Below are 72,089 nucleotides of genomic sequence, written 5' to 3'. Positions count from 1 at the left end.
TAGCCACACGTGTGGTCATTTTTTTTTGGGGGGGGGGGGTCTTTTTACCTGCTGTTGTATGGCTAGAAAGGTAAGGAGGGGTGACAAAAATTTCTTCAGGTATATTAGTGAAAGGAGGAAGACAAAAAAGGGAATTGTGAGACTGAAAGATGCTGCGAACCGCTATGTAGATAATAATGAAGAAAAAGCAAATTTGCTAAATAGATACTTTTGTTCTGTTTTCACAGAAGAAAATCCTGGAGAAGGACCGTGATTGACTGGCAATGAGAATGGAGTGGATAGAGCACCGTTCACTGAAGATAGTGTGTATGAACAACTTGAAAATCTAAAGGTGGACAAAGCTGTGGGACCGGACGGGATCCACCCCAGGATATTGAGGGAGCTCAGAGAGGTTCTGGTGGGTCCTCTTAAAGATTTGTTTAATAAATCCTTGGAGACGGGAGAGGTTCAGTGGGATTGGAGAACGGCGGACGTAGTTCCTCTTCACAAAAGTGGTGATAGAGAAGAAGCTGGAAACTACAGGCCGGTAAACTTCACTTCGGTTATTGGAAAAGTAATGGAAGCGATGCTGAAGGAAAGGATAGTGAATTTCCTGGAAGCCAATAAGTTGCAAGATCCCAGACAACATGGTTTTACCAAAGGTAAATCGTGCCAAATGAATCTACTACTACTATTTACTACTACTACTATTTAGCATTTCTATAGCGCTACAAGGCATACGCAGCGCTGCACAAACATAGAAGAAAGACAGTCCCTGCTCAAGGAGCTTACAATCTAATAGACAAAAAATAAATAAAGTAAGCAAATCAAATCAATTAATGTGAACGGGAAGGAAGAGAGGAGGGTAGGTGGAGCCAAGTGGTTACAAGTGGTTACGAGTCAAAAGCAATGTTAAAGAGGTGGGCTTTCAGTCTAGATTTAAAGGTGGCCAAGGATGGGGCAAGACGTAGGGGCTCAGGAAGTTTATTCCAGGCGTAGGGTGCAGCGAGACAGAAGGCGCGAAGTCTGGAGTTGGCAGTAGTGGAGAAGGGAACAGATAAGAAGGATTTATCCATGGAGTGGAGTGCACGGGAAGGGGTGTAGGGAAGGATGAGTGTGGAGAGATACTGGGGAGCAGCAGAGTGAATACATTTATAGGTTAGTAGAAGAAGTTTGAACAGGATGCGAAAACGGATAGGGAGCCAGTGAAGGGTCTTGAGGAGAGGGGTAGTATGAGTAAAGCGACCCTGGCGGAAGATGAGACGGGCAGCATCTCATTGAATTCTTTGACTGGATGACTGGAGAATTGAATCATGGACATGCTATAGACGTAATCTACTTAGATTTCAGCAAAGCTTTTGACACTTCCCCACAGGAGGCTCTTGAATAAACTTGACAGGCTGAGGACCCGACGTGGTGAACTGGATTAGGAACTAGTTGACGGAGAGACGCCAGAGGGTGGTGGTTAATGGAATTCGCTCGGATGAGGGAAAGGTGAGTAGTGGAGTGCCTCAGGGATCGGTGCTGGGGCCGATTCTGTTCAATATATTTGTGAGTGACATTGCCGAAGGGTTAGAAGGTAAAGTTTGCCTTTTTGCGATTGATACTAAGATTTGTAACAGAGTGGACACCCAGGAGGGAGTGGAAAACATGAAAAAGGATCTGCGGAAGCTAGAAGAATGGTCTAAGGTTTGGCAATTAAAATTCAATGCAAAGAAATGCAAAGTGATGCACTTAGGGTGTAGAAATCCACGGGAGACGTATGTGTTAGGCGGTGAGAGTCTGATATGTACGAACGGGGAGAGGGATCTTGGGGTGATAGTATCTGAGGATCTGAAGGTGATGAAACAGTGTGACAAGGCGGTGGCCGTAGCTAGAAGGTTGCTAGGTTGTATAGAGAGAGGTGTGACCAGCAGACGAAAAGAGGTTTTAATGCCCCTGTATAAGTCGTTGGTGAGGCCCCACCTGGAGTATTGTGTTCAGTTTTGGAGGCCGTATCTTGCTAAGGATGTAAAAAGAATTGAAATGGTGCAAATAAAAGCTACGAGAATGGTATGGGATTTGCGTTACAAGAGGTATGAGGAGAGACTTGCGGACCTGAACATGTACACTCTGGAGGAAAGGAGAAACAGGGGTGATATGATACAGACGTTCAAATATTTGAAAGGTATTAATCTGCAAACGAACCTTTTCCGGAGATGCGAAGGCAGTAGAACGAGAGGACATGAAATGAGATTGAAGGGGGGCAGACTCAAGAAAAATGTCAGGAAGTATTTTTTCACAGAGAGAGAGTAGTGGATGCTTGGAATGCCCTCCCGCGGGAGGTGGTGGAAACGAAAACGGTAATGGAATTCAAACATGCGTGGGATAAACATAAAGGAATCCTGCTCAGAAGGAATGGATCCTAAGGAGCTTAGACGAGATTGGGTGGCAAAGCCGGTGGCGGGAGACGGAGATGTACGAACGGGGAGAGGGATTTTGGGGTGATAGTATCTGAGGATCTGAAGGTGATGAAACAGTGTGACAAGGCGGTGGCCGTAGCTAGAAGGTTGCTAGGCTGTATAGAGAGAGGTGTGACCAGCAGACGAAAAGAGGTTTTAATGCCCCTATATAAGTCGTTGGTGAGGCCCCACCTGGAGTATTGTGTTCAGTTTTGGAGGCCGTATCTTGCTAAGGATGTAAAAAGAATTGAAATGGTGCAAATAAAAGCTACGAGAATGGTATGGGATTTGCGTTACAAGACGTATTAGGAGAGACTTGCTGACCTGAACATGTATACCCTGGAGGAAAGGAGAAACAGGGGTGATTTGATACAGACTTTCAAATATTTGAAAGGTATTAATCTGCAAACAAACCTTTTCCAGAGATGGGAAGACGGTAGAACTAGAGGACATGAAATGAAATTGAAGGGGGGCAGACTCAAGAAAAATGTCAGGAAGTATTTTTTCACGGAGAAAGTGGTGGATACTTGGAATGCCCTCCCGTGGGAGGTGGTGGAGATGAAAACGGTAACAGAATTCAAACATGCGTGGGATAAACATAAAGGAATCCTGTTCAGAAGTAATGAATCCTCAGATGTTTAGCAGAGATTGGGTAGCAGAGCCGGTGGTGGGAGGCGGGGCTGGTGGTTGGGAGGCGGGGCTAGTGCTGGACAGACTTCTATGGTCTGTGCCTTGAAAATGGCAGATACAAATCAAGGTAAGGTATACACAAAAAGTAGCACATATGAGTTTATCTTGTTGGGCAGACTGGATGGACCGTACAGGTCTTTTTCTGCAGTCATCTACTATGTTACTATCTAGTTCATTTTCGAAGGAGATCGCCGGCCATCTTCCGACACAAATCGGGAGATGGCCGGCGATCTCCTGAACCCGGCCAAATTAGTATAATCGAAAGCTGATTTTGGCCGGCGCCAACTGCTTTCCATCGCGGAGCCGGCCAAACTTCAAGGGGGCGTGTCGGTAGGGTAGCAAAGGCGGGACAGGGCGGGACGGGGGCGTGGTACAAGATGGCCAGCTTTGCCCGATAATGGAAAAAAGAAAGCCGACCTTGACGAGCATTTCGCCAGCTTCACTTGGTCCCTTTTTTATCAGGACCAAGATTCAAAAAGGTGACCAAACTGACCAAATGACCACCGGAGGGAATCGGGGATGACCTCCCCTTACTCTCCCAGTGGTCACCAACCCCCCTCCTACCCCCCAAAAAAGAAAAAAAATATTTTTTTGCTAGCCTCAAATGCCATACCCAGCTCCATGACAGCAGTATGCAGGTCCCTGGAGCAGTATTTAGTGGATGCAGTGCACTTCAGGCAGGTGGACCCAGGCCCACCCCCCTACCTGTTACACTTGTGGTGGAAATGTTAAGCCCTCCAACCCCCCCCCCAACCCACTGTACCCACATGTAGGTGCCCTCCTTCATCCCTAAGGGCTATGGTAGTGGTGTACAGCTGTGGGGAGTGGGTTTTGGGGTTTTTGGGGGGGGGCTCAGCACCCAAGGTAAGGGAGCTATGCACCTGGGAGCTATTTTTGAAGTCCACTGCAGTGCCCCCTAGGGTGCCCGGTTGGTGTCCTGGCATATGAGGGGGACCAGTGCACTACAAATGCTGGCTCCTCCCATGACCAAATGCCTTGGATTTGGCCGGGTTTGAGATCGCCGACATTAGTTTCCATTATCGGCGAAAACCAATGCCGGCCATCTCAAACCCAGCCATCTCTGACATTTGGCCGGCCCCAACCATATTATCGAAACAAAAGATGGCCGGCCATCTTTTTTCGATAATATGGTTTGGGACTGCTCTTTGCGGCACCGGCCAGATAGATGGCCGGCCATCTATTTGGCCAGTGCCGTTCAATTATGCCCCTCCATGTTACTCTGATGTAAAAAGGGCCCTGGTGTATGGGCAAAATGGCCTCCGCCGCTACCACAAAGCTCTTTTTCCCGCAGCTTAGTAAAAGGACCCCTTAGTGCAATTAAGTGCCTAACTACTGTTACCCCCCCCCCCCCCCCCCCCCGGCTGAGTGCCTAACTTCCTTTTATGTAGCTAAATTGTGGCACACAATATAGAATTAGGGACCCCTAATATATTAACAGGTATAAAATTAGCAGTTTTATGTTTTGGACTGAGAGACAAGAGGCTCTCAGAAAATTTCACAAGTCTTTATATGCATCCCATTTTTCAACTGGATGTAAAATTCACTACTCTGCAGAAAAAAAAAATCAACATACTGGACCCTTCATTCTCTTCCCAACCCCTCTGCTTTTCCTCATTCCCTTTTCTATTCTCCTCCTCCTTTACAACCTTCTCTCCAATCTCGGCCTGTTCTCGTTCCCTACCAAATGCAATTTGTTGCTTAACTCTGCCTTCCCTAATGCTTGTGTCAGTGAAATTGGGCACCATTCACTGTGCATCCGGAACATTCTATCACTTGGACAGCAGCTGCTATGCTAGAAGCTATTGACTGTGCACATGCCTCTGCTTCCTCCAGCAAGCAGAAGAACAAGCAGTGTTGGCAAATGTGTGTCTGTCTCTTGCAGATATAATTTGGATCTTTTACAGGCAGTTCCAGCCTCCAGAAGGGTGTCAGCGGATGGTTGGAAGTGGGGGAAAGTTACCAAGAGGATAAGAGTTCAGGTACCTTCTTCATCATGAGGTCCCCAGCAGGAGCCCGATCAAGCATCTGGAAGTCAGAAGTTGGGCTGGAGTCCAGGAGACAGGAACCAGAAAGGAGTCCAGGAAACAGCTTCAAGCTCCATTGATTCTGATGAAGAATAAATGGCAGATTGTTTCTCAGTGTGAAAGACTTCCATTCAAGCAAACCAAACTGACACAGTTTGTTCTTTGCTTATAATGTGAAGCTATTCAGACAGTTCTAAATTGCTCAGCTTGCTAAGGATTATAGCATAAGGCAGCTAAAGTAGCTTGACTATTAAGAGATGCAGAATAAATTCATCCAGTATTTTCTTTTTGCAATTTTTTACTGTGGTGTATTAGATGTTCTTGTGATTAAAGATCATTGTCTTAGTTTCTGATTAAAAGCAAAATGAGATATTATATTACTGTCTGTAGATTGTTCCTACCCCTGCTAGAGCTTTCACTGTTAGTGCCTTTCATTCTCACTATTGTCCAGGTCTGAAAAGTCCATTGCTGTCATTGATGTGGCCCCCTTCTCCTCATGTCAGTAACACTGTAGCAAGAACCTCAAAGCACAAAAAGAAATAAACAAATAAATAAATTAAAAAATGTAGTTCCCAGGCACTGTTCCTTGCCCCCCCCCCCCCCCCAATACTCAACAGCAGCAGGGAAAAAGAAAAAGAGGAACCGTAGAGGGGTAACTGACAATCTTTGTCTCTTGCAGACAGTGCTAACTAAAAACAATAAGAATAAAAAAGTAAGAATAAAATAATAATAATAAATAAAAATAGAATAAGAATAAAAAAACATCTGGGGCTTTAAAATCCACTCATTGCTCTTTTACACAGCTACAGCCTTTACTGTTAATAGAAAAAATAGCCAAGTGCCCCATTATCAGTGTTTTCTCCTTTCAACAAGCATTAGTTTCTGCAGTAACACAGAAACTAGGCGGAAAACCTTTCTGGGGGGGGTGGGGGGGGGGGGTTCAAACACAGCTTTCTTCCAGGGGGTCTAGAGCGTATAACAATACATATGTAAACCCCCATTATATTGGGGATTACTAAAATTGATTAGAGACCCCCTCCTTTAGAGTTACTAAGGGGAAGGAGAGGGAGAGTGAGAAGCCCAGCCCAGAGGGGAGTGTTTATGGAAAAGTTGCTGAGGGAAATGTTTGCGGGTTTAGATGGCTAGGAGATGTCATATAGAGGTGGAGTTAGGAATTTATAAAAGTTTCTGTGCAGAGCACATGGTCTTTGGTTGCCTCTACCCTCTACCAGGACCCATGAGGAGAGAGAGAGTGTCCTGGATAGGCCCAATACCCTAAAGCTGGATTTAAGAAGAGGTTTTTGCCAATGAAAGTATCAACTGTGGAGTGTGTAGGGTAGAAGGGTTAACCCTGTTCAAGAGCGGAGCAGAAAAGAGCCTGTTCGGTACCAAAGGTTGCATCTCAAAGAAGTGAACCTTTGGAGGAGAGGACAGAGAGAGAGGTCTGGTCCTAAGTGAGTCCGGCAGCTGGAAAAGCCCAGTGGAATCGCTTGCTGCTAACAGTGCTGCAAGCACAGCCTTGGATTATTCTGCCCAAAAAGATGGGTATTGGACTGGGGGAGCTGTACATATGTAAATATCTTAGGATGTATAAATGGAATATTAAATTACAATAACTAGCACAACCCTCTTTTGAGCAAATGATCTGGTTTGGATACAAATTGCCCCGTTGAATACTGAAGGAACTGTTTGCTTCCAGAGAATATGAAGTTTCATAAACTGCTTGTTGTAGCATTCAAGTAAAGTTTACGTTGTTTCATTAAAAAACCTGGATTGGAGTATTTCTTTGGAGTGAGAGTGAAGTTACTTAGCTCCTGGACTAATATAGAAATAAGTAAAAGTGTGGGTTAAACCCTATGGCCTACCGGAGTAAGTCAGGCCCCGGCCTGTGCCCAGCTCAATAAGAAACTAAAACTTTTGCTGTAACCCTGGTTTCGGATGCTGACCTAAAGAGCTAACTGGTGCCTACACGTTTGTGTCTGGAGTAGAATTAATGACAACAGAGAGGCAGGCTTGTAAGATGAAACAGAAAGTTAAGAGGTAGAGAGGGATAGAGAGGAGATAAAAGTGGCTGAGAAAGACTAGTTACCAGGTCTGTTTAATACAATTAATTTTGCAACGCCTGCAAGTGAGTCTGGATTTCTTAAAAGCATGTGGGTGTCCAGCACCCAGATGCCAGTGTTTGTATTTGCAACCATCCTTCCCCCTTCCCCCAAAGCAGCTTAAATCCCAGCTGACAGCAGGAAAATTGAGCTGGTAGCTTGGTAGGCCCAGCACTCCTCTAATCCATTTTTTCCTGTTGGGCAGCATGGTGCACCTGTAGATTTCTGTGGCACATTGTGTGATTCAGACAATTTTAAATGAGTCAAGAGAGGGTCTGGCAGCAGGAAAAGTGGGTTAGAGATTGCCTAGCTTATCATGCCATTAATTTCATTCTTCTTCTATCAGTTGGGCTCATGTAGCAGGATGTAAGGAGGGAACCAGGGAGATGGGAAAGAGACAAAAGAGGCAGATGGTACCTAAGAGCAGCATAAAAAGGAATTGCTAGGTACTTAAAAGAACCAGGACTCAGGTCCATAAAGCTCCCATCCAAGATGTTGATTACTAAAGTACTGATCATAATCTCCTCCCCCCCCCCACCTCCTCAAAAATGGTCCTGTGAAAACACATATCTGGACATCATCAAAAGTAACACCACCTCCCTTCACTGCCAGATTCATTGCAAACTAATACAACACTAGAAGAAGCACACTCAGCCTCTACAAAACCTGCCATGCCATAACAGGATTTGCATGGTATCAAACAAATTTATGAAAAGGCAGCACTACAGTTGTTTAACCAGGCCCTAGAGTAAATCTCCTAATGGGGAACATCACAAGCCAAACTTCTACAGATTCCTACACAGAAAGCAAACACTAGAAGCTGATACATGTTTACTGGTAGTTGATGAACATATAACGTGGCTATTCATTAAGGTTTTTTTTTTTATATATATATTTGTACCCCACGCTTTCCCACTCATGGCAGGCTCAATGCAGCTTACATGGGGCAATGGAGGGTTAAGTGACTTGCCCAGAGTCACAAGGAGCTGCCTGTGCCTGAAGTGGGAATTGAACTCAGGTCCTCAGTTCCCCAGGACCAAAGTCCACCACCCTAACCACTAGGCCACTCCTCCACTCTAAGTCAAAGGCTTTACTCAAACTTAGACTCGACAGGAAACAAAAATGGGACAAGGCTTAGCATCCACTATATACAGGTAGAGGTAGAGAAAATAGTTTCAGTCACTTACAGTCTCTAGTAGGTCTCTTTATGAACTCCCTTTGATAGAGATCATTGGTAAAAGTCCTTTACAGCTTTACTGTCTCTGGGAGCTGCTATCTCTAGCAGGGAAGCTTCTCTGTAAGTCTCCTGTCAGTTCTCTTTGAGCCTTTCTGAGCATTTAAGTTCAAAATCCTTAGTAGCCATTCCCCATTGAGAACTTGGCTACTGGTGTTCTTCAACTTTCTGGTTCTCCTGGGAGTCTCCTCCAATCCCTTCCTGTTCTTCAGGCTTGATCTTTCAGCACTTCTCTCCTTTTGTCCGTGGAAGGAGATGATGGTGGGCTTGGTTCCCCATTCCAGCTATCACCTGTGGCAAGTACAGCAGCTTTATAGGCTCTGTTACTGCTCCCACTCCTTCTTCCTCTAGATGTAGCAGCAGTGTTAAGACCCTCTTCCCCTTACAGTGTATTGAAATGGTCAGGGAAGCCAATGAGAATCCCACCAATATTCAAAAGCATTTAGCTGTCCAGGATCGGCACCTGGCTGGTTAAATGCCCCAGACCTGGTTATTTGTGAATTTTCAGTGGGACATGGCCAGCCATAACCTTTTGAAAATTCACAGTTAGCAGCTAGCAGCCAGTTATATTGCATGATATAACCAGCTATCCGCCGATTTTCAGCATGAGTTTGATGGTCATAGCTGGCCACATGAATACCAGGCCATGTTTGGCCAGTTCAAACTTAACTGGCCAGCACTGAATATCGGCTTTGAACCAGCCAAAAATAAACCGGATTTTCAATGTTGGGCTGTTATCTGAGCTCAGCGCCGACTGCGGGATAATTAGCTGGGCTAACTTACAAGATCAAACTCTCGTGATCATCGGGCCCAATGAATTTAAACTGGGCTGGTTTTTATCTTTTTTTTTTTTTTTTTTTTTACCAGCACAGTTTTCCTCCAAAAGGTGTTTCCACCTACCATTGTCAATTGGAGGTGGGATAGGCAGCTCCTTGTTCCAGAGACTGTGAGGGATTGTCAAGTCAAATTATAATTCTCAGGGAGAACCACTAAGATATCTGCAATTCATAAAGGAGCAAAACACTAGGGTCTTTACATATAAAAGAATAAATTGTTATGATTAGGCAATTCAAATTTGTAAAACATCTCATGCTTTCTAAATAAAAAGGGTTTGTTGTGTATGAAAAACAATTATTTGGAAGTTGTGCTGTTCAGCCACTATCTAGATAAGCTATATATGGGTTTAGATGAGAACTCCAGAATAACAGGCCTAAAGTAGCCAAATTCTATAAAGTAAGGTGAACAAATTAATACTTATGGGTCCTTTTACTAAGGTGTGATAATAGATTTAGTGCACACGATGATCAAAAGGAAAAGCGGGCGCTAGAGGCCAATAGCGCCATACTAGCACCTGTGTTCGCTCCTGCCCAATGATCAGAGCTGGCGACTGCTTGTAACAACGTGCACGCAAGCTCTGAACGCAATGAGCATGTAAATGCATGCTAAACAGGGCATTACCTATTCCTCTCAAATGCTCAGCAGGCAGCGCACCATACACTGGCACTGCTCCCGCAGCAAACCCTATGCCAGCTGATAGCTGGCATTAGGGTCTGTGGAGCATTGAGGAGGAATGGGGAGCACTGTCCAGCACACATTTGCATGCTTGCAGACCCTCCAACCCCCCCAAAAGCAATCAAGGCTCTGGGGGTCTAGTGCCCTCCTAAGCCCCAACATCCCCCCCGGGACAGCAACACAGGAGCAGGAGGTCCACTGGACCTCCAACCCCCTACACCCCCCTGATATAAGGGCCTGGGGAGCTGGAGATCCCCAACACCCAAAAAAGAATCCCTGGTGGCTCAAGTGGGCTGCCACCCCAACCCCCATCCTCTCTGGTGGTCTAGTGGAGCCTCCCCCGCCCCACCTCTCCAATGTAGAAGGGAGTAGCACACTCCCTCCTCAACCAGCGCTGCCTTCAAAATGGCGGCTCCTTTCCCAATAGATCCTGGGATGCTCTGGGCAGGGCTTTCCTACCATATAAGGGAGAAACTTCCCTATATGGTAGGGAAGCCCCTTCAGCGCATCCCAGGATGTACTGAGCAGGGCAGGTTGCCACCATTTTGAAGGTGGCGCTGGATAAGGACGGAAAGTGTTACTCCCTCCTCCATCAGAAAGGTACGGGGGAGGGAGAGGGCTCCGCTAGACCACCAGGAAGGATGAGAGTTGGGGTGGCAGCCCACTTGGACTACCAGGGGTTCTTTTTTGGGGGGGTTAGGGGGGCTGGAGATCCACCAGACCTCCAGTCCCTGGGCCCTCATGTTGAGGGGTGTTGTGGGACTGGAGGTATGCTGGACCTCCAGCCCCCTTGTCGCTGTCTGAGGAGGGCTTGGGTGGTGGCTGGTTGAGGTCTGGGGGTCCCATGGACCTCCATCTTCTCGTTTGACAGGTCTGGGCTTTTGACAGCCTGGACCTGTCAAACTACTGTGGGAGGATTGTGCCTGAGCATGTCCTGCACTTTTCCCCTTTGATCAGAGCTAATAGTGTGCCTATATTTGTATGATATTAGTTTTGATCATAGGGTGGTATAGCCCTGTGCTGTTCTGGCGCTATTTTTAGAGCGCTGCTTGGAACAGTGCAGGTCTTCTGATCATCTGGCTGTAAATGATTGGATGCCTATTATAGTTCTAAGGGTGTCTTATCATTTAGTGTGTGCTAATTTTTAGAGAGTGCTAAATCTGTTAATGCACCTTAGTGAAAGTACCTGTTAGTGCTCAAATTTGCATGTACAATTATAGAATAGAATCAGTTGCAGGTGGAATGTAAGTCAATAATTGGCTGTTAAGTGGACTTAACCAATTATTGGCCATAACTGGAGTAAATTGATACCAATTTGCAGGTGCATGCGCAACTTCCCTTAGTCACTATTCTTTAAACTTAGCACACTAATTCTAGGGTGCATATCTGGAAAGGGAGTGTTTGATTTGATTTATTCATTTTATATACAAAAACATAAGATGAACATACACTCAATGCATGGAAACAAATAAATAGAAAATACAAATATGCAATAAGACAAACCAAGAGTTCCTACTACAAAACTAAAATAGGACCGGATTACAAAGATCTGAAGAAACTGTTCCAGCTTGTAAATAAGTTCCTAGACACCACCCCCATCACCACAACCAACACAGACATCTCACACGCAGACAAACTTTCTAACTACTTTAACGAAAAATAATAAAATTACGTAGCACACTTCCTCAGCACAATACCGACATCGAAAAAAATCATCAACGACCTGGACCTAATCCATGGTGGATACCCAACTGACTGTATCTGGACAACATTTACCCTCCTTACCATTGAATCAGTTACACAAGCAACTCATAGATTTGCCAACACCCACTGCCAGTCATCTACTTAAATCCGCCCCCGACCGCTTCATAGCAGACCTCACATCCCACCTCAACTTCATGTTACAACAAGGTCTCTTCCCTGAGGAATATGGTAACATCCTACTCACCCCAATACCAAAAGACACAAAGAAAAACACAAATGACCTCACCAATTACCGCCCAGTTGCGTCTATCCCACTAGTAGTCAAACTGATGGAAAGCTTGGTGGAATACATGGACAAGTTCTCAATACTACACGACTCACAATCAGGATTCTGCCCCTACCATAGTACTGAAACTGTCCTAGTCACTCTCCTGGCGAAATTCAAGCAGGAAATAGCCACAGGTAAAAGCATACTCCTCCTCCAATTTGACATGTCGAGCGCATTCGACATGGTAAACCACAATATACTACTAACACACCTTGGCCACTTTGGGATTGTTGGAAACATACTTAATTGGATAAAGGGTTTTCTAACCACCAGAACATACCAAGTAAAATCAAACTCAAACATATCACCACCGTGGAAAGCAGCCTGCGGAGTACCCCAAGGATCACCACTATCACCAATACTCTTCAACATAATGATGATCCCACTGGCAAAGTCCCTATCCAATCGAGGCCTCAACCCATTCATCTATGCAGATGAGGTTACAATCTACATTCCCTTCAGGCATGATCTAACAGAAATAGCCAATGAAATCAATGATGGCCTAAACATCATGGACTCTTGGGCAAACTCATTCCAACTGAAACTGAACACTGAAAAACCACACTGCCTCAGCTTATCATATCAACATAACAAGTACAAACCCACAACCATAAATACCCCAGGACACACCCTCCCTACTTCAGACAGCCTAAAAATACTCGGAGTCACAATTGATCGAAACCTTACCCTTGAGAGCCAAGTAAACTCCGTAATAAAGAAAATGTTCTACTCAATGTGGAAACTTAAACGATTAAAACCTTTCTGCCCAAGAGAAATTTTACGAAACCTAATACAACCAATGGTCCTAAGCCATGCAGATTACTGCAACGGAATCTACGTGTGATGCAAAGCACAACTCACAAAAAAAACTCCAGACCACCCAAAACACAGCAGCCGGGCTGATATTTGGTAAAACACGATTCGAAAGTGCCAAACCCCTTCGAGAAAAGCTGCACTGGCTCCCAATCAAAGAAAGGATCATCTTCAAAATCTGCACTCTGGACCACAAAATTATCTACGGCGTAGTCCCAGGATACATGTTAGACCTCATAGACCTACCAACCAGAAATAGAATCAGATCATCACGATCATACCTAAACCTACATTACCCAAATTGCAAAGGACTTAAATACAAAACAACTTACACATCCTACTTCTCCTACATAAGCGCACAACTATGGAATGAACTCCCAAAAGCTGTGAAAACAATCCATGACCATATAAACTTCAGGAAATCACTAAAAACCAACCTCTTCAAACAGGCTTACCCCACCGATCCACCATAAATCCCCACACCCAGCAACACAGCATAACCAATGATCGTACTGGACAATATACAATCTTCATTCCTCTCGACCCTCATGGCACCTAATACACACCTACCTTATTAGACCACAATATAAACTTGCATTTGTTATCTGCCGACTTGGCGAACGCCATTACGGTACTATGTAAGCCACATTGAGCCTGCAAATAGGTGGGAAAATGTGGTGTACAAATGTAACAAATAAATAAATATACCACCTTTTACAGAAGTGTGGGAGAGGTATGAGTGAGTTGGGATGTGCCCAAGATTACCGCATGTAATTGTGCACGCATCTGCCGCATTTAGGTGTACACATTTACACCAGCCTTTGAGCCAGCGTAAGTGGGGGCACCCAAATGTGCACGCATAAATGCGGACTTAGTCGCTATTCAGTAGCCGTCATTATGTGTGTAATGGCCATTATACAGTTAGCTCTGAGTACTCAGTTTCTGAGTGCCCTTTACAGAATCGACCCCTTAGTGTTAGCGTGGTGACTCACTATCCACAGATTAAGCACCATTGTCTATAGAGAGAGTGACCTTGAATAAATGGAGAGCACCAGTCCCAGTACTTAAGTAAGAATGGTTACCTTGCCAGCTAAAAATCTGGCCCTAGTAGAGTTTTACAGCTTGGAGCACAAATGCAGACTAAGAGATAAGAAAAATGATGGTGAGCTCAGTGGGTCTTAACACAACATTTCCCCCTCATAAGAATCATGGGAGCTCAGCAGCCTAACCATAACTCCCCGCCCCATTAGTCTCCTGTGTCTCTGCTCAGCACCAATATCCTCCTGACCTATCTTCTCCTGCCTCCCCCCCAACAAACCCTATCCCTCCTTACCCAGGCTCTGTCCAGCACCTGCTCTCCTGTCATGTGATTCGTCCTGCATCCCTACCTCTCATTTTCAAGGATGCACAAGGCACCTAAAAGCCTGTTTAGAATTCAGGTACCAAAATTTTCTTCCTAAAAGAGCTTATTGTATGTTGGTTCTCTGCCTCTGCCTTTTCTCTCTTGCTCTAACTCCTCAACCCCCCACTCCCTTTTTTCATCCAGTCACTCTTCTTTGGAAAGACAAAATTGAATTTTTAGCACACTCCTTATTTACTTATTTAAACATTTATAGCCTGCCTATTAACTAGGCGGGTTACAGAAAATACATACATATTCATTAAAATAATCACATACTTGCACACATATAATCATCAAATGCAATAAATCATCTTCATAAAAATATGTCATCATCTAAATCTCAAAATATGCCTGTGCAAATAACAATGCCGTTAACTGTTTCTTAAAAACATCAAAACCCTGCAGTAAATGAAGTCTCAATGACAATTCATTCCACCCAACAGGGTCAGCATAAGATAAGGTCGCCTTTGTACTAACAGAAAAATGCACCAGCCTCAATGATCGAATAATTAATTGTTGTGAGTTCATTGAACGCAATGCTCGAGTAGGCATGTAAAACTACAATACCTTTTTAAGGGGTCCTTTTACTAAGGTGCGCTGAAAAATGGCCTGCGGTAGTGTAGGCGCAGGTTTTGGGTGCGTGCAGAATCATTTTTCATCGCACCTGTAAAAAAGGCCTTTTTCTATTTTTGCCGAAAATGGACGTGCGGCAAAATGAAAATTGCTGCGTATCCATTTTGGGTCTGAGACCTTACCGCCAGCAATTGACCTAGCAGTAAAGTCTCACGCGGTAACTGGGTGGTAATGATCTATGAGCACCAAATGCCACTTGATGCGCGTTCGATATGCACAGCAGAAAATAAAAATTATTTTTCGGACGCACGTATCGGACGCACGGCAAAAATGAAATTATGGCAAGAGCCATGTGATAGCCATGCAGTAACTCCATTTTGGCGCACATTGGGCATTCGTAGATGCTTACTTGGCTTAGTAAAAGAGTTTTAAAAAACAATATCAACAAATTAAAACAAACTCTATAAGTAACAGGCAGCCAGTGACACACCTTCATTGCATCTGTAACAGATTCAAAATGACTCAAACCAAAGGTCATACAAACCGTAGCATTCTGTACAACTTGCAATGATTGCATTCTCACTTCTGATATCCCAAAAAACAAACTGTTACAGTAAACCATCCTTGTAAGTACTAAACTTAGAACCACAATCTGAAAGTCATACTTCTGTAATAATGGTTTCAATTTACTCAAAACTTTTAACTGAAAAACCCCCCACATCTGGACCAGTCTAGAAACCTGCGCTTGCATTGCATTGTCAGCTGCGAGTCAATAATAACACCCAAACTCATAATCTGATTTTTTGATAGGGATCTGCATCCCTTCAAAAACAACAGGGCTATAGTCTTTTGCCACTACCTCATCCCCTCAACCCCCTTCTCCCCCCTCTGCCCAGAAAATTCTACATGCAGTATTAAGCTGCAGAAGCACAAAGAGAAATGCATTTTCTCCTGTACTGAGCAAACTATAAAGACATAAGAGACTCCAAAGCTGACATATTCCAAACACTAAAGTGAAAATAAATTGCTTCCTTGTCAGATTAACACTTCATTTCCAGTGCACAGGGGCAGTCTCCTGACAAATGCTGCACACCAAAAATGAAGCATTTAATAACAACCTCATGCTACTGCTGGGACCCAAGACGGGTCCTGCTGCTGAAGTTCCCACTGTTTCTATTCCTGCCATTTTTTTTTCTGTCCCTCCTTCTGCCACTATTAACCTCCTGACTAGAGCTGCTGCCCTTTGCAAGCAAATGACTTGCATAGTGGATTGATATAATTTAAAAGAAGAGTTTACTTGGCTATCAACACACATCAATGACACACATAATACAAAAATGATATCCTCTGTTGTATCTGATAAATTTTTTAATGATTAGGAGGAAAAACCTCAAATTATAAAGGGACACTCCTTCGTTGATAGCATCAACATTAGGGAGGACCTTTAAATCATCATGGGTAAAAAACCTCCTTCTAGATTTTTGTTATTTTACAAAATATATATTTACTTTTGCGCCTTTACTTAAATATTTCAAAATAACAATAACCATCTAATAAAAATAGTACGGGATAGTTGCACTAATCTTTTTAATCTACAGTCGATTAGACACCTCCCACGGCCCGACTTTGGCCTCAGTTTTGAATCCTTCCTCAGGGTTCCGTGGTGTCCGACTGATCAAATCTGCAGGAAAAGCGCAAAGTAATCTCAGCTTAATTTTTCAATAACATGGCTCTCCAAATATGCTTTAAGCTTCTTCGTCCTTACAAAGTGCTCTAAATCTCGGTCTGCTTACGCTAACACAGCAATTCTCAAGGTGGCTGCGGTTTATCTAGTGTTGACGTCAGACACCTTCATAGTAAGCCCCTCCTTTCCAATGTCAATCACAAATGGTCTTTCATGATCTCAACGGAGTGTCCCTTTATAATTTGAGTTTTTTCCTCCTAATAATTAAAACATTTATCAGATACAACAGAGGATATCATTTTTGTATTATGGGTTGCACAGTGGATTGCACAACCTTGCATGTTGGGAGCTTTCATCTATCCCCAGGGTCTCTGTGACTAGTTACCTTCTTCCTTGTCCTGATAGGAATTGTGGTTCTCTTTCATCATGTCTGTATTTCACAAAGTGAACTATAATTGAGGAAAACAATCTGGAGTTCTAAATAACCTTAAATGACTAGCAATGCAATGAAGAACCCAGCAAATTATTCAATAATATATGGAATCAATAGTGTGATAAAACACGAGGAAGACTTCAAAACACCCAAATGCTTACTACAGTTTCAGCGTCTTTCACTGGGGTTGTGTTATTCATCATTAATCTAAAAAAAACCTTGTGATATTTTAATTATACCTATATTGATTATTAACTTTTTCCTAAAAAAATATATTTTTTTAAATTTATTTCAAATTTCTATTCAAATTTGACACTTATTTCTCAAAGCAGCAAATAATCCAACTTAATTCTTGCTCCTCATTCTTCGTAATAAAATGATTTTAAAATTGCAAAAAAAGTTGAGCACTTAACTGACACCTGTCGGCGGCCAGACCCGTTTTACTGTAACGGTTTTTTCAGGGGATATGTCTCGACATTCAAACATAAACCTAAGGTTTCATTCATTCAAATGATAACTGGCTGTGCGATGCCTCCTCCTCCTGCGCTGCTATCAGGGTCCGGGCTGAGCGCTGCCTCCCTCACTGCACCAGACGCCAGTGACTAGGAAAAGTGATGTGATAAAATGAAATATTTTCTCCTCACAGATCTTGCTCCCTCTGTAGCTCCCACTAGTGCTCAGCAGCAGCGGGAGGAGGAGGCATCGCACAGCCAGTTCTCATTTGAATGAATGAAACCTTTGGTTTATGTTTGAATGTTGAGACACATCCCCTGAAGAAGCCCTTAGAGTGAAATGGGTCTGGCCGCCGTCGGGTGTCAGTTAAGTGCTCAACTATTTTTGCAATTTTAAAAGCATATCATTGCAAAGAATGAGGAACAAGAATTAAGTTGGATTATTTGCTGCTTTGAGAAATAAGTGTCACATTTGAACAGAAATTTGAAAAAATTAAAAAAAAATTGTTTTAAAAAATATTTTAACTATTTTTTACCGCAGCAGGTAAAAAGGCCTTTTTAAAAATGGGGCGGTAAATGTCCGTGCACTAATATTAAATGTAGTGCACTGAAATTTACTGCTTGAACCTTTAATGCCACCTATTTACTTGACGGTAATGGCTCATGTGCTACTCCTGTGGTGATCAGATAGCGTGCAGCAATGTGGCTATGCTGCCGATTACCACCAGGAAATCCTCCCCCCTCCCCGCAGTAGAAAATAGAAAATGATTTTCTACAGCAGGAAACAGCACACACTAACTTCAAAACTACCGCAGGGTGCCCTTGCTACCCCAGCTTGTAGTATCAATTTAGCACACGCTACCTGAGCGTTAGCCCTACCACAGCTTAGTAAAAGGGCCTTTTTGGGTGCTGGACTTACACCTAGTTCTATCAGTTGTAAGTCCAGCAGCCAAAGTTAGGTTTGGATAAGCATCATCTGCAACATGGCACTTAACTTTTGGAAATGCCCATGACCTGCCCAGGCTCCTTCCATTGCCACATGTGAAATGTTAGGTGTCATGTTATTGAATAGCACTCAGAGGAGATCTGCCCACAACTCCAATTAAGTGCATGAGCAATATAATGTTATTATATCGCTCCATGGTGCGACCGCACCTTGAGTATTGTGTTCAATTCTGGTCGCCACATCTCAAGAAAGATATAATGGAATTGGAAAAGGTGCAGCGAAGGGCGACTAAAATGATAGCAGGGATGTGACGACTTCCCTATGAAGAAAGACTAAGGAGGCTGGGGCTTTTCAGCTTGGAGAAGAGATGGCTGAGGGGAGACATGGTAGAGGTCTATAAAATAATGAGTGGAGTGGAACAGGTGGATGTGAAGCATCTGTTCACGCTTTCCAAAAATACTAGGACTAGGGGGCATGCGATGAAACTACAGTGTAGTAAATTTAAAACAAATCAGAGAAATATTTTCTTCACCCAACGCGTAATTAAACTCTGGAATTCGTTGCTGGAGAACGTGGTGAAGGCGGTTAGCTTGGCAGAGTTTAAAAGGGGGTTAGACGGTTTCCTAAAGGACAAGTCCTTAAACCGCTACTAAATGGATTTGGGAAAAATCCACAATTCCAGGAATAACATGTATAGAATGTTTGTACGTTTGGGAAGCTTGCCAGGTGCCCTTGGCCTGGATTGGCCGCTGTCGTGGACAGGATGCTGGGCTCGATGGACCCTTGGTCTTTTCCCAGTGTGGCATTACTTATGTACTTATGTATCTATTGAGTTGTGTGTGGATCTTGGATCCATATGCAAATTCCAGTGCCTAACTTTGGACAGCCTATATAGAATCTGGGGGTAAGTGTGTGGTAACTATTTTCTAAAAATTTTCAGGAGGGGGCGTATCGTGGGTAGAGGGTGGACATTCTTGTGCTGTCTAGCGTTCACTAATCAGATAATGCAGTGTTAACATGGGAGCACCTAGCACCTTCTCAATAGGAGGTGTAAGTTCTCCAGTGTTAACACCAGCAAGTAGCATGTGTGCTAATCGCTATGGAGCATTTTTACTAAGCTGTGGCAAAAAGTGTTTTTTCCTGCTCACTACAGCCATTTTTGCCACTGCCATAAAATGGCTGACTTTCCATTCTTTGCATTAATGGTCATGCACTAATGTTGCCATTAGAACGCAGCCATTAATAATTATAACACTTACTGTCACCCCTTTTGTAGGTGGTAAGGGCTCATGCGGTAATCTGGTGCTAACCAGTTAGCATGTGTTAATGTAGCTGCATGAGCTGATTAGTGTAGAAACTCCCCCCAACATGGTCCCTCCCCCACTTAAATGGCATTTACCTCAGGACACCTGAGTGTTAGCGCCTGCAGCTTAGTAAAAGGGACCCTACATTAGCGCCTAGGTGTATTTTTTTCAACGTGGATTTTTGGCACCATATATGGAATCTAGTCTTAAGTCTACATCTTGCTATGCCCACATTTAGACACCACTTTATAGATTTTCCCCTTTAGTGCACAACTATGAGGGAGGCATATACATGGGTGGAACGTGGGCATGTCATGGGCTTGTTGCCAAGTGATGCCTGCAACTTATAGAATATTACATTACATTACAAATCGTATTTACCAACCGCCAATACCACAAGAATGCTATCAGTTGTGTGCAATGCACGGTGCACTTAGCTATGCCCACTTATGCCAGCCATTGGCTTGTTATAGGTAGGTGTGCCTATCACTTGGTACACCATTGTGGCTTTACACTAATATTCAATATCAGCTTTAAGTCAATATAGAATTGGTGTAAGTATGCCCATTTTTGGCACCTACAATGAAGTGCCAGTTTATAGACTTTTTACCTTAGCTCCTTCTTCCTTTAGGCCTCTCATTTTCCAGAGACCTGCTGCTGCTCCCTTGTCTCATTGGGCAACACACCTAGATTATGGGACTTCCCATCAACCTATCTCTTCAGGATCTTCACTGCCAAGGCCTCTGTGACTAGTAACTTTCTCCCTTGGCATGATGTGAGTTGTAGTCCTCTTCCACCACGTCCCCTGTAGGATCATCTTTGCTTTGAACTTCATTTGGGAAACTCTGTTTCTGTCATTTTCCACCTTATATTAGGAAAAGTCCTATGAACAGAGAGTTTGCAGTGATTTTTTTCCCAGTGTTTGAAATACTTTTTATTATAGAAACCTCCCTGTAGATATAATGGCTTCAAGGTTTGCAGAATATAAAATAAAGCGGCCAGATCACTATGTGCTTGTTCATAAACATTTGACAGGTGAGGAACACATAATTTGGAGCTTGCCATCCAAACCTGTAGAAAATGAAGTAACTTTTTAACAGTCTTAAATCAAGCATAGACAATAAAATAGCTTGAAGGTTTTGGTCTAAAAATATGTCACATTGCATGGAAGAATGCCTTCTCTATTTGATCTGTCAGTGGAACTCGCAAAACATGACACTCCTTGAACATAATATACTTTGACGATAAACTAGATTAACTTTCCCAGTACAAGGGAAAGGCCACCTGTTGCCAGAATGCCCATATTCCTCGGCTGTCTTGTAGCTGTCATCACTTCAATGCAATCTGCACCCAACACACTGGGATATAATGAATATGTCAGGAGTTGGAGGTCAGCCATCAAAGTACATGAAAACTTGGCTAGTATACAGTGTCAGCATGGAGGCCTCGCCTATCATCTTGTGCAAAGGATTTCTGCACCGCTTGATTTGTTTGCATAGGGTTTGTTGCTGTTGGACGGAACACATTTATTGAGAGGCTTTTTGACAGCCTACTCAAACATTTTCTGTTTGGAAACCAGCGCTTCCTGTTTCAAGCTCCTTTAAGTGATAGGCGTTGTGAACTTGCCACTGGAGCTGATTGTACGATGTGTTTACATTATTATTTTTGTTGTTATGTTTTAGCTGTGCGAAAAGATTAATGAAGAGTGCCAAAGTGTTTTGACTGGCTAGCAAGACGGATGATGGAAATGCTACCGGTGAAATCCTTGTGTGTACTCTATAATATTTACACTGTAAATATTACACTTTAATACAGCCTCATCAGAAATTCAAACCTGTTCTCCTTTGGACTGAAATGCAAAATTGTTTCAGTATCTTTTATGGGTCCTGTACACGGTGATCTGACCCAAGCTTTACATTACTGGAAACCTCTATGCACTTGCTATGTGCACAGGATAATAAGGGGACAGTTCAACCAGTTGGGGCTTTTAGTTTTAGCTTTCTGAATAAAATGAATCATTTGGGGACAGTGTGGGGGCAACTAGTTTTCCCTATCATCTATATTATTAGTGAAGGGTCCTGTGTGATTGATGGCTGCCTGTGTTTCTAACCTTTTGATTTTGCGTGTCCTCAGCCTTTGATTTTTCTGAAAGATTTTCTCAGAAGTACTCGGGTTTCATTTTGTCACATGTGCACAATGGTACTTCGTGAAATTATATGTAATGATTAGAATTATTAGTAAATTGAGCAGTTATCTTATATTTATCTTGCTAAGAACCATATATGTATACACCCTCCAAGCTCGCTTGGTCCTAGATATACACTGAGGCAAAAATTGGAAAAAATTGAACAAATTATAAAAGTAGGAGAATGTGGCAGAGATAAATATATAAGAAATAAGCGTATATCTAGGACCAAGTGAGCTTGGAGGATGATTAGAATTATGACATTTAGGGCCAGATTCAGTAAACCCAAAGTTAGGTGCTGTTACGATCCATGCTAAGACAGTATTTTGTAAAGTGTGCTCTATGCAGTGTGTGCCGTTTTCTGAATACTAGCTTGGCACAAACTTTGGGTCTGAGCACTTCAGCTTGCCAAAAGCTAAAGTAAATACACGTGTCCAACGGATGGCAGTTAGGCACGCAAGTGCGGATACTGTATTCAGTAACAGTGTTTCCCAAGACCGGTCCTGAAGTAACCCTTGCCAGTCAGGTTTTCAGGATATCCACAATCAGGATATCCACAATGAATATGCATAAACTTGATTTGCATACACTGCCTCCATTATATGCAAATCTCTTTCACAGATATTCATTGTGGATATCCTGAAAATCTGACTGGCAAAGGGTACTCCAGGACCAGACTTGGGAAACATAACATCATGCCTAATTTCTGGGAACGCCCCTGACTCCTCCATGCTCCTCCCATGGCCATGCCCCCTTTGAAGTTGTGTGCTATGAAATCTACCGTGTTTCCCCGAAAATAAGACAATGTCTTATATTAATTTTTGCCCCCCCAAAATGCGCTAGGTCTTATTTTCAGGGGCTACATCGGGGTTGGATCGGGGTTGGCCCGCCCGCCCTCCGTCGCTCCCGGAACTAACCTTAAACGCCTCCTTTCACCTTCGTAGCAAGCAGCAGCAGGGCAGGCCACTCCTTCCTTCCGTGTCCCGCCCTCGCCTGATGTAACATCCACGAGGGCGGGGCACGGAAGGAAGGAGAGGTCTGCTCTGCTGCTGCTTGCTGCGAAGGTGAAAGGAGGCGTTTAAGGTTAGTTCTGGGAGCGACGGAGGGTGGGTGGAGGGGGGCCCGGTGACCTTGGGTGGGGGGACAGCTCGGGGGCGGCTCTCGGCGGCCCTGCTTTCAAACAAAAATTTGCTAGGTCTTACTTTCGGGGAAGGCCTTATATCTACCAATTCAGGAAAACCTCAACTAGGTCTTATTTTCAGGGGATGTCTTACTTTCAGGGAAACAGGGTAGATCTGCAAGTTATAGAATAGGGCATAGGGCAAATCCACATGTATCTCCTAGTTGCTGCCAATTGAATACTTTTTAACGCCAATAATTGATTTTTAATGCCTAATTACATTAGGTGTGGATCTAGGATTCACACCCCAATTTGGGTGATTATACAGAATCTGGGTGTTTGTGGGGTTGTTATCAAGCTGTGTTAGGGCACTAATCCATATTATTTGCTCCTTAACACATGTTTATTTATTTATAGACCTAAGTGGTTTACAGTTTCTTACAGGTGCTGGCTCTGACCCAAATGGGCTCAGAATCTAATTTGTATATTGTACCTGAGGAAATGGGGGGACTAAGTGACTTGCCCAGGGTCACATGGAGCTGCAGAAAGAATTGAACAAAGTTCCCCAGCGTCTCAACCCACTGCTGACGAGTAGGCTGCAGTGGGAATTAATCCCAGTTCCCCAGGTCCGCAACCCGCTGCTCTAACCATTAGGCTACACCTCTTCTTGGGATCTGGTTGTGGAGCCCTTATGCAGCATAGTAATGAGATGCAAATGCATATAAAATAGCTCATTACTATGTAAATAGTATAGCATGACTTGTGATGAACACTGGTGTACACTACAAGCTGAGACTTAGCCTTATCTGAGTTTATTTGACTGCCCAGGTGTATAAGGTTTTGTTTTGTATGTATCTCTGTGCATTTGGTCTTTTTTCCTGTTATTATTAAAATTAACATAGACAGTGGATTCAGCAGAGTGCCTGTGTAGTGAAAGAACTTGTGCAGAAGAAGGCCTTGAGAGTTTGCCCAACACATCCCCAGCGCTTAGCATCTTAGCCATCCAGGCCATTACAACTATATTTTGTTAATCATCTGTGACTTTTGGAAATTCAAAATAAACTTTTTTTTTTTATGCAGGTTCTGTTGGCTGAGCTCTGCTAGCAATTGCATAAAACATGATCAGGTTCCTTGCAATAAGCATGATGTTCATATCTCTTTCCTGACATGCTTCTCAATCATCTGATATCAACAACATCTAGAACTAGGCAGAGAAAACCAACTGAGCATACTAACATCAAGAAGCTAAATATGCTTTTCCATGTGTTCATCACCCCACTGCCTTATTTAGTTATGCTTAAAACTATGTATGTGTCCCACCTCCATGGGAAGCAAAGAAGGAAAAGCAAAAAAAAGAACTACTGAAAAGGTATAAGCTAAATCTCCCTCCTACCCCAATACTTTAAAATATAGGGGTCGGAGGGAATCCCTGATTGGTGCATTTTAAAGGTATTGGTGGTGAAGGAAGAGGTTAAATTTTCTAGTCTTATTCTTCTATTACAACTTGATTTATTAGTATGGATACCATTGAGCCACTAACAGGCTTATTTTCGAAAGAGAAGGACGCCCATCTTTCGACACAAATCGCAAGATGGGCGTCCTTCTCACAGGGTCTCCCAAATCGGTATAATCGAAAGCCGATTTTGGGCGTCCCCAACTGCTTTCCGTCACGGGGATGACCAAAGTTCATGGGGGCGTGTCAGAGGCGTAGCAAAGGCGGGACTTGGGCATGCCTTAGCTAGACATATCCGAAAAACAAATGAACACCTACCCTTCCGAAAGCTACTATCCCTGCGATACTCTGTACCACACTTATAAGCCGCACTGAACCTGCTATTGAGCAGGAAAGAGCGGGGTATAAATGCTACAAATAAATAAATAAATAATTGGGCGTCCTCGACCCATAATGGAAAAAAAAAGAGTGTCCCTGACAAATACTTGGACGACTTTACCTGGTCCTTTTTTCTTACGACCAAGCCACAAAAAGGTGCCTGAACTGACCAGATGACCACCAGAGGGAATTGGGGATAACCTCCCCTTACGCCCCCAGTGGTCACCAACCCCCTCCCACCCTCAAAATGTTTTTAAAAATATTTTTTGCCAGCCTCAAATATCATACCCAGCTCCATGATAGCAGTATGCAGGTCCCTGGAGCAGTTTTAGTGGGTTCAGTGCACTTCAGGCAGGCAGACCCAAGCCTACCCCCCCCCCCCCACCTGTTACACTTGTGGTGGTAAATGTGAGCCTTCAAAACCCACAAGAAACCCACTGTACCCACATCTAGGTGCCCCACCTTCTATGGTAGTGTTGAACAGTTGTGGGGAGTGGGTTTTGGGGGGCTCAGCACACAAGATAAGGGAGCTATATACCTGGGAGCTTTTTCTGAAGTTCACTGCAGTGCCCCCTAGGGTGCCCGGTTGGTGTCCTGGCATGTCAGGGGGACCAGTGCACTATGAATGCTGGCTCCTCCCATGACCAAAGGGCTTGCATTTGGTCGTTTCTGAGATGGTCGTCCTTAGTTTCCGTTGTTGCCGAAAATCAGAAACAACCAAGTCTAAGGACGACCATCTCTAGGGACGACCTAAATGTCAAGATTTGGGCATCCCTGACCGTATTATTGAAGCAAATGATGGACGCCCATCTTGTTTCGATAATATGGGTTTCCTGCCCCTTCACCGGGACGTTCTGCCAGGTCGTCCTCAGGAAAACTTGGGCACCCCTTTTGATTATGCCCCTCTAGGTAAATAATATCTGAAGATATGCCCTTAAGTGTATGTTTTTTCAGTGAAGTGCCTGTGTGTTCTTTTTGTTCTTCGTGGGGATTCTATTTTTTTTTCAGTTTTGTCACTATGAAAGACTTTTCAAGAATGTGTGAAGTTTTCTTTTTGGCGACGGGAGGGGGTGGTCGAGAGGGTCGTCGGCAGGGGGGGGGGGTCAGAGTTGTTGTTGTTGGTGGTGGTGGCGGAGGCGGGGGGGGGGTGGCAATGGCAGGGGGGTGTTGGCAATGGCGTGGGGGGCTAAAATGTGCCCCCTCACCTCAGGCTTTGGACCTCCCTCCCACCGAAGTGTGGCTACACCCCTGGAATAAGGTTGGCATTGCTGCCTCCATGGTTAGATGCACCATCTTACACAATGTCAGTGGAAGGCACAAAAACTTAGGGTCCCTTTTCCTAACTTGCTGTAATGTTAAAATGCACTACCACAGGGCACCCTCAGGTGTCCCAATGTAATTTGGTATTGGTACACGCTATCCATATGCTAAAAAAAATATTTTTTAATGTGGAGGGTATGTTTATGGGTGGAGAGTGGGTGCAGCTATGCTAATCAGTTAGCACATGGGTATTGCCACGCTCTGATTAATGCAGGATTACCACATGAGCCCTTACCACCTACAAAATAGGTGACAGTAAAGGCTCATGCGCTAATGGCCATACACTAATGGGGAAATTAGCGCATGGCCATTATCAGAAAAATATACAAATCTGCCTTTTACCAGCAACACTAAAAGTGGCCTCAGTGCGTGTGGAGGACCTGCATTGGGGCTACCACAGACCACTTTTTAGCGCTGCTTTGTAAAAGAGCCCAGGACCACTGAGAGACAAAGCCAGGCCCAGGGCAAACACCCCCTGGGCCTACCCCCTTCCAGGCCCGCCCCGCCACCCGCCACACTTACTTGTCCTGCACTCCTGCTCCAGGCTGTCACTGTGCACCGCAAACTTCCCCAGGGCCCAACGCTAGCATTGCTCTCCTGTTCTGTGTGTGGCAGCGCCACAGAGTCCTTCCTTCTTTCCTGCTGCGTCCAAAGAGGCTGTTTGGATGCGGCAGGAAGGAAATACTCTGCTCTGCGGCGCTGCTGTGCACAGGAACAGGAAAGTAATGCTAGCGCCCAGTGGGCCCCACTTGGATGCCGGGCCCTGGAGAATTTTGACCCCCTTGCCCCCCTCTTGGCGGCCCTGAAAGAGCCCCTTAGATTGTAAGCCCACTAGGGACAGAGAAAGTACCTGTATTAATATATGTAAACCACTTTGCTTGTACCACAAAAAGGCAGTATATCAAATCCATGACTCTTTACTTTATGGCTCCTAAGTGTCGCCTACCACCATTTCATAGAATTGCCTTACATGTAAATCAGGATCAGAATGCACTAGAAACAAAAAAATAAATATAAAAGCAATACAAAGTAAAGAAAATGAAATAATAATTTAAAAAATCAAGCAGCATTTTTTCCCCAAGCAGGTCCTTAGTAAACCACCCTTTCATTTTCTATTTTAACTAGACGTGAAATACTAGTCTTTTCCCACAAGTCATGACTTGACCTGCAATAATTGCATCCTTTCTGGCTCCACTTTAGAAATAAAAGTCAACAAGCACTTTGTAACACCTTTTTATTAGACTAACCTAGTACATTTATGACTAACTTGTAGGAGCTCTGACCTTTTCATCAGGTCCAACCACATCCCCGGCCCTTCATTTAAGGTAAACACTTTGTTGGTCAGACTGTTTTGCAGCTGTAAAGGTTTAGAAACCTCAGTGGCAGAATCAGATATAGTCCAAACAGGTTTTGCATCCATTCTGTTTTTTATGAGACAGAAGGTCAGTTCACAGGTAATCCACCTTAACCCATATTTTTCCTTGCCAAAATAGACACATCTGTTCATTATGACCTTGTGCCAGAGGGTCACCCAATATTCCCTCTTTCTTTCTCAAACTTTGATTAGATTTGCTGGCAAGTGAAGGACAAGCATGACCTGGTAGCCTACAGGTGGAGGTCTGAGCCAGGTCATAATAATTTGCTTGTATCCCCAGGCTGCAAGGATTTCTTATATGTACACAGAACGGCTAAATGTACTATTCACTCTGTAAATCAAATCTTTGTGTAAGGATGTCTGAAAAAAAAAATCGCCAACTAAATTTTCTGTGGTGACTTCCTTCTAGGCCCTTCATAATCCTAGATGTACATTTTGGGCCAGTGTTTGTTCAGGATCAGGGAATGAAACCATTGAACCCTGGCTGTGTCTATGTTACCTGTGATATTGTTTTCAGAGTCCTTTCTGCTGCTGTAGTGACAACAGTAAACAAAATGTGGTAAGAGTAAGACCAAGGTATGGATGTCCCAAAAGCTAATTCAAACACTTTATAACTGTTGGATTAGAAACACAGCAATTAATACAAAACGTTGCTTGGTTGGGTCTCCTGCTACAGGGATTATTAAAAGAGGAATGAGTATTCAGAACGTGAGAGATGATGAATACAAGAAAAATCCTTCATCTTATAGAGTGCTGAAGGTTACACAGAAGGATTATCTTTTTTTCCAAAAATAATTGCTTCCATTCAAGATTTCTTTAGTAGTCACACTGGTCAAGACCAAGGCATTGAGAGACAGGGAAGTATGCTTCCTAAATATTTAAAGCAAGGTAATAGACCAAGGCATATTTTATTCTGATTCTTGTATTTAATGCTCGCCCTTTTTGCATTGCCAATATAGCCTCTGGTTGAAGCTCTGTCCTGTTTGTCTGTCCATCTATGTGTATGGATAGCTTTGTTTTTGTAACCCGGGTCTTACAACCTGGTTAGCTCAGCTCTGGTTGCCACTCGCAGTCTGATCCAGGCCCACATGCTAAAGTCTCATCATGGTGCCACAGGGGACCATATGCACACAGCACACAGAATTCCAACTTGCCAGCCGCTAAACTTGGGAGTGGGTTAATGGTCCAGAATAGAGATTCGGGCATTGAGAGTTTAAGAGAGATTTAGCAATGGCCCTTCTTTTCTCAGTTTGGGAACAAATGCTCTCACTCCTTTTCAATGAAATCAGGAGTTTTATAGAATGCAAAATAACTTTACTGGAAACTGCTGCAACCAGCAGATGAACACTTCAAACTCTTTATATACACAGTTCCATGCAAGACCATTTATAACAATCTTGGCCAGTTCCCTTCACACTTAGGTTAGTTCACAGCTGTACATATTACCCATCCTGGTGTGTCAGCAATAACCCAATGGCTCCTCCTGTTATACCTAATATCAATACAATTCCTTCAGGCACAGACCCTTTAGGCTGTCCTTCTTCCAGCAGCGTACCTCGCAGGGTTGTACTCCAGCCTTGGGAAGGCTTCCAGGCTGGATTCCCCTTATCCATGTGAAGCTCTGGACCTTTTCCAGTTGTCACTTATGGGGGTAGCCAACCACTCTTTTATTCAGCCTGACTTTATTTTGTTCACTCCAGGATCCCCCAATACTCTGAAAGAACCTGGTGGGGGTACAGGCTACCAAAGACCTTGTGTACCTCCTTGCAATTCCTTTTATTATTTTCTAACTCCACCCCTGCTGTCACTCACACAGGGAAACCACTTTGTCTCTGTAACTTCTCTGCCAACCGCTCCTCTGGGCAGGCCTCCAAACTCACTCTCATCAGACCACTAGCAGGGATCTCCCTCCCCCTATGGTCTCTGGAAAAATTCTATCCTAACCTCTAGTAATACCCATATCATGGGATATTACAATTGTACATGCAGAAACAAAGCTGTGACTGTGGAGATAGAAAGAGAGTATGAGCTAACAGAGCTTGGTAGGGATCAGAAGTTTGGTAGGTGGGTAACTTGGGACCCATCCACAAACAAGAGAAAAGAGGGTTGGCAGGCATGAAAGAAGGAGCCAATGGGAGTTTCTACCTCCCTCACCCTGCCAGTGAAGATGATTGCAGCAGGAAAGCATCAATAGTTGAAGGAGGTGCTCATGTCCCCACTTTTGAAGATTACTGCTGACCTGATGAAAGCTGGCATGGTGGGTACAGGAGCAATGACTCCCACACTGCTGAAGACTATAGGAGAGGAAGCAATGCATCCAACCTGTGGCCACTCATGAAGTTTGCAGGAAAGGAGGCAGGGGAGTGGAACCCAATTGACAGATACTGCTGAAGATTGGCTTGGAGGAAGTTGTTCCTTAGACAAAGCCCTGGTCAGCATGAGAGGCAAAAGGAAATCCAAAGCTGGTGCAGTACCAGTGAAGTGAGAGAGTAAGAAAGAGAAGGGAAGAAGAGAAGAGAAGGAAAGAGAAAGGGAAGAGAGGGCAACGGAAGGGGAGGAGAGCAGATGCAGAGAGAGGGGTGGGCTGATTCAGACCTACCCTGCATGCTAATTGTCATTACAAGAATCATCATATCACAAGTCTGCTCTACACACATTCACTCACACTTCTCCACAGCATTTACTCAATTTTTCATGTATCCACTTTGTCCATATCCCCTATAAATCTCCTATCCATTCACTTTGCCATCCCACCAATTATAACCACTATCCACTTGTTCACTCAACCCCCTGCCACTCATAACCATCTTCCATTCATTCACCTAGTCTCTGTGCCACTCATAACTCACCATCCAGTCATTGTCCGCCTTTACTGAACCCTGCATGCACTTACTCACTAAGACCCTTGCCACTCAATCACTCACTCATACCACAAGTACTGATCATACCCCATTTACCCGTTCTCTTGCCCTGCCCTGCTACCTACTCATGACCACCTACCAGTCACTCAGCCCCCACCATCACTCATAACCTCATTATGCACTCACTCATTTAGCATCTGTCACTCAACCTCACCATTCACTCATCCTCTCACACACACATACCCTAATGGAACATGCCTTTCTGCAATTTTCAACTTACCTCTTTTGTTTTACCTGGACCATTTTTCAGTTTCCTTTTTATTTTTAAGCTATGGGTAGGTATTTTTTTCATTTCTTGAATCTTTTTAGTATTACAGGTGTGCTTTGTTTATAAGGCTGCATGCTGGCTCAAGGCACTGCTGTTTTTGTTGTTTTCCTCTTTTGGCTGTATCAAGGCACTGGCAGCACAGGTGTGGCTTTTTTATATGAATTTTAGGATCCTTCAGACTTTTTCTTCCATGAAAATACAAAAAAATGGGACCAAATTAAGTTGGTTGTAATTGCTAACTCAATGATACTCGGGTAACAGGGATAACTTTATTGCTTATCACTACTACTTATCATGTCTGTGGCACTGCTAGACATATGCAGCACTGTACACAAACACATAAGAGACAGTCCTAGATAGACAAACAGGACAAATAAGAGTTTAAGGCAGTTGTTCCCAAACCTGGTCTTGGAGGCACCCCAGTCAGTCAGTTTTCAGGATACCCAGAATGGATATTTATGAGAGATTTGCATGCACTGTCTCCCTTGCAGGCAAATCTATCTCATGGATATTCATTATGGATATACTGAAAACCTGACTGACTGGGGTGCCTCCAGGACCAGGTTTGGGAATCACTGGTTTATGGGGTTTTCATTTATTATAGGAATGATTAAAATATGGCAATTAAACGGATTTAAAAATGGCCTCAAAAAGTGGTCTTTTAGCCTGGATTTGAATACAGCCAGATGGAGCATGACATATTGACTCAGGAAGACCATTCCAGTTGTACGGTGCAGCAAAATTGAAGGAATGGAGTCTGGAGTTAGCAGTAGAAGAGATGGATTGGTAAGAGTAATTTACAAGAAGATGGAGTTCCCAAGGAGTGATGTAAGGAGAGATACAGAGGAGCTGCAGAACGAATTCACTTATAAGTCAGTAAACGGAGTTTGAACTCTATATGGAAGTAGATAGAGCTAGAAGTGAGTCAGTGCATGGGGCACGGCTTCTGCCTTGACATTCTTATTTTCTGTAGGATTTGTTTGGGACATGTCCGACATGTCTTCTGCAGTTACTACACTAAAATGGGCTTTATCACGTGTTGACTATTTGTACTTAGCATGGATGCACTTATCACCTATTCTTGAAGTGATCCTGCCCCTAACTGTACAAGTGATAGCATGCAGTAAGTACCATATGCTAACTACAGTGTACAGTCTATGCCTGTTGTCTGCTAATAATCTATCTAGTTCCCGCCCCCTAATACAGCATGCATTTTACACATGTTAACTGATTAACACACATTAGTATAAAAGGGTCGTTTACCGTAATTTCTTTAAGGATTCATGTCTACCTAACTCTAGTTTGATATACAGTTGTATATGGTGTCTGGAAAAAACGGGGCCCCTTACATAGTTTCAAAATACTGCAATTGTTGAAATATTTAGTATGACCTTTGAAAACACAGTATTTTTTTCTAAGTTAATTCATAATTTGTTTTCAAAGTGTCCTCCTTCAACCTCAACACATTCACAAAATCTATGACACCACTGAGCTGTTAGTTCAATGAATTCTGGGGTTTCGTTATTTAAGAGCTCAACTGTTTTGAGTGCTCGATGTGCTGGAGCTGCATCCTATTGAAAAATAACGTACTCAGAAATGTCTCGAATTTCAGGCAGAAATTTCTGCTGCAGTAGGATGTTTTGAGGTTACTTGGAAAAATGTTGGGGTCCCATTTTTTTTCTGAACACTGTATATATAGTCTACATACGTCATGAAGTCTATCCCTAATTGTGTCACACTGCAGTAAAACCAGCCCCAATGGAGGCATTGACAGCACCTCTGAGAAAGCACTGAAAGATCCCTACAAGTGAATCCCCCTGCAAAAAGCACTGAAGCTCTGCTTCCCTGCTTCTGCTAGGCCCCCAGCCCTCTTTTCCTCATTTAATGTTCCAGAAGTCTACATGGGGTGCTCCATGCTGCCCCACTTGCTCTGATGAATATAGTGACACCAGCTGACCTGATGCTTTCTTTTTTGTCGCCTTCTCTTTGTGGAGAAAGGGAGAATGTCATGTCAGCCTTTGGAGTCAGTAGGGCAGGAGAGTGAGGATTCCCATTCTTTCAATTAGGCTTCTGGAGCCTTGAATGTAGTACCTGGGGTGGGGTGCCTGGTGTCTGGCTGTGTGTGTGGAGGGTTAAGATTAATTATTGGAGTCCATCTGTGCTGCCTCAGGGATGTGGGTGAGAAAGATGACATTATGCTTAGACCCCCTTTGGAAACTTTTGGGAAAGTGGAGTCCCCACCAGTCTTGTTGGGCAGACTGGATGGGCCATTCAGGTCTTTATCTGCCATCATTTACTATGCTACTATGTAACAGAGAGATGGTAGGTAGTCAGGACAAAGCCTTTAATTTTCACTCGAAAGAGTGTGGAAAGAATGTGATTTTGGGATATGGAGAATCCTTTGTTTGCACTTGGGGGTAGGTCAAAAGGACAGTTATACTGACAAGCTCTTTTACCTGCCAGTGCTTCACAAAAGTGTAACTATACGGTGCTTCTGGAGATATAGTTACGTTTAATATTAGCTGGCAGATTATTTATTAGGATTTATTAGGTTATTGTAGATCATGTAGTTTAATGCAATTTGCAGCAGCCAATTTTAATATGAATGCGCTTTTGCAGGTGATGCAGTTCATTAATATTTTTTATGTTCCACTACATTAAAGCTGGGTTAACAGGTATTTATTACCATGTGTTAAATGGTATTTAATGTACATTGAAGGGCAATGCTATAACTGGGATCCTATCATATAAAGAAACAAAAGTACCTACTTCAGAGCAGGGGTTCTCAACCCAGTTTTCGGGACACACCTAGTCAATCAGGTTTTTAGGATATCCATAATGAATATGCATGAGATACATTTGCATGCACTACCCCCATTCTATGCAGATCTACCTCATGCATATTCATTCCGAAAACCTGACTGGCTAGATGTGTCCCGAGGATTGGGTTGAGGACCCCTGCTCTACAGAATACTAGAGTAACAGCAAAAATAAGCACCTAGAAGTTAAGCATGAACACTTATGCCAACCATAGAGATGATGTAAGTGCTGCAGATAGTATATGTGTGTGAGAACCAAGGGATGAACTGACCATTGGGACAATAGAGCAATGCCTGAGGGCTAGGGTTACCATATGTCCGGTTTTACCTGGACATGTCCTCTTTTTGAGGACATGTCCAGCAACCGGGCAGGTTTTGCCAGCCTGCCCGTTTGTCCAGATTTGCAGACAAACCGGCAGGCTAGCGGGTGGGCGGGCCTAGGGGTGTCCTATCCTTCCCTCATCTTACCTTACTGTACTACCCTGACATAGACATAAATGGCAGACCCTGCAGAAGTCTTGCAAGTTTACTTCTTGAACTCTTGGCAGCCATTTTGAATTGGTGTCAGGACCGGAGGCAGCAAGAGACAGTTTGCAGTCACTCCGAGCAGGAAAGAGGGGGCTCTTTCCTGCCCCAAACAGGTCACTAGACCACCAGGGCAGTACAGTAAGGTAAGGGGAGGGGACGATAGGACACTCTTAGAGGGTGGGACAGGGGGCGGGATGGGGGTGTGACAAGAGCGGGGCAGGATGTGACAAGGGGCAGGTGGGGTGTGGCAAGGGTGGGTGGGGTGTGGTGGGGCAGGGTGGGGCATGTGTCCTCTTTTTGGGGGGAGCAAATATGGTAACCCTACTGAGGGCTCACAACAGTAGGGGGCCCACTCTCCCCTACTCTCCATTCAGTTTAATCATTTTTTATAGGTGGTTAGGGGTCCATGACCCTTATTGACCAGAGGCCCAGACCATTGTCATTCCACCCCTAGTGTGAACTCCGCCCACACTCTGCCCAGATTTTGGCCCTGTGTATGTTTACTGTGCAGATACGAGTTACATGAGAGACACTCGTATTTACAGAGCAGCATTTGTGTGCACTTATGCACACATGTGCTGCCATTTTAAACATTTGTTGCATAATAAGTATGTAAATGTTAGCAGCTATTTTATGAACTTATTCTTAAATCTATCCAAGACCAATTTCACTTGTAAAAAAGAGCGCTCTCTGCCCTCTTCCTGCATCTTGGAAGCTGTCAGTTTCAAGACAGTGTTTCATTTTCACGCTGACAGCTCTGCTGCAAGTTCCAGATCACTGAGAAACGGTGGATAAGGAAAGGCAGTGCTTATGTGTGATGTCCGCTTCCTCCCGGCCTCCACCTCTGTGGCATTTGAATGAAATTTACCACTACAAAGTCAAACCATAACAGCATATCTTACATTTCGTAAAATGTTGAAAGCTTATTTCTTTAAACTAAATCCACTAGATTAGACTTTATTTTAACTTCCCAGGTATGATCTTAGGTCTCGATTTGTAATCCATTTGGAACTCTAGAGGAATAGAGCTGAATATAAGAACACATAGACATAGACTTAAATGGCTTACGCGGATGCCTGTCACGATGCCGTCTGGTGGCAGACCTGCCATGCAGCAGCCACCAGCTAGCTCACTGATAATTGTAGCTCAGTAGCTGCTCTTTCATTCTTTCTTCTTGTTAGGAAGCAGTCATTTCTTGCCAACTCCCCCCTCCCTCTACATGTTATGCCTCAAACTCCACACAGAAACAGGCTTCTGCTGTTAATCCCCAGCCTCACCCTGAATGGGGAGGAATGTGTAAATTATTGAACCAAAGGCCTACTATGTCTCTCTCCTCCAGATGCAAGAGATCCCCAAATTACTTTATTTTACAGCTCAAAAAATCCCACAGTGCTCTCCCTTCCCACTGACTGACCTTTGAATGCACGCAGTATATATTTTCGATTCAATCATAACTAATCATACCTGGAAAATCACTTGAAGAAGGAAAACAAATCATTTGCAATAGAAATAGATGAATTATGAGGATTAGTGGTTTCTGAGGGACAAAATAAGTACCGACAACAATGAGGGGGAAAAAAAAAAGAGGAAAAAAAGAAAGCCTCTTTTGTAAGTCTTTTATTTAGCATTTGGAGATTTCTCTTTGTGTTGCCTGAGACCCAAAATCATGGCTTATGCCCACAGTATACAAATAGCCACAGACGAGTTCCCTCTGCCCACTGAACAGAATAAATATAGAAGCCTTTCCCGGCAACTCTTATTTTCATTCCCAATGCGCTGGGTTAGCTGAAGACTATCAAACTGAAACTGGGTAGTCTGAGGAGGCCTCTGTGCAGTGCAGGGAGAATGACACTGCTGATTACACTATGTACATTCAGCATTCAGACAACCAGAACCACTGCTTTCACAACCTCTCACCTAAAGGTGGATAACGGACAGCCACTCAGGCCCAGAGACACTGGGAGATTCTGAAACTTTTTGAAAACAGTGACATCTACCGAGATCTGCTTCCACCACCCTGTCATGAAAACTGAGACCAAAACTGTCACAAAGAGACTTTGCTGGATGAAATTTTTCCTTGCCAGCACAAATAAACAGCTCTCGGTAGGGTGCTCACCACACAGTATGTCAGCACATATTATATAGTCTGGTGCTGAGTGGATGTGTCAGCTGCCCATTAGACCACACTAAAATAGAATTGCTGGGAGCCTGAAGCATGAAGCATGATATTAGATAAAGTGATGAAATTTCACTCGATTAAAGAGCCAGGTCAAGGACAGTTACCTCAGGAAATTCCTCCCCTCCCCACCCCCATCCCCCAGAATATTCTCAGAACATGATAGGTGTATTATTCTTATTTCCCCCCCCTCCCACTGTCTGATTACTGTTGGCAAAACATGACGGCGGGGGTGGAATTTAACAACTTAGCAGTCATTAGAACTTGGAAGAATCCTATGCTAGAACAGATTCTCAGGGCTTTGAAAGCTGGAGACTCAGTTCAAGGAAAATCTAGTGAGCTGAAGCAGAAGGTAGACTGCAACAAGCTTGGTCCTGTATTCAGGCAGGCCAAGATGCCACAGGAAGGGAGATATAGGGCAGAAAGCTCAGAAATCAGACAGGATATATCCTGCAAGCTGGTCATTCAGCAACAGGCTTCTTGGACTCAAGATAAGAACATAAGAGTAGCCATATTGGGTCAGACCAAAGGTCCACCTAGCCCAGTACGCTGTGTGCTGAGCCCCCCAAACCCACTACCCCCAACTGTACACCACTATCATAGCCCTTATGATTGAAGGGGGCACCTATATGTGGGTACAGTGGGTTTCTGGTGAGTTTTGGAGGGCTCACAGTTTCCTCCACAAGTGTAACAGGTAGGGGGAGGTAGGAGCCTGGGTCCACCTATCTGAAGTGCACTGCACCTACTACTAAACTACTCCAGGGACCTGCATGCTGCAGTAATGGATCTGAGTATGACATCTGACGCTGGCATAGAGGCTGGCAAGTAATGTTCTTCATCACAATTTTTGGGGGTGGGAGGGGGTCAGTGACCACTGGGAGAATAAGGGAGGGTCACCCCTGATTCCCTCCAGTGGCCATCTGGTTATTTAGGGCACCTTTTTGTGCCTTATTCGTTATAAAAACAGGTCTAGCTCAAAACATCTTAGTATTATTAGTCCTGGATGTTTTTGTTTTGTTCCGTTATGGCTGAAAAACGTCTAAGTCTTAGGAACACCCAAGTCCCGCCCCGAAAGCACCCCTGACACACCCCCTTGATATTTGGACTTACTTCTGACAGACTTCATAGAAACGTGTCTAAAAATAGGTTTTGAAAATACTGATTTGGACATTTTTGTGAGATAAACGTCCAAATGCTGCTTTATGCCAATTGTTAGACGTTTTTCTCCTTTGAAAATGAGCCCAATAGTTCCTGCAATCAGACACTGGCAACAGCAGATCAGTAAGAACCTGGAAGGAAAAGGCAATTCAGGACACAGCGAAAGGCTGCAGGCTTTATTCTAGGTAAATAATGTTTTCTTCACTTCCATGTAAATGTTGCTTAAGTCTCTATCTACAGTGGGGGAAATAAGTATTTGATCCCTTGCTGATTTTGTAAGTTTGCCCACTGACAAAGACATGAGCAGCCCATAATTGAAGGGTAGGTTATTGGTAACAGTGAGAGATAGCACATCACAAATTAAATCCGGAAAATCACATTGTGGAAAGTATATGAATTTATTTGCATTCTGCAGAGGGAAATAAGTATTTAATCCCTCTGGCAAACAAGACCTAATACTTGGTGGCAAAACCCTTGTTGGCAAGCACAGCGGTCAGACGTCTTCTGTAGTTGATGATGAGGTTTGCACACATGTCAGGAGGAATTTTGGTCCACTCCTCTTTGCAGATCATCTCTAAATCATTAAGAGTTCTGGGCTGTCGCTTGGCAACTCGCAGCTTCAGCTCCCTCCATAAGTTTTCAATGGGATTAAGGTCTGGTGACTGGCTAGGCCACTCCATGACCCTAATGTGCTTCTTCCTGAGCCACTCCTTTGTTGCCTTGGCTGTATGTTTTGGGTCATTGTCGTGCTGGAAGACCCAGCCATGACCCATTTTTAAGGCCCTGGCGGAGGGAAGGAGGTTGTCACTCAGAATTGTACGGTACATGGCCCCATCCATTCTCCCATTGATGCGGTGAAGTAGTCCTGTGCCCTTAGCAGAGAAACACCCCCAAAACATAACATTTCCACCTCCATGCTTCACAGTGGGGACGGTGTTCTTTGGGTCATAGGCAGCATTTCTCTTCCTCCAAACACGGCGAGTTGAGTTCATGCCAAAGAGCTCAATTTTTGTCTCATCTGACCACAGCACCTTCTCCCAATCACTCTCGGCATCATCCAGGTGTTCACTGGCAAACTTCAGACGGGCCGTCACATGTGCCTTCCGGAGCAGGGGGACCTTGTGGGCACTGCAGGATTGCAATCCGTTATGTCGTAATGTGTTACCAATGGTTTTCGTGGTGACAGTGGTCCCAGCTGCCTTGAGATCATTGACAAGTTCCCCCCTTGTAGTTGTAGGCTGATTTCTAACCTTCCTCATGATCAAGGATACCCCACGAGGTGAGATTTTGCGTGGAGCCCCAGATCTTTGTCGATTGACAGTCATTTTGTACTTCTTCCATTTTCTTACTATGGCACCAACAGTTGTCTCCTTCTCGCCCAGCGTCTTACTGATGGTTTTGTAGCCCATTCCAGCCTTGTGCAGGTGTATGATCTTGTCCCTGACATCCTTAGACAGCTCCTTGCTCTTGGCCATTTTGTAGAGGTTAGAGTCTGACTGATTCACTGAGTCTGTGGACAGGTGTCTTTCATACAGGTGACCATTGCCGACAGCTGTCTGTCATGCAGGTAACGAGTTGATTTGGAGCATCTACCTGGTCTGTAGGGGCCAGATCTCTTACTGGTTGGTGGGGGATCAAATACTTATTTCCCTCTGCAGAATGCAAATAAATTCATATACTTTCCACAATGTGATTTTCCGGATTTAATTTGTGATGTGCTATCTCTCACTGTTACCAATAACCTACCCTTCAATTATGGGCTGCTCATGTCTTTGTCAGTGGGCAAACTTACAAAATCAGCAAGGGATCAAATACTTATTTCCCCCACTGTATCTATCTATCTATCTATCTATCTATCTATCTATCTATCTATCTATCTATCTATCTATCTATCTATCTATCTATCTATCTATCTATCTATCTATCTATCATAAATTTATGCACACAGGACATCTACAGTGAAAAAAGACTCAATAAGGACAATGTTATAAAGGGTGAGCAATAAATGTGGCAATTGTGTGCACAAATGTCTAGACTAGGAACACTTATGCACCTGAATGACGTCACAAATGAGTATTTACATGTGTACATTCTAGGCACTATTCCATAAAATTGGTGCACTGGTCACATGGTATGTACCAGTGGGCGGAGCATGAGTGTGTAACAGGTGTTCCACCTAGCAATGAGCACACTTTGCAAACAGTATCAGATGTGCACATTACAAGGTACATTTAGTCATGCCAGCTTATGACTGCCATTGACCTGGCATATGTTGTCACGCCTATGTTTTGGCACTCCAAAGCAGTTTTGCATTACTGTTCAATAACAGGTTAGTAACATAGTAACATAGTAGATGACGGCAGAAAAAGACCTGCACGGTCCATCCAGTCTGCCCAACAAGATAACTCATATTTGCTACTTTCTGTGTATACCCTACTTTGATTTGTACCTGTGCTTCTCAGGGCACAGGTTAGGTGCACCTTAATGCCATTACAGAATCGGTGCTAAGTTTACTTTTTTATTGCACCTATATTTAGATTACTATATAATAAAGGCAAGAAAGGATATACTGAGTGCAGTTTTTTTAAGGAGGAAAGACTCTGTATTCACTAAATATAACCGTGAATTACAGACTGTCATCAATCTCAAGCATATTTCACTTTAGAGATCATGATACAGGTTTCTCATTAGTCAAAACCTCCGCTAACTTAATCCATACTTTAACTATGGTATTATATTATATCAAATACCAAATGTCAACACCTATCTGGGCTGTAGCGTGGACTGGAGGGTGTGCTCGACAGAAAGCTTCTGTTTCCTAAACGCTTCATCGGGAGCTCTGCCCTCAAACGCCAGATTTTGCCCTTCAGGGAGCTGATCGGAACTTCTCCAACCCCATATTTAGATGCAATTTTTTCGAATTGCCTCCAATATATGCAAATTTATCGTTTAGGGGCTTTTTTAATAAGCAGCAGTAAGCCCACTGCAGGTTCACCATGCAGCAATCAGGAACTACCGCTGACCCAACGCAGGCATTGGTGGTAGTTCCACCCCCAGCATGCAGCACTTCTGGCACTAGGGAAATAGGTCATCATTTTTTGCAACAGCAGTTACCCGGCGGTAACCAGGCAGTGCGCTGCTCAGTTACCGCCGGGTTAGTTCAGGAGTCCTTACCGCCACCTGAATGGGTGGTGGTAAGTGCTCCCCCCTGCATAGCCATATGGTAAGTGCAATCTTACCACATGGCCATTTCTTTTTTTGGCCTTTTTACCCGCTGTGGTAAAAAGGGGCTCAGCGTGCTGCAAAAATGGCTGCTGCCGCTAGTGCAGAGTCCCTTTTACCCCTTCAGAGCACTATTCTATAAACAGCACTCCAAGTTGGGCACCATTTATAGAATTGCGCTTAGCACCGAGATCTGCACTGAATTTTGGGTGCAATGATTTACATAACTGAACCCTGGTGTAAATTCTTACGCTTAAATTAGACATGGATCTATTGTATTTTCTAATACTGTGTATATCTGTAGTGAATGCTCCTGATCTGCCCATTCTGTGACCACACCCCCTTTTCAGTTGCATGCTGAAATATTTACACACGCATCTTTATAGTATAGCGCCTAGCAAGATTTGCATGTAAATTCAAATTGTTGCCAAGTAGCACCAATGACTGATTGTTAGCACGAATTATTGGCGCTAATAATCTCGTTACTCAATTAAATTACATACACAAATTGGGCGCATGCCCAAATTTGCATGCACAATTTTAAGCGCCATTTATAGAATACCCCTGTATGTGCCCAAATTTTTGGTGCCTACGTTTTAGCATTCTGTACTGAATTGGACCCTTTAGCCAATAGAGAATAATGCTTAGGGCCTTGTGTGTGTAAGGCCTAATTTCTTTTGCACTTACAATGCACAAGTGTGAGTTAAAGAATCGTGCTTCTTCACCTTATTAACAGTTATGGAGCCCTGTTTTTCTTTTTGTTTTCTGTTTCTTAGTTGTTACACTGATATTAAGTTGGAGGCTGCCTTCATACTTGTGGACTTGCAAGAGTACAATTAGAGATTTAAATTATTTGCTTAATTTATAATTTGTAAAATGTGCTATTTTCCTTTTCTTTTTTTTTTGAGTGATTGTACTCCATTCCAATATCGTTTTTAATTGATTATAATTCAATTTGCAATCAAGGTAAAGTATAAACTTGATATGAAACATATAGGGGTTGATTTTCAATCGGCAGCACTCAGTGTTTTGCTTTCCGCCACCAGCATTATGTCTGGAAACTCAATGTCGGGCCATGTCTGGGCTTCGGCATTGAGTTTCTGGGGTTCTGGATCCAACTAATGCATAGCTCGTTAAGTGTGATATTCAGCACTTAACTGACTATGGGGCACCGCATAAAGATAGGACTGACTTTTATGTGGTCCTATTTATGCAGTTCCTTGGCTGGTTAAGGGACCCTTTTACTAAGCCGCGTAGGTGCCTACATGTGTCCAACATTCGACAATTTTGAATTACTGCTTGGCTACCACATGGCCCTTGTGGTAATTTCATTTTTGACGCGCGTCCGATACATGTGCCGGAAACTATATTTATTTTCTGGCCCATCAGCGGTAATCGGCATTTTACACGTGTAGACCATTACCGTCCGGTTACCGCGTGAGACCTTACCACTAGGTGAACGGCTGGTGATAAGGTCTCAGACCCAAAATGGATGCACGGCAATTTTCATTTTGCCGCACGTCCATTTTCGACAAAACTTTGCAAAAAGGCATTTTTTACATGTGCACTGAAAAAGAATTCTGCGTGCACCAAAAACACACGTGTACACTACTGCAGGCCATTTTTCAGTGTACCTTAGTAAAAGGGCCACTTAGTGCTGAATAATGAATGGAGAACAACAAGAAGCACCAAGAGCCCTCAAAAAGGGGACATGATTTCTTTAATGGTGTAAATTGAAAACAATCTTCAATTAGTGACCCGGCGCGGTCTGTGTTTTGGCGATCTGCCGCTGTCACACAGAGGTGAGGCACTGCCGATTTGAATGCAGGGGGCCCGGTGGCGGATGGAGAGGGTCTGTCGATGGAGCCGAGGGCAGGCAGGTGAGAGCCTGGGGAATGCGGCGCTGGGCCCCCCTGGAGGCCCGGGCCCGGGGAATTTTGTCCCCCCTGCCCCCCACCTCGGCGGCCCTGCAAGTGCTGACTCTGTCCCCAGAACAACCCCAAAATTGCTGGGTTTCAGTTAGGCAGTAACTGGACATTTTCGGCAGTACTAACCGGTTAAGGGGTCCTTTTACAAAGGTGTGTAGGCTCTACACATGTGCAGCATATCAAAATGAGACTACCACTAGGCTAGCGTGCCCCTGGAAGTAATTTCAGATTTGGTGCTCGCTCATACTGTCGGGACAAATTATCATTTTATTTCCTACTGCACATGGCATTTCCATTGTTAATCGGCAGTTGGCGCACTCCAACTGGTCACCATGCATGTAACGTGTGAGACTTTAACACTAGATCGATGGGTGACGTTAAGGGCTCAGGCCATAAATAGGCACATGCTGGTTTCAATTTTACCACAGGCCCTTTTCCCAGCCCATTGAAAAAAAGCCCTTTTTCGTGGTAAATACTAGCCCAGCGTGCTCCAAAAACACATGTCCACGCTACTGCAGGCCACTTTTTGCTGCGGCTTAGTAAAAGGACCCCTAAATGTCAAGTAATTTAACTGGACAGGAACTATTTCTGGCTGGTGAAATTGCTTTGAATATCAACCTGATATTTTTAAACAAATATTTGATCACAGACTGGTCATGGAAAAAACAAAATAACAGATCAAGTTCTTTCTACAGGCTTTTAATAAGCAGACATGTTATAGGGCTTCCAACCAACCTGTAATATCCAATTTCCCTGCTACATTGCTTCATAAAGGATCTTATTATGTTAAAATAATTTAAACAAAGAGCCTTGGATTTTAAGGAAAGTGGCAAATAAAAAGGGGAGGGTGGAGCAGACAACAGGTATGCTGCAGATACCTTAAGCACTTGAGTAAAACACATTCCAGATAACAAATACAGCTTTCAGGTTGCTCTGTGCTTGGTGACAGATTCACTTTGGGAACCCAGTTCAAAGAATCCCCGAAGGGAATTATTTAGGGCCATTTTTAGCACGCGCTAAGCATCTACATGTTTAGAGTGCACTAATTTTTAGTAAACAAGGTCCTTAGGGGTCCTTTTACTAAGGTGCACTGAAAAATGACTTGCGGTAGTGTAGGCATGGGTTTTGGGTGTGTGCCAGTTCATTTTTTAGCACACCTGTAAAAAAGACCCTTTTCAAATTTTTGCCGAAAATGAACATGCGACAAAATCAAAATTGCCGTGCGTTCATTTTGGGTCTGCGGCCTTACCGCCAGCCATTGACCTAGTGGTAAAGTGTCACTGCAATAACCGGGTGTTAGTGACCTATGCGTGCCAAATGCCACTCGATGCACGTTCGATACACGCGTCTGAAAATAAAACTTTTCGGCTGCGCAGATCAGACACGCATCAAAAACAAAATTACCATAAGAGCCGTGTGGTAACTCCATTTCGGCGCATGTTGGGCATGCATAGACGCTTACGCAGCTTAGTAAAAGGGCCCTTTAATTTCTATCCATTTTCACACTCTGCTATATTTTTCCTGTGGATTAAATTACCCTAATATGAAGGTAACACACGCAGCATTATGGGAATTCTTTTGTCAGGGGAATTGGGGGGGGGGGGGGGGGGCACTGTTCCCTCAACCTGAACAGAAGTCCTCCAACTGCACTGCTGCCAGTGGGAGGGGGTGCTTCAATATTTTATTTTCAGTCACTAGGGACAGGCAAATACCCTGGAGTTCTACGTAGCTTGCCTGTCCCTAACAATTGAAAATGTGATAGCGAAAGAGTGCCTTCCTCAGGCAGTACTCTAGGTGGAGGACTCCCACTCAGCTTAGAGGGAAGAATGGGGGGAAGTATGGGAACCTGAAATAATTTTCACTGAGGAAAATGTGAACTCTCTCTACAAAACAAAGACTATATATGCAGACGATTTCACGCAATTGGATACCAAGCATTCATATCATGATGTTCTTATCACTGAATGCAGGGCCGCCATAAAATATAACTTGGTTTAGATCACAACCATATCTCATTTTATGAATAATTCTGTATGCATAGAACAGCCGAGGATACATTTATCGTGCACAGCTGCAATCACTCTATATCTTAGATATCATAGTAAATGCAGCATATTCTAATGCAAGATGTAAACCTTTCCACTACAGCTGCGAATTTGTAGTGCAAGTCCTGCTATAGTTGAAGAAATAGATAATTCACTGCATACTGATGACATGTTGAAGAGCTGTGAGGTGCAAGCTGGTTCAAGCCTTGTTGTAATCATCAGAAGTACTAGAACATATCCACACCTTGTTTCGCATTTGAAAGCTGAATTGGCTCTTGATCAACTTACAAAGTACACAATTCACTTTAAAAGAGCAATTTAAAATAAAGAAAAAGGTAGGGACATCATTTATTATTAGTTTAAATAAATAAAGTATAGAACCAGTTTTCAGTTACAATATAGCTTAGTCTTCTCTTTTATAATCATGTGTTTCTTCCTCCTACTCTGTCCTTATTGAGGGGCCCTTTTACTAAGCCGCGTAAGCGTCTACACACGCCCATCACATGCCAAAATGGAGTTACTGCACGGCTACCACGTGGTCCTTGCAGTAATTTCATTTTTGGTGCGCTTCCGCATATCAGCTATGTGCGCCAAGTGGCATTTGGCGCACGTAGGTCATTACCGCCCAGTTACCGCATAAGACTTTACTGCTAGGTCAATGGCTGGCGGTAAGGTCTCAGGCCCAAAATGGATGTGCGGCAATTTTGATTTTGCCGCACGTCCATTTTTGGCAAAAGTTTGAAAAAGGTTACAAACGCGCTGAAAAATGGATTGGCACGCGCCCAAAACCCGCGCCTACACTACTGCAAGCCATTTTTTAGTGCACCTTAGTAAAAGGACCCTTAATATTTTTTGTTCATTTTTTATATATAACTAGTAGTCTCTTCAGCAAAATTTTATACTTCCTAAAATTTGTGTTACTCGACACAGTCCCATTTTTCATCCTACTGCTTCAAGAGTACAGTGTCTAGCTTAAATCGTTCATCCATTATATGCTCAAGTTCACATTCTTCATTGCTTCAGCATACTCTAATTAATGATATATACTGATAACTGGTATTGTATTATTTACCTTATCTAGAATTTTTTCTCTGGGTATCATTTATTGATTAGGATTTATTTAGTGCCTTTTTGAGGGAATTCACTCAAGGTGGTGTACAGCAAGAATAAGTCAAACATAAGCAATAGACAATTACAGCAGTAAAACTATTCAAACAATAACATAAAGTATGGCTTAGTATACTTGTGTAGGGGACCTCTCACTAAAGTGGGCGAGGGTAGCCCTGGAAGCAGTACACAAAAGTAAAGGGCACACTGACACTCAGGGGCTCCTGTGGAGGGCACTTCCTTGGACTCCTGTGGCAACAAGGCCCTTTATTCATCCTTCCATATTCATTGCTCTAAAAAGAAAGTGGGGATCTCATTATTTTTTTCTTTAATATGTTATTAAACAACATTCAAAGAGTAAATTTGGGTAACCCAGGTGACAATAATCAGATAATACTTCAGGAAAATATATACATGGAGGGACATTTAAGATAAGACGTCTAAAGTGTGAGAAAGACGTTTTGCTGAAAATGTCCAAAAATCAAGTGGTGAACATAGTGATCGTTGAACCAGAAAAACATCTACCTTTCTATTTTGAACATAGCCATTTTGTAGAAGTTTTGTAGTCATTTTGTGCTCAGTGCATTTTTCTTTTGTGACTATTAAAAAAAAAAAAAAAAGTCCAAAGGAAAACTGTACAAAAACAAGCCATTGAGAGGTATTGGGGAGGGGGTGGGGGGTGCGGCGGCGGGCAGCATTCTTAGTAGACTGGCCAAACAGACATCTCAGCACAGTAGTGGGGTACCCTAGGGGGCACTCTAGTGGACTTCACATAAAAGGTCCCAGGTACACATCTCACCATTACCCCCTTATATTGTATGGTGAGCCTTCCAAAACCCAACTATACACCATACAATAGCCCTTATTTATTTATTTAGATTTTGCTCACACCTTTTTCAGTAGTAGCTCAAGGTGAGTTACATTCAGGTACTCTGGATATTTCTCTGTCCCAGGAGGGCTCACAATATAAGTTTGTACCTGAGGCAAGGGCGGATTAAGTGAGTTGCCCAAGATCACAAAGAGCAGCAGTGGGATTTGGCCACCTCTGGATTGAAAGACCAGTGCTCTAACCACTAGGCCACTCCTCCACTCTGTCTGCAGGTGTCACCTATATGTGGGTAAAAGTAGGTTTTTGGTGTGCTCACACTTTCTACCACAAGTGTAACAGTTAGAGTGGAATATGAGTCTGGGCCCCCTTTTCTACAGTTCACTGCACTGATCACTAGACTATTGCAGGGACCTGCATGCTGTTCTAATAGCACTGGCCATAACATCTGAAGTTGTGTACTGTTTCTTTCACATCTTTGGGGGGTGGGAGGGAGTGTATGCAGGGCCGCCGAGAGACTAAGCCGTTGCCGCCCACCCATCCCTACTACTGTCGCCTCCCTCTCCTGCTCCCAGGCTGCCGGCGCTGCAGTTCCCAGTCTCACCTGCCCGCCCTTGGCTCCGTCGATAGCCTCCCTCCGTCTGCCACCATGACCGGGCCCCCTGCATTGAAATCGGTAGCGCCTCACCTCTGTGTGAAGGTGGCAGATCACCTCCCTTCGGGCCTTCCCTCACTGTATCCCGCCCTCATCACTTCCTGTTTCCATGAGGGCGGGGCACAGTGAGGGAGGGTCCGAAGGGAGGCGATCTGTCACCTTCACACGGAGGTGAGGTGCTGCTGATTTCAATGCAGGGGGCCCGGTCACAGTGGCAGATGGAGGGGGGCTATCGATGGAGCCGAGGGCGGGCAGGTGAGACCAGGGACTGCAGCGCCGGCAGCCTGGGAACAGGAGAAGGAGAGAGACCCCGGCGCTGGGCCCCCCTTTGGAGGCCCGGGCCCAGTGAATTTTGTCCCCCCGACCCCCCCCCTCTCGACGGCCCTGAATGTATGTGTGTGTGTGTGTGTGTGGGGGGGGGGGGGGGGAGGGTCATGCCTTAATCTCTCCAGTGGTCATCTGGTCATTTAGGGCACTTTTTTGTGACTTAGTCATGATTGAAACAGGTGTAGACCAAATTATCTAACTTTTAGCTCTGGATGTTTTTCCTTTGTTTCATTATGGCAGAAAAACCTTCAAGTTTTGGGAATGCTGAACTCCCACTCCATGCCCCCTTGTGATTTTGACACACTGCAGATGAACTACGTAGAAAAACATCTTGAAATGGGTTTAGAAGATTGTAATTTGGGCTTTAAGTGCATCTGCTGGTTTGTGCCGCTTTTCGGACTTTTTTTCTGTTTCAAAAATAAGCCCACGAATATATTGACAATTCAAATATTAGCTTTACATATCAGGGACAAAGTCTTTAACTAAAACACAATTGTATTGCCATGTTAAGGCAGACAAACAGGGAACAGATTCTTTACTGCATAGCTTAGATCATTATTATTGCATCATCTAAAATCGAAACACAAATAGTATCACTGCAGTTTTACACAATATGGCAGACTTCACACGTGTGGTGGTGATTCTGCCACTCTGAGGAAGATTTGCTGTTTTGTAAGTAACCCATTGCTTTTTAGTTGCCTTTAAGCTTTTTGAGCCAATATTTATGTTTGCTTTTTAATCAATATTTTACTGGTTTATTTTTTTTAGGATGTTTGGATATATTCTAATTGGGGAGAGCTTGCTTTTAGTCCCTATTAGGTATGTGTCCCTTTTGGCGCTATTATTATGGATTTATAAACACTGTTACAAGCTTGTCTGCACTACACATAATTATTATTTTTACCCACTGATTTCTTTATATATTTTTTCATACTTTCATTTTAATGGAACCCACTGGGGGGGGGGGGGAGAGTATATTTAGTAGCACTATAGAAATGATAAGTAGTAGTAGTAGTAGTAGTAGTAGTAGTAGTAGTAGTAGTAGTAGTAGAGATGCTGAACTACTGGGGAGGAAGAGGGTAGGGGGGGAATGCTGAACCACAGGGGGTAAAGAGAAGAGATGCCAAACCACAAGGGAAGGGAAGGAAGGAAGGAAGGAAGGAAGGAGAGAGAGGAGAAGTTAATGGACCATAGGGGGAAGAGAAGAGAAGAGGAGTTGCTTGATTGCAGGTGTTTGTGAAGTAGAGACAAGGAGGCTAATGCTTGCAAATTGTAAGGTAGGAAATGGGTACATCATTAAAAATATATATATTCTGATGCTAGAACTGGAAGAAGGGTGCTGGGGATGACTATGGTAGATGCTGGAGATGGGAGGAGGAGGATGATGCTGGCCTATGCTTGGGGCTGGAGACAGAATTTGGAGAAAAGATATGATCTTGGGAGAAGGGTCTGATGCTAGGACTGAGAAAAAGGCACAAGAGACTGATTCAAGGGATGAGGCTGAAAAAAATGGGGCAAATTCTGTGAGAGCTATAAGGAAGAGGAATGCATAACACATCAGGGGAGATTGAGGAGTAAAGAGATGTATGCTGGAGACAGGTGGATGCTGAGGAAGGGGGAGGGTTGTATGGCTGAAGAGGCAGGGGGATTGATGCTAAGTATGGGAGAGAGGCAAGAACAATAGATGCTGGTGTAAAGGGACTAAGAAGTAGAGAGTTATGAAAAGGATGAGACACAAAGAAAGATCTTTGAAGGTGAGAGAGGATCAAAATGGGTATGCCAAAAGAGGAATGGGTGTCAGGATAAGAGGGTGAGACATAAGAAGTGGACTGGAGGTGGAGAGAGATGAGTGGCAGGGAAGAAACTGGGGTTGGTGAGGGGATGAGAGGTAGCAGTAGATGAGGTTGCAGAGGGGATGAGTACAGAAAATGGAAATAGGAAAGAAAGTGAATGAAAGATAGGGGGAATAGAAGGCTTTGGAAGGAATAAGAGATACAGGTGGAAATGGAAGGACTACAGAGGTAAGTGTAGGAAGTAGAAAGCTGATATGTGAAAGATGAAAGGTGGAATGAGGGAGACAGAGGATGAGAAGGAGGAATGAATTCTAATCATAGATAGATCAAAAGGCAAGTGAGAGAAATGGAGAAAAAGATGAAACAGAAATGTCAATGTCAGAGACAGATATAAGGAAGGAAGGAAGGAAGGGAAGAAAACAGGGACAGTGAAGAAACAGAAAATGGAAATGCGATCTTGGAAAAAGACTTAAGAGAAAACCAGCAAAAGGAAGTGATAAAGAGGGACCAAGACTAAGAAAACTGGCAAATCAAACGGTCAGATAACAAAGGTACAAAATGTGTAGGTTTGAAAAATGTGCATTTCTTTATTTGTTGTTATTTTGTTCTCTTTTCTCAGCTGGAGATGTCCCAGTGTTCTAGAATATTTGCATTGCAGACTGTAACAACTTTCTGACTTCTGACACAGGCATTTGCCGAATCACAGGCCATGTTGGATCCTCAAATAAACTCTGCTTCCTTTGATCATTGGCTCTGTCTCATTGTTCCATCTGCGGCCCACTACACTGTTAGTGTTCCTCCTTTCTAAAATGCCACTCAAAACTTCCTACAAATCTTTAAAACTTGTATTAGATCACTCCTTAAATGGGACTTATTGATAGTATGATATTTTTTAGATACTGTAGTAGTGATTTCTGTTGCATCACTTAAAATCAGTTGATGTGATGGCCCATAAGCACTTTGGGAAATACGTCTACTTTTCCTGGACTGGCTACTATGAGAGACAGGATGCTGGGCTTGATGGATGTTGAGCTGATTTTGCATGGCTTTGCCTAGAAAGCCTAATTTAGCCCGTTGTTTTTGGTAACTTGGCACAGGGGTACTGTGGGGGGGGGGGGGGGGGGGGGGGGAGGGGGAGAGGGGAAACGTAGGGGAAGGTGAGAATTCTGATTTCAGCTTTCTGACATTCTCTAAACTTCTCTGTCTTTTGCAAAGTTACCTGTATATTTTATTGTTCTAAATAATTTATTCATTTTCAATTTAAATCTCGCTGCTTTACATTTGCAATGTATTATTTTAATTGTAAACTGCTGAGATGTTCTACAAGCCAGCGGGATATCAAAAATAGAAGAATTTGAACCTGAACTTATGTTCTTCTGCAACAAACTACATTGTCACTTGAGATTTGATAGGCATCAGCAGGAATCTGCAGATAGTTATGGCAGGCAATGACAGCTCCACATCCTTCAGTGGAAGTGCTACAGGCACCCTGGCAAGGTGACAGCTGCCCATCACATATATAAATGCTGTAGTGCAGGATACTGTATTTCTGCATGAACTTCACTGGATAAAAAAAATGTAACTGCAGAACAATCATTCATCGCTGTAAGCACATCAAAGGATATTATTTTTTCAATTTTCATGCTAGTTTCTAGAGCTACTATCTGCCGTATTTTCAAAGCACTTAGACTTACAAAGTTACATAGGGCCCCTTTTACCAAGCTGTGGCAAAAGGGGGACTGTGCAGTTGTCGGTGCGTGTTTTTGATTCGCGCCGAGGCCCTCTTTTACTGCAGCGGGTAAACGGCAGGTGTTTCTTTTTTTAAAGAAATGGCTATGCGGCATGTGAAACACTTGCTAGGCAGCCAATTTTTTTTTTTGGGGGGGGGGGGAGACCTTACCACCATCCATTGAGGGAGCGGTAAGGGCTGCTGCGCTAAGCTGGCGGTAATTGGGCAGTGTGCGGCACTGTCCGATTACCACCGGGTACACACCAGTGCTACAAAAATAAATATATTTTTGTAGCACTGGCAGTAGTTCCTTTTTAGCGAGCGGTAAGCCCGTGTTGGGCTTACTGCCACTTTGTAGAAGGGGCCCGTGGTAACCTATGGAACTTTATAAGCCTATTTTGAAAAGAGCCCCTATGTAGCCTTTGATGGTATCATCAAAGAATTTTAAAAATTCTAAAGCTGAAAATGATGTACTTACATAAAGGGGAAAGGGAAATGGGACTTGATATACCGCTTTTCTGAGGTTTTTGCAACTACATTCAAAGTAGTTTACATATATTCAGGTACTTATTTTGTACCAGGGGAAATGGAGGGTTAAGTGACTTGCCCAGAGTCACAAGGAGATGCAGTGGGAATCAAACTCAGTTCCCCAGGATCAAAGTCCACTACACTAACCACTAGGCTACTCCTATTGAAACACATAAGTTTTGATACTCTTCTTAGTTGTAGAGGTAAACTAAACAAACAAAAAAATAGCTAATGTTAACACTGGGGCCAATGTAATAAAACTGAATAAAATAGGTCAATAATGTGTATTACTATTGGCTGATATTACTAAATGTGTTATTGTAAGCTCTTTTGAGCAGGGACTGGTAGCGCTATAAAGTGATTTATAGTAGTCGTAGTATATGTGTTATCTCCCACAATCCCCACATTATCCGCCCAATGCACCAATGGCATTTTTGGAGATAGCACAATACATTCTATGCTGGTAACACGATAACTAATGTGTTACTGGTGGTGACCTGATGTGGGCTATGATACTCGCGTCCTAGCCTGATGAAAGTTTCTGTGCAATGATACTCTTTACCCTATCATCTACTTCTCTGGCATTCAAATATGGCATCTTGGTCACTCCTGGCATCCTCCTCTGCATCCAATCATGGCCTCCCCAAATAGATTCCTTTCCTGACATCCGATGACCTGATATGCTCTTTAGCTGTGCAAGGCAGAAGGCCAGGTAAGATAAGCCAGCAGCATTTTAAATTTTGGGGATTGCAGGACAAGAAGGAGGATGACTCCCTCACATGTCAGAAGCTTTTAAATGTGGTAAGCAGGGGTGGGGAGCAACTTGAATGAAGGATCATAATTTAGTGCTGGTGAGGAGGCAAGAGCCTGTGAACAAATGCCAGGGGGGTTTGAGAACCAGTTAGGAGAATGAACACAATTTTTTTTTCAGGCAGGGTGTGATTATGTGCACTGAGTTAGTACAGGAGGCCTTCATAAAATATAGCCAGACGAGGGGAAAATTAAAACAAAACTCATTTTACTAAAGAAATACTGAACCCTGTTACTTCACAGGGACGGTAAGGTGAAGAATTAGATCTCTTTAGGTTCAAACACAAACTTCACCCAGGCCTGTAGCTGACAGGTCACAAGCCCATAGTCCATATAGCTCTATACAGGGTTTTCCAATAGTGGTCAGCAGGATTCATATAAAGCTAAAGTCAAAGTTTAGCCCACCTTATCCAGGTTCTGGTAGTTTACACACAGGTAGGGTTACCATATGTCCGGATTTACCTGGACATGTCCTCTTTTTGAGGGCATGCCCGGGCAACTGGACGGGTTTTGCCAATCTGCCCGTTTGTCCGGATTTCTGGACAAACGGGCAAGCTGGTGGGTGGGCCCGCCCGCCAGCCTGCGCATTTGTCCAGAAATCCGGACAAACAGGCAGATTGCTAGCCTCCCCTCCCCTTACTTACTAGTGCCCTGGTGGTCTAGTGACCTCTTCCGCCTTGGGGACAGGAAAGAGCCCCCTCTTTCCTGCCCGGAGCACTGCCCTGCATGCATCCTTCCTGTTGCTGATCCTCGGAGCAGATTCAAAATGGCTGCCGAGAGTTGAAGTGACCTCGCGAGACTTCAACTCTCGGCGGCCATTTTCACTCGGCACCGAGGATCAGCAACAGGAAAGATGCATGCAGGGCAGTGCTCCGGGCAGGAAAGAGGGGGCTCTTTTCTGCCCCGAAGATGTCACTAGACCACCAGGGCAGTAGTAAAGTAAGGGGAGGGGGGTGTTGGGGAGGGGGGGCGACAGGGTATGTGACAGGGGGAGGGGAAAATGTGACGGGGGCGGAGCAAGGATGTGACAGGGGGCGGAGCGAGGGTGTGAGAGGGGCGGGGCAGGTGTGTGGTGGGGGTGGGGCATGTGTCCTCCTTTTTGGGGGACAAAATATGGTAACTCTACACACAGGTAATGGTGACCTCTATGCCAGGGCAGCTCCTTTCCTCCCAGGGCCTCCCCATTCTGCTCTGCCAGAGGGCTTTTTACTTCCTGTTCATTGTTTAGCCACACCTTCCTGGCCAGGCAGCCTTACATTGGCTCTGCAGCTCAGTCTCTGACACGGCAGGTTTAGTGCCACCTGCCATAAAGTGGCTGAACTGTAACCTCAGTGAAGGAGTTTATCTAGGGATGTCTGCACTATTTCATTCACTCCCTCACACAGTGGAGGGACATATTCAGGGCCGGTCTTAGGCAGGAGCAACAGGGGCGGTCGCACAGGGCCTCATGCTTCTAGGGGCCCCACATCTCTGGCATGCCTGTCCTCCTGTCTCGGAACACCTTTCTGCTCCATACCTTAATGTGCTTCCACATTTCAGTAGGGAGCATCAGGCAGCGGCAGCGATTCTCATATCCTGTCAGCTGCCGAGCCCAGAGCCTCCTCGCTGCTGCAACTAGCCCCTTTTTGATGTCACTTCCTGCTTCCACAAGGGCGGGATGCAGTAGTGAGGAGGCTCTGGGCTCGGCAGCTGACGGGATATGAAAATTGCTGCCACTGTCTACTGCTCTGTACTGAAATGTGGTGGATGCATATCAAGGTATGGGGTGAGGTGGAGTTCCAAGAGCTCTAAACCTCCTTTTAAATTGATACATTATGACTTATGGAGGGGGGCGGAGGGGGGGGGAAGGGGGCCCACTGAGCTGGTCTGCACAGGGCCTCACAGTTGCTAAGACCGGCCCTGGACAAATTGAACCTGTAGGCTAATGTAAAAGCTTAACCACACCTAGGTAATTTGCTTGTGAGAAAGACCATTAATATTTTACTGCATATGCTCACATTAACTCAATGTTAATTAAAATTAGCAGTTAATATATGCATAAGGAGGTAATACACATTAACATGAGTTTAACACACATTGAGGCCCTTTTACTAAAGCTTAGGGGATGCTAACAGACATGGGTATGTATTAAGTGCCACGTGGCACATAGGTATATAATAGGATGCGCATCCTTTAGTGCATGCTGTCACAAAATTCTTAGCCACCTGCCTGGGGCTACACCTGGGTTTATTCCCAGCACAGCTCAGGTCCACCTGCACCTGCCACTTGTGCTGTACACTAGCACCCTCCTCCCACCAACTGGGTCACAACTGCCTCTGGGTGAGTCTCCTGGTCTCAAATTATCCCCAGTGATTTCTAGGTTACTGGAGGCCACACTCCCAGTGGTCACAGATTTCTCACTAAGCACTCACAGACCCAACACACAAACCACCAAGATCAGTCTAGACAAGCAGAGTCAATAACCTAAAAGGAATGTTTATTGCCTGAAAAATTAGAACAATGAACAGAAAAAGTGCAATCAGCAAAACAACAACAGGTAACTAAAATATGGATCAATTATAATACTAACTAAACATTTGGTTACTATCTAAATAGTTCCTGGGAAGATCAGGACATAAAGCTGCTCACAAGTTATCAAATATAACTTTTCACAGGGCTTCAGCAAAGAGCTCTCTCTCTCTCTTTTCTCCCGGGCTGAAACTGGAGGCAAAACCAGTAACTCATGGGTAACTCCAAACTCCAGACCAATCAGAGCCCAGAACAACAACATTTGAAAATAGCTGGCCATATCACTGTAGACAAATCCTCTTTATGCTTAAACTAAAGGAGGAATCATTACCTTTTCTGCAACAGCTTAAAACATAACATGCACTGCCTGCTGGCCAAACTAAAAAACTACATTGCAGGAAAATATCAAAACAATTATCACAGGCTTAAAAACCCACTATTTTGTCACACATGCTAACTGCATTAATGCATGCTAACTTGTAGTAAAAGGGCCTCATTATTTGTTAACCTTTGTACCTTTCCTTTTCTGTGTGTGTGTGTGTTTGTGTGTGTGTGAGGGAGGGGGGCATGTGTGCATGTGTGTGTGTTTGGGGGGGGGGGGTGTTCTAATGAAATATGGGTCAGATACAATCTTTTTGTGATGATGTTTGGAAGATGGTTACTTGTTATTTATTGATTTGTTTTGTTGTTGAATGACCCTGACCTTTAATAAATCTATTATTTTAATTTAAAAAATCCCATTGTTTAATCAATATCACAGAACTGCTCATGAGCCCATATAATTTTAGCATATACTGTAAAATGTGTGTACATGAATATTTTATAAAATATGTGTATAAATCATGAGTCCGTCCTTGCTCAATCCAAATTCTCTCTTGACCTTGCCTACTCTAAAGTCACATGCAAGTTGGTACTTAATTTCACCGTGCATACTTTTACGCATATGGTAATTTTATAAGACTTTTTATACAGGTATACTGGCATATCACACAAAAAATCTTTTATAATATTACCTTCAATGAGTTTGGGCTGCTTATGCTGGCTTAACTATTTTTTCTATGTAAATATTTTGCCACAATTCTTCTACCACAATACAATGAAATAGATACCCTAGAGTTAAGAAAAGTGGAGGTAGCATAGCAATTATTTATAAATCCTTCTTCACGCTCACACCTGTTTCTGAATTAATTATTCCTCAGGTAGAAATTGTTGCTTGTGATGCCATGTACAACTCTGTCTAAACATAGTTGTTTCATTGTGCTCTACCGTCCTCCAGGCAATTGGAACGACCCAGAATCTGACATTATGGAATTCATTTCTAATGCTTGTGTTCTTTCGGATAATGTGTTATTACTTGGTGACATTAATCTTCATCTACATGACTCTCAACCAGAAGTTTAGAATTCCTTAATTCTTGGCAATTCTCCCTTTTCACTGGTGGTCCTTCTCATACCACAGATCGTCTAGCATATAGATTTGCTGACACTACTAACTTTTTCTTTACATATTCAATGTTGTCTACTGCTCCCTGACCATTGCAAGTTAACTCTGTCACTTAATTGGAAGGTACGTAAAGCAGTTAATGTTTTGGAAAATAAAAGAACCCTCTGCACTAGGGGTAGAGTTAATGCTAGTGAATTTTGGTCTAATGTGCCGTTAGATCAGCTATTGTCATTTTCCTTCTCATCTAATTTCTTTCAATTTTGGGATAACATTAGCAGGGGAACGTTGGATAGAACTGCACCTTAGAAAGCAAAACTGAGGTCTTCTAGGAAACCTTCTCCTTGGTTTACAGATGAAATTCTGGAGGTGAAGCAAAAATGTAGGTGCCAAGAAAGGATCTGGGCTAAATCTAAATCTGAGGACAATTGGGCCACCTGAAGGAGTCTATGCAAGGAGTGTAGTACGCAATTAGGAAAGCCAAAACTGCTTACTATATAAAATATATAGGTGGCCCCAAACCAAGCATTAGGAAGTTATACTTCTTAGTTAATTCCATGCTCAACACCCATTCAGTAGCTGTGGTCAATGTACCTATCCCATGTGCAGACAGTTTGTGAACTATTTTGAACAGAAAAATGCCTATGTTTACTAAGGTGCTCTATGGACGCATTAGCATTTTTAATGTGCGTAATGGTTTACACACACTAAACGCTAACACACCCATAGAAATGTATAGGCGTGTTAGTGTTTAACGCACTTTAAATTTAAGGGCGCGTTAGAAACACTAATACACCTTAGTAAACATACCTCTGAATGGTACTAATATTTCCTTCACTGACCATCTTAGTTCTGTTCATGGCTTTTCCCTAGGCTCGCCTGCAGATAGGGTTTGGTCATCCTTTTCTCCACCAACTATTGATTCTGTCAAATTCTAAGTACTCTTCTTCGCATTGTCTTCTGGATGTGTGTCCTACTTAACTAATGAAGTTGGCACCTGACTTTTTCATTAGTTGTCTTTTGTCTAACCTTTCTTTCGTGCTGTCTCAGGGCTTATCCCCTAAAGAATTCCACATGAATTCCATCTCACTGGATATCCCCTCTATTTTTGACATCTTTAGCAGAATTAGTTCTGTGCCATAGTTACTTTATGTTGGATGGATTTTTCAATCTTCAAATATAGGGGGTAACCATGGTTATGGCCAGGACCCAAAGTGTGAAAAATCTCTATGTATCTCAATTTGAGGAAGAGTTTTATATGGTTCCCACTGATATCAACACATCATATCTTGGGTCAGATTTATTGATATCTTTTTCATTTGGACTCATGCTAAAGAATCTTTACAAAATTGTTTTGAGTGGATCAACTCTTTGGATCACCATTTACATCTTTCCATGACAGGATTTTCATACTATCTCCTTTTTGCATGTTCAGCTTACCAAGAAGAGCCATATTTTGGAGACCACGGTGCATCGTAAATCTATTGAAAGGAATAATTATCTCTCATATGACAGTTTGCATTCTTATCAATTGTCATATCTCACATCAACTACTGTAATGTGGTTTATGCTGGACTCTCTCAGTTAGACCTTAGACATCTTCAAACTCTTCACAATACTGCCACTAGATTTATTTTCAATACTTCTCGCTTTGACCACTGTTCACCCCTGTTAAAATCACTTCACTGGCCTCCTGTTCACCAGTGCATTGTTTAAGATTCTATGCTTAGCTAACCCCACTTTATCTTTCCAATCTGATTTTTCCCTATACCCCTGTTAGACAGCTCTGTTCCTTGGATGCCCATTATTTTGCACTCCCCTCACCCAGATTAGCCCATTTTGAATCTAACCTCCTAGTCTTTGCAACTTTATGCCTCATCCAGTGTCTAGTTTGCTTAGCATTAAATCTTTTTCTTTGAAAGCTTACTATTTCTAACAGGTTTCCCTTCGCACCTAATACAGATGCCCATAGTAACCTGTAGTGGAATAGCAACTTGTCCCCTTCTTTTTTTTGTTGTTGGATATGAATGACTCTCTTGTCCATGCTTCTTTCCTATCACTCAGTGGTGTTCCTGTACAATGCCTTGACCTCATTGGAAAGGCGATATAGAAAATTCTTAATAAACTATAAACCAGAGTTTTGTATGCTAATCCCCAATTATTACTTCAGGAACATACACAGGATAAGATGCAGAAACAAGTGTGCATGGTATCTTATTCCAACAGGTATACGCAAACATTGGCATGTTTTACAATTACATGAGATCTTCAGAGAGGGTCCATGCATTGCTTATACTAGAGCTAAAATATTTTTAAACATGGTAGTTAATTCTATGTTCTCTTTGATTTCTGATCCTGAAGGGGGAGGGGCATAATGGATATGAGGCTTGTGGACATTGTGACTTTTGTCAAAGTACAACAGTTTGTTCCTGATGGACAAACACTATCACTCAATACACATATAAAATTTATTCTCACACTAATTGTGAATCTTCTTATGTGGTTTACAAAATTATTTGTCCATTTGAGAAAATGTATGTAGGGTGTACCATCCAAGCAATTAAAGTACAGCTGCGTGAATACTGCAGCCACTTGCAGACTCAAACTATTACATATTCTATGGTACCCCATAGTATAATAGCAGAACACTCTTTTTTTCAGATCTGAAATGGTTAATAATTGAACAGATTTCTATCAAGCATCAGGGGAATAAAGAACTTTATCTTCAACCCCGTGAACAGCATTGGATTTATGAATTACAGGCTGTTAAACCCTTTGGCATGAATGTTTCTATTGAATTGCAAACTGTGTTGTGATTTTGTTGTGTTAATAAAGTTTGGACTATGATATCACTGACGTAACCTTTTTCTGCAGGGAACAGGAAGACGTCCGGGTGAGGTCCACCACTTTGCAACAAGTTTGTGCTAAATTGTTTGTAGTGGTGATTAGCAGGGTAGTTCCTGAAGAAGAATTCTGTACAGCCCCCCCCCCCCCCATTTTCAGAATTAGAGCACAATAAGATAAATGCCATCTTGACTTTCACACTGGACTGAGGTAATACAATGTAGAAACGGTTACATTCTTACTACTACTACTACTATTTAGCTTTTCTATAGCGCTACAAGGCGTAAGCAGCGCTGCACAAACATAGAAGAAAAACAGTCCCTGCTCAAAGAGCTTACAATCTAATAGACAAAAAATAAAGTAATCAAATCAATTAATGTGTACAGGAAGGAGGAGAGGAGGGTAGGTTGAGGCGAGTGGTTACAAGTCAAACGCAATGTTAAAGAGGTGGGCTTTCAGTCTAGATTTAAAGGTGGCCAAGGATGGGGCAAGACGCAGGGGCTCAGGAAGTTTATTCCAGGCGTAGGGTGCAGCGAGACAGAAGGCGCAAAGTCTGGAGTTGGCAGTAGTGGAGAAGGGAACAGATAAGAAGGATTTATCCATGGAGCGGAGTGCACAGGAAGGGGTGTAGGGAAGGACGAGTGTGGAGAGATACTGGGGAGCAGCAGAGTGAGTACATTTATAGGTTAGTAGAAGAAGTTTGAACAGGATGCGAAAACGGATAGGGAGCCAGTGAAGCGATTTGAGGAGAGGGGTAGTATGCCATTCTTGCTGCCATTATAATTTTTGGACTGTTATAGTTTTCACCCATATGATTGCTGTATGAATTGTTCACTATTGTACCTAAAAATGTAAGAGATTTAGAAAGTGATATGATGTCTTTTGAATGAGCTGGTTATACTAGCTGTTAACAAATATATGGCTGATAGCTCTACAGTTCCTATGACCAAGGGCTGGATGCCATAGTCATTAAACTGAATGCTCTCATACCTCATAAAATAATTACAGATACTTTTTAGTTTTAGGGTATCTATTTCACTGTATTGTGGTAGAATAACTGTAGCAGAATATTTAGAGTTATAATTGGTTCTGCATGTTTGGCTTAGCTAGTTTGCCAAAAGTTTCAATATAAGGATTCTTTTGGGACCCTCACTGGCCCAAGTGTGTTCCACAGATGAAGTTAATGTGCCAAGAACATGTGAAAAGCAAAACCATACAACCGCATTATGAGATCCCTGATGCAAGGAAGTGGTTGTGATGTGGGGAGGTCTGAAGAAGAATAAAGGTACTGAGGTAAGAAACACAGCTGCAAAATGTTCTCAATAGATTACATTGACTGTCTGTGATGAATAGCTTGCTTCTGTGGAAGGGGTAGTTCTTCCTGTAGCTCTGCAGTGGAATTTAGTACAGGTCACATTTTAACATTTTACGCAGCTCAGAAAACAACTTAAGTCTTGTGAATCTGCCACAATACTATGAACTAACTGGAGGGAATGTAGCTCTACCAAGGAGTGTAGTAATGGTTGGGAAAGTTCAGAAAATGCTATTTAAGGTTGGATTACATCACATCTGCCATGCAGGAAATTCCTGTCTGGAAAGAATTATCTGACCTTGTGTAGCTTGCTCCAAGTATAGGATTTTTTTTTTTTTTAAAGAAAAGAGGTGCAAATGCTTTCATAGATGAATTTACAGAATAACACTGAAAGAAGTCTTTGAAAGGCAGGATTGGTAGGGTTGCCACATCATCACAAGTACTACTATTACTTATTTCTATAATGCTACTAGACATACACAAGGCTATACACCAAATATGTAAGAGACAGTCCCTGCTCGACAGAGCTTACAATCTAATCAAGACAAACTGGACAAATAAGGGATAAGGGAATTACTAACAGACATGGGTACTGAACAGGTGAATAGGAGTTAGGAGTTAAAAGCAACCTTTAAAAGGTGGGCTTTTAGCCTAGATTTGAATATGGCCAGAGATAGAGCTTGACATCCTGACTCAGGAAGTCTATTCCAGGTGTACGGAGCAGCAGAGAATGGAGGTTGGAGTTGGCAGTGGAAGACAGGAGTACAGATAAGAGAGATTTACCTAGTGAGCGGAGTTCCTGGGGAAGAGTGTAGGGAGAGAGAGAAGAGTGGAGAGGTACTGAGGAGCTACAGAGTGAATGCACTTATAAGTCAATAAGAGGAGTTTGGACTGTATGTGGAAATGGATAGGGAGCCAATGAAGTGACTTGAGGAGAGGGCTAATTTGACCGTAGCAACACTGGTGGACTATAAGTAAACTGAACAATCTGATCCCATCCTGGTTCTGCCCTGGTACATGCATGGGGTTGAAGTTCTGATTTTTCCCTTGATTTTCTTAAGTCTATGATTATGTGTAGGAGAACTAGCACTGTTTGACTGACCTTAGGTGAAATGACAACCCTAAGTTAAGGTTACACATAAGCCTGAGTGACATTGCTGTTTGTTTTAGCAGTCAATTTTGTAAGTGTTTTGACAAATTCTAACCACAGATTTCAGCAAGCCTTGATGAGTGTCATAGAATCTCCATGAACAATGGTAAATAGGATTGCCAACTAGCTGTCTTAATTTCCAGACAGGTTAAAAGTTGTACTACAAGTCCATGCACTCTGTGAGATATAACCAGGAATAGATGAATCTGTCCTGGAAAAAACAGAAGCAGTTGTCAACCTTATGGATGGATCTTTTGCCAAGTTTCCAGAATGAAACTTTCTAGGCATATCTCCAAGTGGTCTTGAACAGAGGAAGCTGCCAAATTTTGCTCTATGAAATTGTTTATGTGCTTCAGGTCATGAATGTTGTCTTGATCTTACCTGGGGGATCAATAGAGGGCTAAAAACTGGCCTGAGAAAGTACAAGAAGACAGTGAGCCAAAAAATCTTGCTCAAATTGCTGTGTTAACATAGGATTGCTCTCCATTTTAGATTTAATTATCCCCAATAATGCATTATTCTATCATTTGAAGAGGGGAAGAGGAAATGTTAATATAAAACTGAGGAATAAATTAATATTTTTCCAATTTATTCAATGGGTCCAATTAGAAGCCTATGCAGTTTAAAAACCTAAAACTTAGGTATAGTATTTATTTATTTATTTATTTTGCACATTTATACCCCACGTTTCCCCCACATTTTTGCAGGCTCAAAGTGGCTTACAATATTGGTTCCTCTGTGGAGGAGTGGCCTAGTGGTTAGGGTGGTGGACTTTGGTCCTGCGGAACTGAGTTTGATTCCCACTTCAGGCACAGGCAGCTCCTTGTGACTCTGGGCAAGTCACTTAACCCTCCATTGCCCCATGTAAGCCACATTGAGCCTGCCATGAGTGGGAAAGTGTGTGTGTGTGTGGGGAGGGGGGGGCAACCCAACTGAAGAAAATAATTAGGAAAAAATAAATTAAGAATATAATCTATATGACTATAAGTCAAATGAGGAAGTGAAAAAAGTAAAATCTTTCCCAGTAGGATTAAATATATGCCATGGGTCTACAAACCCAAAATCTCTGAAAACAGATTGCAAAGTATGCCAAGCCTTCTGATGGCTTCCAAGAACAATTGGACTGCCAATCTAGAGCCGTATCCAGAGGAAGATTAAGATTGCCCACATTAATTTTAGGCATACTACCTTACTGCATCTGACTGGCTGAATTCCTGAAAAAAAATAGCAGAGAATCTAAATTGGGATTATAGAGATTACTTAATGAAGGGTTGTGGACTTGATATACTGCCATTTTGAGGTGCAACTAAAGGGGGTTTACATATTCTATGCAGGTAATTTCTCTGTCCCTACTGGCCTCAAATCTGTTTTTATACCTGGGGCAATGGAGGATTAAGGGGTCCTTTTATGAAGCTGTGGGAAACAGGGCCCTGCACTGGCAGTGGGGGCCGTTTTTCCCGCACGCCAGGGCCCTTTTTACCTCAGTGGGTAAAAATACCCCAGGCACACATGGCTATGTGGTAAGAGAACTCTTATTGCATGGCCATGTGATGGGGAGCCCTTACCACCAATAAGGGTTCCCGCACTAACCCAGCAGTAAACGGGCAGCGTGAAGCGATGCCCAATTACTTCTGGGTTATCACTGCACAAGCCATTTTCAGGGTTCCCCCCCCCTGGAAATGGCGCGCATTTGGTGTGGGACTAAAGTCGGTGGCCACATTGGGCCGGCGGTAGTCCCCAAATAGCGAGTAGTAAGCTTGTGTTGGGCTTACTGCCGCTCTGTAAAAGGACCCCTAAGTGTCTTGGCCAAGGTCATAAAGAGCCACTAGGCTACTTCTCCACACTAATAAGGCTTACCATCCAAAATAAGCTCCACCTGAACCCAGCATCCCATATCTTCTGAACACTGAATTCCAAGAGAGTAACTCTGGTCAAAAAAGATCTACAGAAGAGTTTGGAGACCCCACCCTTTGTCTTCTGGGGGGGGGGGGGGGGGGGGGGAAGGAAGCAACTATAACATAAAACATCTGCAAATTTATGAGAGTATTCATATGACAAGTGTGCTTTTTGTAAGAATATAAGGTCAGTCTCCTGAGGCACATAATTTATTTACTTATTTATTTTCTTGGTTGAGAGGTGCCCAGCTCTCCCACCGGTTGCCTTCTCAGGTGCCGTGGAGGACTTGCAGCTCATCTGCATATCCTCGGAGCCTTCGCCGGAGTGACTCCCAGGTCCGTTCCGATCCACTCGGGGCCTCTGCTCAAGGTGCCGCGCGCGAAAGCTTTCCTTCTAATAAGTTCTGGGAGAAGAGGATATTTCTCTGGTAAGTGAACAAATTTTGCTTGTGCTTTCGGAACTTGAAGATTGGGGTTTAAAGGAGGAACTGTAAGTTAGTGATAGGCTGATATCCTTAATACTTTAGCAAGTTTTAAATTACGGAAAAACTCAAAAAACACTAAGATGGAGTCAGCAGTCCAGCAGCGAGAGGGGTGCTATCCAGTCTTTTGCATTGAGTGTCACATGTATGATTATCTCCCAATTGGTGAGGTGTCATATGTGTGTGCCCGATGCAAAGAGCTCCTAGCTCTCAGAGAACGTGTCCGTTCTCTTGAGGCTAGAGTAGCAGACTTGATGGAGCTGAGGGAGACAGAGAGGTACATAGAGGAGACCTACAGGGATGTTGTAGAGAAGTCCCACCTCCAGTCAGGTAGCCCCTGTGCTACCTTGGAGGAGGGAGGTCTCCTAGAAGGAGAGCATCACCCTGGTGAAGTAGGAAGTACTCCTGTAGCCAGGACCTGCCCACCAGGGGATGTATTATCCTTTCGCACCGAGGATATATCTCCAAATGTTGCCCGGGAGGGAAAGGTTAGGACAGCTGTTGTACTTGGTGATTCGATCATTAGGCATATAGATAGCTGGGTGGCTGGTGGACGTGAGGATCGCCTGGTGACTTGCCTGCCTGGTGCGAAGGTGGCGGACCTCACGCGTCACCTAGATAGGATTTTATATAGTGCTGGGGAGGAGACGGCTGTCTTGGTACTGGGCAACATTCTGGGGAAGGGGGAGCCTATTCCGAAAGGATGGGCTCCATCTTAACCAGAGTGGGATCAGGCTGCTGGCATCGGCGTTTAAGAAGGAGATAGAGCAGCTTTTAAACTAGAAATGGGGGGAAGGCCGACAGTCGCTCAAAAGAGCATGGTTCGGGATAAGGTATCTTTCAAAGATATCACCATAACAGGGAAGATAAAGTATCCTGATAGTGAGGTTGCAAAAGAGATTGTAGTAGATCGGGTATCTTTAAATAACAATAAAAATCAGACAAAAGATTGCCAATTAATACTGTCAAGTACTAAGCATGATGTACTTAGGAACAACAAACATAGTTTGAAATGTCTATATGCGAATGCCAGGAGCCTAAGAAATAAGATGGGGGAGTTGGAATATATTGCACTAAATGAAAAATTAGATATAATAGGCATCTCTGAGACCTGGTGGAAGGAGGATAACCAGTGGGACACTGTCATACCGGGGTACAAATTATATCGTAGTGATAGGGTGAATCGGATTGGTGGAGGGGTAGCATTGTATATTAACGAGAGCCTTGAATCAAATAGATTGAAAATTCTGCAGGAAACAAAACACTCCTTGGAATCACTGTGGATTGAAATTCCATGTGCAAAGGGGAAAAGGATAGTGATAGGAGTGTACTACCGTCCGCCTGGCCAGGACGAACAGACGGATGCGGAAATGTTAAAGGAAATCAGGGACGCAAACAAACTGGGCAACACAATAATAATGGGGGATTTCAATTACCCGCATATAGACTGGGTTAATGTAACATCTGTACACGCAAGGGACATAAGATTTCTTGATGAAATCAAGGACAGCTTCATGGAACAGCTAGTTCAGGAGCCGACAAGAGAAGGAAAAATACTAGACTTAGTCCTTAGTGGTGCTCATGATCTAGTGCAGGGGGTAACGATACGAGGGCTGCTTGATAACAGTGATCATAATATGATCGGTTTTGATATTGGCATTGAAGGAAGTGAAACTAGGAAATCAAGTACGCTAGCGTTTAACTATAGAAAAGGTGATTACGACAAAATGAGAAAAATGGTGAAAAAAAGACTGAAAGGAGCAGCTCGCAGAGTAAAAAACTTGCATCAGGCGTGGATGCTGTTTAAAAACACCATCCTGGAGGTTCAGGACAAATATATTCCACGTATTAGAAAAAAGGGAAAAAAGACTAAACGTCAGCCGGCGTGGCTAAACAGTAAGATAAAGGAAATCATTAGAGCCAAAAAACAATCCTTCAGAAAGTGGAGAAGAGAACCAACTGAAAGTAACAGGATAGATCATAAGGAATGCCAAGCCAAATGCAAAGCGGAGATAAGGAGGGCAAAAAAGGACTTTGAGAAGAAATTAGCGTTGGAAGCAAAAATACATAGTAAAAATTTTTTTAGATACATTAAAAGCAGGAAACCGGCCAAAGAGTTGGTTGGGCCGCTGGACGAAAATGGTGTTAAAGGGGCGATCAAGGAGGACAAAGCCGTAGCGGAGAAATTAAATGAATTCTTTGCTTCGGTCTTCACCGAGGAGGATTTGGGGGGGACACCGGTGCCGGAAAGAATATTTGAAGCGGGGGAGTCGGAGAAACTAAACAAATTCTCTGTAACCTTGGAGGATGTAATGGGTCAGTTCAGCAAGCTGAAGAGTAGTAAATCATCGGGACCTGATGGTATTCATCCCAGAGTATTAATAGAACTAAAAAATGAACTTGCGGAGCTACTATTAGAAATATGCAATCTGTCCCTAAAATCGAGTGTAGTACCGGAAGACTGGAGGGTAGACAATGTTACTCCGATTTTTAAGAAGGGTTCCAGAGGAGATCCGGGAAATTATAGACCGGTGAGTCTGACGTCGGTGCCGGGCAAGATGGTGGAGGCTATTATTAAGAATAAAATTGCAGAGCATATACAAAAACATGGACTGATGAGACAAAGTCAGCACGGATTTAGTGAAGGGAAGTCTTGCCTCACCAATCTAATGCATTTTTTTGAGGGGGTAAGCAAACATGTGGACAATGGGGAGCCGGTTGATATTGTATATCTGGATTTTCAGAAGGCGTTTGACAAAGTGCCGCACGAAAGACTCCTGAAGAAATTGCAGAGTCATGGAATCGGAGGTAGGGTATTATTATGGATTAAGAACTGGTTGAAAGATAGGAAGCAGAGAGTAGGATTGCGTGGCCAGTATTCTCAGTGGAGGAGGGTAGTTAGTGGGGTCCCGCAGGGGTCTGTGCTGGGTCCGTTGCTTTTTAATGTATTTATAAATGACCTAGAGATGGGAATAACTAGTGAGGTAATTAAATTCGCCGATGACACAAAATTATTCAGGGTCGTCAAGTCGCAGGAGGAATGTGAACGATTACAGGAGGACCTTGCGAGACTGGGAGAATGGGCGTGCAAGTGGCAGATGAAGTTCAATGTTGACAAGTGCAAAGTGATGCATGTGGGTAAGAGGAACCCGAATTATAGCTATGTCTTGCAAGGTTCCGCGTTAGGAGTTACGGATCAAGAAAGGGATCTGGGTGTCGTCGTCGATGATACGCTGAAACCTTCTGCTCAGTGTGCTGCTGCGGCTAGGAAAGCGAATAGAATGTTGGGTGTTATTAGGAAGGGTATGGAGTCCAGGTGTGCGGATGTTATAATGCCGTTGTATCGCTCCATGGTGCGACCGCACCTGGAGTATTGTGTTCAGTACTGGTCTCTGTATCTCAAAAAAGATATAGTAGAATTGGAAAAGGTACAGCGAAGGGCGACGAAAATGATAGTGGGGATGGGACGACTTTCCTATGAAGAGAGGCTGAGAAGGCTAGGGCTTTTCAGCTTGGAGAAGAGACGGCTGAGGGGAGATATGATAGAAGTGTATAAAATAATGAGTGGAATGGATCGGGTGGATGTGAAGCGACTGTTCACGCTATCCAAAAATACTAGGACTAGAGGGCATAAGTTGAAGCTACAGTGTGGTAAATTTAAAACGAATCAGAGAAAATTTTTCTTCACCCAACGTGTAATTAGACTCTGGAATTCGTTGCCGGAGAACGTGGTACGGGCGGTTAGCTTGACGGAGTTTAAAAAGGGGTTAGATAGATTCCTAAAGGACAAGTCCATAGACCGCTATTAAATGGACTTGGAAAAATTCCGCATTTTTAGGTATAACTTGTCTGGAATGTTTTTACGTTTGGGGAGCGTGCCAGGTGCCCTTGACCTGGATTGGCCACTGTCGGTGACAGGATGCTGGGCTAGATGGACCTTTGGTCTTTCCCAGTATGGCACTACTTATGTACTTATGTACTGCATGTGTACCCAGCATTTTCCCACCTGGGGTTGGTTCAATGTGGCTTACAGGTTGTGTAAAACTGCTTACATAGTAAGGTTCAGAACAATTTATGCCTCTTAACCAGATTATTTAGTCCCTTGACATTTAAGGACAAAAACTTATAAGATATACCCAGAACAATTTAATTGCATTATAATAAATAATGTGGCAACTGCTGAAAATACCTCAAGCCTCCAACACAAAAATACTACCACAAAAACCAAGCTAAATGAAAGAAATCTTTCCACTGGGGAACAGAAAAAAAGGAAAACTCAAGCTGGAAGAAAAAAAAAATGTGGTTTATACAGCAAACTACAACATCCACCTCCCACTACATCCCAAATCATACAACTCATACATGCCTAGCGAACAGAAGCAGACAGCACACCTGAACCACAGCTAAACCATAACAACCAATCAAAACTCGGTCACAATACAATCATACACACCTGTATCAAGCACTTTAAACAATCTCATTAACACAACCAAACAGTCATGCACACTAAAATAGGGACATAACTCCATAACCAGTGTCCAAAGATTAGAATAATCACAGGCTGTTCTCCAACAGCAAAATCAGAAAGAGCTGGTACTGCAAGAGAAATCAAGTTCTTTATAAATGAAGCAGGATCTCAAAGGTTACTAATCCCAGAAGAGTAAGCTGTTAGAACCTCCACAACAAAAATGCAGATTAAAGGACTGTGATAATTCTGAATACAATTTCAGCAACATTTGTGCAAAGGGAGCAATCATCAAACCATCAACTCCATCAAGGCATTATCAATAAAGGAGATCAACTGCACAGGGTCATCAAATTTATGTGTATTATTATTGGATGTAACACACATCATTGTTGGGTAATATAAGCAAAATCTAGTGTTTAGCTTCCAAAGACAGTCTTGCATAGCCAGGAACTGCTTGTGTTTCACTTGAGGTTTCTTCAACACATCAGGCAACACAAGTATAAATTTGCCATCCAGCTTAAGCGGTGCTTGTAACTGCGCAGCCTGTATGATCTGAAGAGCCTGCAGGTAATGCAGTAGCTTCGCCGCAATGGAGAGAGGAAATTTCACATTAGGACCTTGTAGCAAGGGGGTACAATGTGCCCGCTCAATTTCCAGTGGGGGCTCGAAGGTAAGACCAAGAAACTGTGGGAGTCAGCGCTGAAGGTAAGCAATCACATGCTGGCTCCCCAACCCCAACTAGCTAATTTGAAAAACTGCATCCTGTCTTATTAACTGGGGACGAGGAGGCCCAAAGATGCAGCAGAGGGCTGGAGAGAAGATGCAGTCTCTGTGTCTGAGACTCGGGTGGGAAAAGTCATAACAAGGGTAGCCATGACCTTCCCTATTGTAACCCAAGGGGTTAAAATTTATAAATATGTTCTTACCTGCGGCGTTGGCGGAGGATGGAGAGGCAGGGCAGACTGTTTGAAGGGGACTGCGGGAGGCGTGTGCCAGGTTTAAAGGGAGAAGTTTCAGGCTACAAGAGCCTTAAGGTATAAAGATTTACATTAATTCAACATGCTGCCTGTATATATATATTTAAAAAGTGTGTATTTTGGTTTTAAAATGCTGTGGTTGTGTGCTGATTTAGAATGTGAAGGCTCTTGGCAAGTGCTCAAGCCTGGGACAGTGATGTCAGTAGGTTCTAAAAGTTACGGTTGGTAGTTGGGAGGTGAGTGTTAAGCTGGTCAGACGTGTGTTCAAGGTCTGAGAGCAGCTGTGGGGAAAATAAGTTCATTTTCAGACATATTGAGTGTTCATTAAGGGTACTGGTGTTAGAGAAAAGTGTGATTGATGTTAGCTGTACTATTTTAAAAGCCTTCCGCGTCTGTACAGGCTTATAGCGTGTGACAAGTGTGACTGAGAGCTGTGGCTCAGGGCTGGTAACTAAGTAGCACAGCTCTGGTATGTATTACAATGCTGTAATTGGCTTAAGGTTTTAGGGATTAAGCTAAATTATGCTACAAACTGAGAGGGCATATTTTTGGTTAATGTGCCTGAAGAAATTCTAAAAGTATTACTATTGAGCCTGATTAGCTTTGTGAGGTGATTTTAAAAGAAAATACCTCTCTGAAGGCTATGTACTGTATGTGGTTGTCCCTATTAATTGCAGGGATTTAGAATTCTAATTTTGGGAAATAAAAGAAATTATTTATATGTCATATTTTCTAACGAAATATTTTGTGGGAGGGATAGTGTAGGGAGTAATAATTATCTGTTTTTTTTATTGGGATGAGCTAGAGAGGGAAGTAATGAACTCTGGTACATTAAATTTTTAAGGTTACAGTATTAGATAGATTTTAGGGTCGTCCTTCCCTTTCTGTTATTAAAGTTCAGTGTAGTAGGGTCCTGATCGGGGGGTTCTAGTGATCTTCAAGCAAGAATATGGTACCCAACTTTGAAAGAGAAAAAGAAGAAAGAAGAAAGAGTTAAGAAAGTTAGAAAATAAAGTATCCTTTAACGCCATCTATAAGCTGGGGAGAAACTACAAAAGGACATTAGTTGTAGAAGTGTAGAATCATATACATTTTATACTTACCTTGCGTTATGAGAAGAAGAACCTGAAAGAGAGGGAAAAAAAAAACAAAGAAACAATTCTTGACAGCTGACATATCCTGAATGGTTACTTTTTGTTATTGCATGTGTTTAAGGTATAAATGGAAGAAATACTTATTTGATGTTAGTGGTATACTTTAGCCCAGTGAGTGAACCTATGGGAAAAAAAACAAAGAAACAAATGTAAATAGCTACTGTTGTTAAAACTTGTAAAAGTCAATAAGCAATCGAAACAAAGTTGCTCTAGAAAATTTAAACATAGAAGTTTAAGTGTTACGATTTTGTTGTGTAAAGAACAATTTGTGAATTTATTACCATCCGCTAGTGAGCAAGTTATAAATACTGAATTGCTGAGTTTAAAACAAATGTTTTAAATAAAGTAACTTTTAATCAATTCTACTTTCACTAGTTTTTTTTTTTTTTTTGTATCTCCTTTCCGCTCCTGGTGTGTTTGTGCCACCCGGTCCAGACTACATTAGAAACCTGAATCTGATTACATTTGGTAAACCAGGAGTGGGGGAGGGGATTACACTATCCCTGCTGTTTTACTTCCTGCGTTTCTTGTCCACCTCAACAGGTGATGGATAGCTTCCTCAGGATAATGATCAGTCACACAGCTTTTAATGGTAGACATTAGGTCACAGCTTTATTGATAAAGTAACATGCATTTAAAAACAAATTAGTACCCGAGTCATCTGGTACTTTTACTAACCCACATGTAGGCCTGCCATGTGATCAAGTAAGGTTGTCCTTACTTGCACATGGTGAGTGCATTGGGGGGCTGGGGTGGTTCCCGCTATGAAGCAAAGCAGCCTCCGCCCCATACCCGCTCAACCATGAGCAGTCCCATGTCCTAGGGGTACACCGGACATGCGCCCAGGGCACCCCTCTCTCACTCAAGTTCTAGTCCATCCATTTCCTTTCTGGCTCGGGTACCCTGCTGCTGCGATGTCATTCCCAGGTAGTGCTGGTTTAGGGTGGGTAAGCCGAGCTGCCGACTGTGCTGATGGAAGAAGGGGGCATGCCTCTTAATAACTTCCTAATAACAGTGACTCTTTTCTCTCCCAGCAGCCCCCTTGCACCTATTGTGGGACTTCCCACAGTTCAGCGAGGAACTTTGCTGACCTCCCCATGATGGATCCATAGCTAGAAGGGATGTAGAACTAAAGTAGGTCATGTGAACCTTGGCTCCCTACTTTAAGGGCTAAGGACAAAGGAAAGAGCACAGAGGTTGCCAAGACAATAATCTTGGACCAAAATCTGAAACCCTGGACATCACTCAGGTACTTAACATTAGACAGTGTCCTCTAGTGCACATTGAAAGAGGAGAGGCCTTTTCCCAAAGAATCTAAATTGTTCAGGAGTTGCCAGTCTGATCCACAGCTGTCCCTTGTGAGAGAAGAAAAGGGATGGATCATCGGAGAGATCTGATCCTGATTTGTAGAAGAGAGAGAGAGAGAGAGAGAGAGAGATAAACAGAGCAAATCAGTTCTTTTCGGGAAAAAGACTGGATGCTGGAGAGTAGTTGAACTGATAAGTGCCCTGTTGTGCCCTTCTGTGTGCATTTATGAAGAGAGTGA

Source organism: Microcaecilia unicolor, chromosome 2 (assembly GCF_901765095.1).
Source record: "Microcaecilia unicolor chromosome 2, aMicUni1.1, whole genome shotgun sequence".
NCBI classification, from domain to species: Eukaryota; Metazoa; Chordata; class Amphibia; order Gymnophiona; family Siphonopidae; genus Microcaecilia; species Microcaecilia unicolor.
Note: the sequence above shows the minus strand (reverse complement) of the source record.